Below are 72,089 nucleotides of genomic sequence, written 5' to 3'. Positions count from 1 at the left end.
CAGCTCTTCTGCAGAAATCCTAAACCCTCATCAGCCCAGGTCATGTGTAACTGCCTGTCCAAGGGGCACAGGACAGGGAAGATCAGGACACAGGGGAGCTTGGATTAATATTGGTAGGAACATGTCTTTCTGCTCCTCTCCCCCACAAAGAGTGGTGGAGTGAGTCTCATTCTTGCTCTGAACTTCAGGATCTCATAGAAGTAGGACATGCTGGTGAGCACTTCCAGGGCACGTCCACTCTTTGTCTTCTAGAAGGTACTCAGCCTGTGGGAGAGCAGGCTCTCCAAAGAGCCCCCAAACTAGGATGAGAGATTTCTGGGTTGCTCTTGACTTAAGACATGCTTTGTAATTGTGTCTGTTTCCTTGTGAGCCCATGGACTATTATCCACGAGGCTCCCCTGTCCCTGGGATTCTTCAGGCAAGAATACTAGAGTCAGTGGCCATTTCCTCATCCAGGGGACCTTTCCAACCCAGGGATCAAACCCAAGTCTCCTGTATTGGCAGGTGGATTCTTTACCACTGAGCTGTCTGGGAATCCATTTCCACTTAATACACCAACAAAAAGAGACTGGATGGGGAAAAAAAAAACAAGTTTAAATACATAAATATTTTGTAGAGGAAAGAGGGAAGGGCCATTTCCAATTTGATGATTCAGGGGCCTGTGACTCCTCACAGGGAGTGAGAATGGTGCTCCCCAGTGTGGAGTGCCTTCCTCTCAAGGAAAAGTAGGTAGAGTGGATAGTTGGGAACGGCTCTTTCCATATGCATTCTACCCTCGTTCTACTCAGGTAAAAAGCTGAAAATTTCATATCCCAGTGTTCCCTCTAGCTAGAGCCATGGATATGAATTAGTTCCCACTAATTTTTAAATGTTTCCCCATCTATTTCCCATGAAGTGATGGGAGAAACAGTGGAAACAGTGTCCGACTTTATTTTTCTGGGCTCCAAAATCACTACAGATGGTGACTGAAGCCATAAAATTAAAAGACGCTTACTCCTTGGAAGGAAAGTTATGACCAACCTAGACAGCATATTCAAAAGCAGGGACATTACTTTGCCAACAAAGGTTCGTCTAGTCAAGGCTATGGTTTTTCCAGTGGTCATGTATGGATGTGAGAGTTGGACTGTGAAGAGGGCTGAGTGCTGAAGAATTGATGCTTTTGAACTGTGGTGTTGGAGAAGACTCTTGAGAGTCCCTTGGACTGCAAGGAGATCCAACCAGTCCATTCTGAAGGAGATCAGCCCTGGGATTTCTTTGGAAGGACTGATGCTAAAGCTGAAACTCCAGTACTTTGGCCACCTCATGCGAAGAGTTGACTCATTGGAAAAGACTCTGATGCTGGGAGGCATTGGGGGCAGGAGGAGAAGGGGACGACAGAGGATGAGATGGCTGGATGGCATCACTGACTTGATGGACGTGAGTCTGAGTGAACTCCAGGAGTTGGTGATGGACAGGGAGGCCTGGCGTGCTGTGATTCATGGGGTCACAAAGAGTCAGACACGACTGAGCGACTGAACTGAACTGAACTGAATTTTTAAATGTATTTTTTGGTGAGATTTGAAAGGTGGGAGTGAGGTGGTTCTCACTCTTTAGTTTATATTGGAATCTATTACAACACAGATTACTGGGCACCACTCAGTAACTTTGTAGATGTGAAACAGGGATCCCAAATTTGCATACTAACAATGTTCCAGGTGATGTTTGATCCCAGGGTTTAGTTGTTTACTGATTTTTGAGTGGCTTTTATGAGAGTCTTTATTTGTAGTGGCAGTGGTCACAATAGCAGTTGGGAGTCACATCAATTTTGAAATCTCTTTGCGGGCATCCTCACACTTTCTTTAGTCATTAAATCAGCTCTAACCAAGTCTTTCACTGTATTTATTCCTTTTTGCTGCAGAAAAGTAGAGTTATATGTTTATCATTATAAATCACTGATTGATAAAACAGAATACCAAAAAATAGCTAGACATGAGAAAATGTTATACATCCACTGCACTGTGTCAGGCTGCTGAGTCTGAAACACGTATCCTTGATATTGTTACAAAGAAAGGGGCATAGGGGGAAAGTTTGTCCTATTGCCACTGGATTTACTGAGCAACGTTGGCAGTAGATCTCGGTGTTAATTAAGCAGAAAGTGATTTGGCAGCAATTTATAATCTGAATGACCAATCATCCTGGTTTGTCTAGGTCTGAGTGGTTTCCCCAGGTGGGGCTTCTAGTGTGAAACATGGTGAAGTGCCAGGAAACCTGGTGAGCTGGTCACTCTGTTTCTTTATTTATTCTGAAAAAGTTGCCTATAAATGTGAGGAGACTAGGGCAGATGATAAATGGTGGAGATCTGAGGAACTGATTTTAGGAGGCATTTGAAATTGGAAGAGCACAATTCGGGCAGGTGTGATTGACTGTTCAAAGGAGGTGCTAGGTTAAACAAAGGGGACATTTGAGAGTGAAGAGGGTGGGCTCCAAAGTCACTTAGACTCGGGCTTGATTCCCAGTGTCTTTGTTCACCAGATGTGTGACCTTCAGCAAGTGACTAAACTGCGTTTCCATAGTGAAATGGGGAAAACAGTAGTACCTAACTGTTGTGAGGTGTAATTGAAGTAATGCATATAAAGTATTAGAAGAGTTTAAGGGCTCAGGTAAACGTTGAAAAACATGTTAGTGGCTGATATCATTATTATTGTTACTCAGTTACATGAAGGGATCAAGTAGGAGTCCTTATATAGAGACCATTAGAGAGGAGTGAAGGAGAGAAGATGAAGATGTCTAGATGAGGAAGTTTCTGGACATCACTTGCTGGAGACTTTCATTTCACCTGTCTCTGGCTTGTGTATCCCCAAGTGCAAAAAGTAGATTGTAAATTAAGTAATATTTTATACATCAGATCAGATCAGATCAGTCTCTCAGTCGTGTCCGACTCTTTGTGATCCCATGAATCACAGCACGCCAGGCCTCCCTGTCCATCACCAACTCCCGGAGTTCACTCAGACTCACGTCCATTGAGTCAGTGATGCCATCCAGCCATCTCATCCTCTGTCGTCCCCTTCTCCTCCTGCCCCCAATGCCTCCCAGCATCAGAGTCTTTTCCAATGAGTCAACTCTTCGCATGAGGTGGCCAAAGTACTGGGGTTTCAGCTTTAGCGTCATTTCTTCCAAAGAACACCCAGGACTGATCTCCTTCAGAATGGACTGGTTGGATCTCCTTGCAGTCCAAGGGACTCTCAAGAGTCTTCTCCAACACCACAGTTCAAAAGCATCAATTCTTCGGTGCTCAGACTTCTTCACAGTCCAACTCTCACATCCATACATGACCACTGGAAAAACCATAGCCTTGACTAGACAAACCTTTGTTGGCAAAGTAATGTCTCTGCTTTTGAATATGCTATCTAGGTTGGTCATAACTTTCCTTCCAAGGAGTAAGCGTCTTTTAATTTCATGGCTTCAGTCACCATCTGCAGTGATTTTGGAGCCCAGAAAAATAAAGTCGGACACTGTTTCCACTGTTTCCCCATCTATTTCCCATGAAGTGATGGGACCAGATGCCATGATCTTCATTTTCTGAATGGTGAGCTTTAAGCCAACTTTTTCACTCTCCACTTTCACTTTCATCAAGAGACTCATTCTTCTTCACTTTCTGCCATAAGGGTGGTGTCATCTGTATATCTGAGGTTATTGATATTTCTCCCAGCAACCTTGATTCCAGTTTGTGTTTCTTCCAGCCCAGCGTTTCTCATGATGTACTCTGCATATAGGTTAAATAAGCAGGGTGACAATATGCAGCCTTGACGTACTCATTTTCCTATTTGGAACCAGTCTGTTGTTCCATGTCCAGTTCTAACTGTTGCTTCCTGACCTGCATACAAATGTCTCAAGAGGCAGATCAGGTGGTCTGGTATTCCCATCTCTTTCAGAATTTTCCACAGTTTATTGTGATCCACACAGTCAAAGGCTTTGGCATAGTCAATAAAGCAGAAATAGATGTTTTTATACATAGAAATTAATAAAAAGGTGAATTTCAAACTCACTGTTGAAAGTTTAATGTTTTATTGAGGTGTAATTGATATACAATATTATATTAGTTTTGGATATAGAACATACTTATTCGATGTTTTTTGTAGCATACTCCACCTACAGTTAGCGAACTGTAACTCCACTCACAGTAAAAGAAGTGACTCATTGGAAAAGACTCTGATGCTGGGAAAGACTGAAGACAGGAGAAGAAGGGGATGACAGAGGATAAGATGGTTGGATGGCATCACCAACTCAACGGACTTGAGTTTGAGCAAGTTCCAGGAGTTGGTGATGGACAGGGAAGCCTGGAATGCTGTAGTCCTTGGGGTCTCAGAGAGTTGGACATGACTGAGCAACTGAACTAAACTTACAGTTAAGGATACATAAGAGTTGTCTGTTTGATCCCTGCATCAGGAAGATCCTCTGGAGGAGGAAATCGCAACCACTCTAGTATTCTTTTATATTTATTTATTTTTTTATTGATGGATAATTGCTTTACAGAATTTTGTTGTTTTCTGTCAAATCTCAACACGAATCATCCATAGTTATACATATAACCTCTCCGTTTTGAACCTTCTTCCCATCTCCCTCCCCATCCCACCCCTTTAGGTTTCTACAGAGCCCCTGTTTGAGTTTCCTCAGCCATACAGCAAATTCCCATTGGCTATCTATTTACATATGGTAATATAACTTTCCATGTTACTCTCTCCATGCATCTCACCCCTCTCCTCCCCTCTCCACATGTCCATGAGTCTATTCTCCATGTCTTTTTCTTCCTGCTTCCCTAGTTCTTCAGTACCATTCTTATAGATTCCATATATATGTGTTAGAATATGATATTTATCTTTCTCTTCCTGACTCACTTCACTCTGTATAATAGGTTCTAGGTTCATCCATCTCATCAAAACTGACTCAAATGCATTGCTTTTCATGGCTGAGTATTATTCCACCATGCATATGTACAACAACTTCTTTATCCATTCATCTGTCAATGGACATCTAGGTTGCTTCCATTTTCTAGCTATTATAAATTGTGCTGCAATGAACAATGGGATACATGTATCTGTTTCAAGTTTGGTTTCCTCAGAGTAGATGCCTAGGAGTGGGATTGCTGGGTCGTGTAGTGGTTTTATTCCTAGTTTTTTAAGGAATCTCTATACCATCTTCCATAGTGGCTGTATCAATTTACATTCCCTCCAACAGTTCAAGAGCGTTGCCTTTTCTCCCTGCCCTCTCTGGCATTTATTGTTCGTAGACTTTTTGATGATGGCCATTCTGACTGGTGTGAGGTGATATCTCATTGCAGTTTTAATTTGCATTTCTCTAAATTTCCAACATCCACTGGATCATCGAAAAAGCAGGAGAGTTTCAGAAAAAACATCTATTTCTGCTTTATTGACTATGCTAAAGCCTTTGACTGTGTGGATCACAATAAACTGTGGAAAATTCTGAAAGAGGTGGGAATACCAGACCACCTGACCTGTCTCTTGAGAAACCTGTATGCAGGTCAGGAAGCAACAGTTAGAACTGGACATGGAACAACAGACTGGTTCCAAATAGGAAAAGGAGTACGTTAAGGCTGTATATTGTCACCCTGCTTATTTAACTTATATGCAGAGTACATCATGAGAAATGCTGGTCTGGAAGAAGCACAAGCTGGAATCAAGATTGCTGGGAGAAATATCAATAACCTCAGATATGCAGATGATGCCATCCTTACAGCAGAAAGTGAGGAAGAATGAAAGAATCTCTTGATGAAAGTGAAAGTGGAGAGTGAAAAAGTTGGCTTAAAGCTCAACATTCAGAAAACGAAGATCATGGCATCTGGTCCCATCACTTCATGGCAAATAGATGGGGAAACAGTGGAAACAGTGGCTGACTTTATTTTTCTGGGCTCCAAAATCACTGTAGATGGTGATTGCAGCCATAAAATTAAAAGACGCTTACTCCTTGGAAGGAAAGCTATGACCAACCTAGATAGCATATTCAAAAGCAGAGACATTACTTTGCCATCAAAGGTTCATCTAGTCAAGGCTATGGTTTTTCCAGTGGTCATGTATGGATGTGAGAGTTGGACTGTGAAGAAAGCTGAGTACAGAAGAATTGATGCTTTTGAACTGTGGTGTTAGAGAAGACTCTTGCGAGCCCTGTGGACTACAAGGAGATCCAACCAGTCCATTCTAAAGGAGATCAGTCCTGGGTGTTCATTGGAAGGCCTGATGTTGAAGCTGAAACTCCAATACTTTGGCCACCTGATACGAAGAGCTGACTCCTTTGAGAAGACTCTGATTTTGGGAAAGATTGAAGGCAAGGGGAGAAGGAGAGGACAGATGATGAGATGGTTGGATGGCATCACCGACTCAATGGACATGAGTTTGGGTAAACTCTGGGAGTTAGTGATGGACAGGGAGGCCTGGCGTGCTGCAGTTCTTGGGGTCGCAAAGAACTGACATGACTGAGCGACTGAACTGAACTGAGTGTGTATATGTCAATCCCAATCTCCCAATTTATGCCTTCTTCCACCACCCACTGATAACCATTTTGTTTTCTATATCTGTAACTCTATTTCTGTTTTATAGATAAGTTCATTTGTACTCTTTTCTAAGATTCCACATATGAGTGATAACGTGTTATTTGTCTTTCTCCGTCTCACCTACTTAATTTAGTATGATAATCTCTAGTCTATCCATGTTGCTGCAAATGGTACTATTTAATTCTTTCTGATGACTGAGTAAGATTCCATTGTATATATGTACCACATCTTCTTTATCCATTCCTCTGTCGATGGATATTTGGGTTGCTTCCATGTCCTGGCTGTTGTAAATAGTGCTACAATGAACGCTGGAGTGCATGTATCTTTTCAAATTATGTTTTTCTCCAGATATATACTCAAAAATGGGATTGTTGCTTTTGCCATACATCAACATGAATCCGCCACAGGTATACAAAACCAATACAATATTGTAAAGTAATTAACCTCCAATTAAAATAAATAAATTTATATTAAAAAAATGGGATTGTTGGGCAATATGGTAACTCTATTTTTAGTTTTTTAAGGAATCTCCATACTGTTTTCCATAGTGGTTGCACCAGTTTACATTCCCATCAACAGTGTAGAAGGGTACCCTTGTCTCCACACCATCTCCAGCATTTATTGTTTGTAGATTGTTTTTGATGATGGCCATTCTCCCTGGATAAGGAAATGGAAGCCCACTCCAATATTCTTGCTTGGAGACTCCCATGGACAGAGGAGCCTGACAGGTTACAGCCCATAGGGGTCGCAGAGTCAGACATGACTGAAGTGACTTAGCACACACACACGCAATAGGAGGTTAGACATTGAAGAAGAAAAGATTATTGAAAGAGCAACTATTAAACTAAACCACACAGAAAAACAGCAAACAACCTCAGTAACATGTAGAACAATTTCAAGTGGTCTAAACAACTGTGTCATTAGAGTCCAGGAAGGAAGAGAATAAACAAAAAATATTTGAAGATGCAATGGTTAAAATATACTATATTTGGTGGGTGGACATAGAGATAATCAAAGAAGAACAAAATGTTGAGCTGGCTGTTGGGTATATGGATGTTTAGACAACTCTTCTCTTTACTCTGTATATATTAAATTTTTTTCATATTAAAAGGTTATAATTAAATAGATAATTGATTTAAGGGTAAAAGCAAACATTTTAAAACTTCTGAAGAAAAATGAAAAATTTCATGATGTTGGTATAGGCTAAGGGATTTTAGAATAAGCACAAAAGTACCCACCATAAAAGACCAGAAATGACAACTGGGCTTAAGAATGAAAGCTTCTATTCTTGGAAATAGACTATTGAAGAAGTGAAAAGACAAGACACAGAGAGGGGAAGATGTTCAATATCAAAGGACTTGTATTCAGGTCGTATAAGAACTTTTATAATTCACTAGGTCTCTTCCCTGGAGAAGGCAATGGCACCCCACTCCAGTACACTTGCCTGGAAAATCCCATGGATGGAGGAGCCTGGTGGGCTGCCAGTCCATGGGGTCGCTAAGAGTTGGACACGACTGAGCGACTTCACTTTCACTTTTCACTTTCACGCACTGGAGAAGGAAATGGCAACCCACTCCAGTGTTCTTGCCTGGAGAATCCCAGGGATGGGGGAGCCTGGTGGGCTGCCATCTCTGGGGTCGCACAGAGTCGGACACGACTGAAGCGACTTAGCAGCAGCAGCAGCAGCAGCAGCAGCAGCAGCAGCAGCAGCAGGTCTCTTCCCAAGTCCCATCCCCTAGAGGCAGACCACACAGCTGGCTGTTCACCCCCAGAGCAAAGGATGGCCAGGGAATGGCTGTGTGTCAAGGTATGGATGGAGTGCTTGTGGAGTGGGACAGAAGAGGTGTGAGGTGGATGGGGCAAGCTGTGACTGTGGACGGGGGCTTCTTTATGTATTGAGTATTGGCAGCAGAAACCTCAAATTTGCATCTTTAACAAGTTTCCAGGTGATTCTGTATCCCAGAGCTCAGTTATTTATTAGCAATTTTGTGAGTATGAGGGCCATTTTACATGATGGCAGTGGTCATAGTGGCAGCTTTGGGTCAGATCTAACATGAAGTCACTTAGGAGGGAGCCTCACCCTTTGTTTAGTCATTAGTTAAGCTGTAAGCAAGTTATTCCTTTATTCACTGCCTTTCTGCTTGAGAATACTGGAGGTCCATTTCTGATAATAAATCACTGATAGATACAAGAGAATACCAGAATTAGCTAGAAATAACAAGAAGTATCTATTAACCTTATGCATCATATCAGGCTGCTAAGTCTAAAAGGTATCCTTGATATTGGAATAAAGCAAGAGGAGTGGGGAGAAACTTTGTCTCAAGGCCACTGCATTTACTGGCTGAGGTAGATGGTAGATCTCTGAGTTAATTAAGCAGGGGAAGAGAGTTGTAACAGCATGTAATCTGGTGACCAGTCATCCTGGTTTTTTGGAACAGAAGGGTTTCCCAGTGTGGAGGCTTCCAGAGTTAAAACTGGTAAGGTGACTGGTAAACTGCTGAGCTGGTCACTCTAGTGTAAACTTTCCTTAGTTATAAAAAGAAGTTGCTGATAAATGTGAAGAAATTAGGGAAGATGAAAGGTGAGAATCTGAGGAAGTGATTATAGGAGACATTTGAGATTGGAAGAGCACAATTAGGGCAGGGTTAATTGCTGTTCAGAGGGAACAACAGCATAAAGCAAAGGGCAAGATGACTGAGAGCCAAGAGTGTGGGTTACAGAGTCACTTAGACTTGGATTTGAGTTCTCAAGTCTTTGTTTATCAGCTGTGTGACCTTGAGCAATTTACTACATCAAATTCCACAGTGAAATGGGGAAAACAGTGGTACTTAACTATTGTGAAGTGTAATTGAAATAAGGCATACAAAGCATTGAGAAGAGCTGTGTGGCTCAGAGTAGATGCCCCCAAACATGGTAGTTGGTGGCATTATTATTATCATGACTAAAAAGTCATAAAAGGATGAGGCAGAAGTTCTTGGGCGGAAAAAAGTAGGGAGAAGTCAAAGAAAACGGACGAGGAAGTCTAGATGAGAAAGCTCTAAATATTACTTCTTGGTGCCTCTCAATTTCATTGCCCTCTGCTTTGTGTACTCCCCAAGTGCAAATATGGCCTCCCAGGTGAAGCCAGTGATAAAGAACCCACCTACCAACGCAGGAGACCTAAAAAGACATGGGTTCTATAGCAGGGCTGGGAAGATTCCCTGGAGGAGGGCATGGCAACCCATTTCAGTATTCTTGCCATGGACAAAGGAGCCCAGTAGGCTATGCTCCATAGGGTCACACCGAGTTGGACACCACTGAATCATCTTAGCACACACCCATGCAAACGCAAATAAGTAGGAACTGGGTTGAGCAATGTTTTCTACACAGAAGGTAATTAAACAGTGAATGACTCTAAAATTCAATGATAAAAGTTTAATTTTTAATTGAAAGGTAGTTGATTTACAATATTCTATTACTTTCAGACATGCAACAAAGTTATTCAGTATTTTTATAGTTAATACACTTTTTTTTTTCTCTTTCTTTCTTTGTGGCCACTTTTTTTTGTTTAATTTAAATTTATTTATTTTAACTGGAGGCTAATTTCTTTACAATATTGTATTGGCTCTGCCACACATCAAGATGAATCCGCCATGGGTGTACACGTGTTCCCCATCCTGAACCCTCCTCCCACCTCCCTCCCCGTACCATCCCTCCTGGTCATCCCAGTGCACCAGCCCCAAGGATCCTGTATTGAACCTGGACTGGTGATTCATTTCTTATATGATATTATACATGTTTCCATGACATTCCCCCAAATCATCCCCCCCCCCCATCCACAGAGTCCAAAAGACTGTTCTATACATCTGTGTCTCTTTTGCTGTCTCGCATACAGGGTTGTCGTTACCATCTTTCTAAATTCCATATATATGCGTTAATATACTGTATTTGGTGTTTTTATTTCTGGCTTACTTCACTCTGTATAATAGGCTCCAGTTTAATCCACCTCATTAGAACTGATTCAAATGTATTCTTTTTAATGGCTGAGTAATACTCCATTGTGTATATGTACCACAGCTTTCTTATCCATTCATCTGCTGATGGACATCTAGGTTGCTTCCAAGTCACCATAAACTAATTGGTTTATTTCCCTGTGCTGTACCATACATCCTTATTCCTTCTTTATTTTATATATAATAGTTGTGAGCTTAATTCCCTGGCTGTCATGTCCACCCCCCATCCCAGTAGCCACTGTTGGTTCTCTGATTCTGTGAAATTTTAAAACATATATTAAATTACAATTAAGAGAATAGAGTTTGCCAAAGGGTCAGAATAGAGAAAATGCTTCTCAATGAGAGAAAAGATGAACTTAACATCAGTCAGTAGTTCAGTCACTTAATCATGTCCGACTCTTGGTGACCCCACGGACTGCAGCATGCCAGGCTTCCCTGTCCATCACCAACTCCCAAAGCTTGCTCAAACTCATGTCCATCAAGTCAGTGATGACATCCAATCATCTCATCCTCTGTCATCCCCATCTCCTCCTGCCTGCAATCTCTTCCAGCATCAGAATCTGTTCCAAGGAGTCGGTTCTTCACGTCAGGTGGCCAAAGTATTGGAGTTTCAGCTTCAGCATCAGTCCTTCCAATGAATATTCAGAACTGTTTTTTTTGAGGATTGACTGGTTTGATCTCCTTGCAGTTCAAGGGAATATCAAGAGTCTTCTCCAACACCCCAGTTCAAAAGCATGAATTCTTTGGCGCTCAGCTTTCTTCATAGTCTAACTCTCACATCCATACATGACCACTGGAAAACCCATAGCTTTGACTAGATGGACCTTTTTTGGCAAAGTAATGTCTCTGCTTTTTAATATGCTGTCTAGGTTGGTTATAGCTTTTCTTCTAAGGAGCAAGCATCTTTTAACTTCATGGCTGCAGTCACCATCTGCAGTGATTTTGGAGCCCCCCACCCCTCAAATAAAATCTGTTACTGTTTCCATTGTTTCCTCATCGATTTGCCATGAAGTGATGGGACTGGTTGCCATGATCTCAGTTTTTTGCATGTAGAGTTTTAAGCCAGCTTTTTCACTCTCCTCTTTCACTTTCATCAAGAGGCTTTTTAGTTTCTCTTCACTTTCTGCCATAAGGGTGGTTTCATCTGCATATCTGAGGTTATTGATATTTCTCCCAGCAATCTTGATTCCAGCTTATGCTTCATCCAACTTAACACCAGCTGGCTTCAAACAGAAGTGGGAGGAAACAGAAGGTGGGAAGGAAGAGGGAAGGAGGCAAGAGCAGTTACCCAGTCATGCAGAGAAGGGACTGTTTCCAAACCCAAGTAGGTGAGCATTTGGAGTGCTCCCCTCTGGGATTCATAACAAGTTATTTTTAAAACTGAGAAAGAATCATAACATTTGTATCAGAAGGATTTTACCCTCAGAGTTTTCTGGATGGCCACCTTTACCTCCTTATTCCTCAAGCTGTAGATCAGGGGGTTCAGCATGGGGATCACTGTGGTGTAGAACACGGAGGCCACATTCTCCTGGGCCAGGGAACTGGCCGTGGAGGGTTTCAAGTACATGAAGGCGGTTGTTCCATAGAAAATCCCCACGGCTGCAAAGTGTGAGCTGCATGTGCTGAAGGCTTTGGACCTTCCCTCTGTGGTACTGATGTGGAGGATACTGGACAGGATGAAGGCATAGGAAATTAGGACTGTTGAACTGGTGACTATGAAGTTGAATACAGCAAAAATGAAGACTGTCATCTCAACATGGTAGGTGCTAGAGCATGTTAGCTTCATGAGGGGGAGGATTTCACAGAAGTAATAACTGATGAGGCGTTCACAGTAGGACTGTTTCAACATGAGGCCAGTCTCTATAGTTGAACCAATGAACCCTATGGCATAGACCCCAGCTACCAGAAGGGAGCAGACTTGATGAGACATGTTGATGTTGTAAAGCAAAGGTCTGCAGATGGCAACATAGCGGTCATAGGCCATCACTGTCAGCATGTAACACTCAGCAATGACAAACACCAGGAAGAAGTAGAGCTGGGACATGCACCCTGCATAGGAGATGATGTTCTTCCCTGACACAAAGTTCACCAGCATCTTAGGGGTAATGACAGAGGAGTAGCAGAGATCCACAAAGGACAGGTTGCTGAGGAAGTAGTACATGGGGGTGTGAAGGTGGGCATTTAGACAAATCAGTGTTATCACGCCCAGGTTCCCTATCATGGTGACCAAGTAGATCCCAAGGAAGAGGAAGAAAAGTGGGAGCTGAAGCTCTGGCCGATCTGTCAAACCCTGAAGAATGAACTCTGTCACTGTAGAGTGATTTTCTGTAGCCATTCTCCTCTGGGTGGGGGCCCTGCGGGGATGGGAGAGAAGAACTACCTGAAAGGCTGCTTCTTGCACTGCTTGGTGAAGCTAGTTTTGAGCATTTGGGACCAGCAGAGGGATCCTGATATCCTTTCTGATGAATGTTCCCTCATCCTACTCTTTGTTTTGGGAGGAAGACTAGACCTTGGGTATTTCAAAGGTCATAGAGATGAGAAGAAAAATGGAACAAGATCCAGAACTTTTACCGTATTCATGTCTCTGAAATATCCTAGAGCAGTGGGTCTTAAAGTCTAGTCCCTTACCAGCATTGCTTGCATCGCCTGAAGACATTGGAGATGCAGATTCTCTGGCCTCACCCCAGACCTCCCAAGTCAAGAACTCTGGGTTGGGGTCCATTGATCTGTGTACCACACTGTCTCCAGGTGAGGCTGATGCAGGTTCAAGTCTGAGAAGCTCAATCCGGTAGATAACAAGCAGTAGAATTCATATTTTGTAGTTGGAGACGTAGTTTGCTTCTGAAATGAAACTTCCCTGTGGTCTATGGAAGTCCTAAATATTCACCAATTGTGAACAGATGAAAACTTGTCTCAAACAGATTTAGTGTCAGGGTGATATGGTAGTTACAACAGTATCACTGAATTACAAGTCAGTTTCTGCATCTGAAATGTGAAATTAGTGATATCGATTCCTAAGGTGTTTGTAAAAATAATATTGGATAATACATAGTTAGAAAATATTTTTCAAAAAGCCAGCTCCATAAAAATGTGATGTGTCAATAGGTGTCTGGAATTCTTTGTGGTCTACAGAGGTTCTCAATTAATCCATCTGTGCTGAGGCCTCAGTCCTGGCATGTAGCATCGTCTAGAGCAAGGGACCTCAGCCTCTGGGATCTAATGCCTCATGATCTGAGGTGGACCTGATGTAATAATATAAAGTGCACAATAAAGGTAACGTCCTTGAATTATCCTGAAACCATACCCCTGCTGCTCGGGTCCGTGGAAAAATTGTCTTCCACAGAACTATTCCCTGATATCAGAAAGATTGGGGACCGCAGGTCTAGAGTAGGGCTCAACAGTTACTCTTACTATTGTTGTTGTTTTTATTTTCAGATCATAATAAGCCATTATCTCCTTATTGACAAAGTACACGCATTATACACATGGCTATAAGAATCATGGATCATCATTGCTATAGATATCCCTTTTCTGAAATAAATATTTCTTAAGCTAAAACCCTAAATTTGCACTATTTTCTTTGCTCACTTTTACAGCTACTAACTTTTATGTAATGCTAGTCAAAAGTCAATCTCATTAACTCCTCCCACAAGTTTTGTGTATAAGGAAAAATATGTCTAGAGTTGAATTTTCATTCCTATGTTCATATGGAGGAAACTGAAATGCCAGACAGAAGTGATTTTCCTGAGGCTTCCTAATTATCAAGGACTTGGAACTGAAACTGCTTTCTTCTGATCATGAGCTCTTCCCTTGGCCCAAGCGTGGAGCCTTATAAACCTGCACACCTAGAGCTCTAAGCAATGATGTGGTTGAACATGCTTGATCCTTGGTGTGTTAGATTGTGCGTAGCTAATAAAAAAGAATATTGCATTATTTTCCTATTTTCTAGGAAACTTAGCCTTTAAAAGTTAAATTTACAAGCATAAAACTGGTTATGAAACTTTGGACTTCTGACTGCTAGTCTGTTTTGTTTTCAGTAAACTATGTTGCTTGTGTGCAGCACTTTGTTATTATTTAGTAAACTTAATCTATTGAATTTCTGGACATAAATGACAAATTTTATTAACAATTTCAGATTTTTAAATAAATTATCAAGGCATTAAATGTGCATTGTAAGAAATCAGAAACACTAAGAAGCAAAAATACAATGCTATTTTCCTGTTCCTTGGAGACTAACAACAGTCTAGACTGTCTTTTTACATCTTATCAGTGTATATATACTTACATGTGTATCGGCATATAGTATTTAAAAAATTTTGTAACCTAGTTTCTAACTGTAGCACTTCAAAATGTGTGGTGTCATTTGATTCCTATAAGAATAATAACATTATTAATAAATGATTTCTATAAGAATAGTAATTCTGGCACTAAATATATTTCTTATCTAAATGTAAGAGTCTTTGAATCTTTAGGATGTGGTGTGAAGACAAGAAAATCTGCATTGCCTTTGTAAACTTTATATGTTAAATTATTGGTGGTTAAATTGTTTGCTTCATAATAATTACTATCAGAAATAGCTAAGATTTTTTGAATATTTTTCAATTTATTAAAAAGGAGAAAAAGTAGGTAGCAACAATAGATTGAAAATATCTTGCATATCCCCTTCTACTCAATTTCTACCTCTTGAAATGTGGAAAAATCCACCTGGAATATACCATTACCATAAATCAAAGGGCTTTACAGAACAGTACAAAGTGAACATAATTTACTTAGTGCAGGGCTGATTGGAAAACCCTAGACAGCACTGAAAATTATTTTCTCCCACAATCATCTAATAACATAAAACAGGAAAACATGACCCCATACTTGATATCAGTCACTACAATTATTACCTCCAGTTCTAGCAGACCATCAGAGGTTCAGGATTACTGCCCATAAGAAAATAACACACAAAGAAAAAACACTTTGAGGTGAAGTAAACATATGGTTGAAAATCTTCTGCATTATAAACAAGAGTTCATGGAAGATATATGTTCTTTGTACAATTGCTTTAAATCATGATTAAGTACTTGTACTGAAGAAAAATGGATCAGTTTCCCAGAAATTACAGAGGATGCCTAGATTTCAAATGTCAGGAAATAAATATCAGGGAGTGAGAGGACCTTATAGATTTATATCTAATTCTGTTTACTCAAAGGGACCAGCACTGTCATGAAAAATAGATCTCATAGATTGGGGACTTGGAGGTCAGCCTATTTATATAAGTACGGTCACAGCTTCTCCTGGGATGCAGTCACTTAAGGAGCAATTAGAGTCTTGGTTTACCCCTTTGCTGTGAATCATGTCTTTTGTCTCCCAGGTGTGTTAATTTTCCTTTTATTGGTAGACTCACTTTGCTGTTTGGGAAACTATAGTCTAATGCCCTCCTTTAAAACATTTTACAACCAATAACCGTATCATCATCGTCTTTGTCGTCATCACCACCAACACCACCTTGGTCATTACCATTAACATCGTCATCAGTCACTTCCATTATGGTTGTTACTCATCATTAGCTATCCACTATTAGGCATTATCAACTAGGCTTAAAATGTTTATTCTAAAGGATTCAAACATAAATAAGGGATTCAAAACATACTTGAATTTTTCAATAAAACAAACCGTATACTTTCCATAAGGAATATGGATTTATAAGGAATGCTAAATTTGTCACCTTGTTGCTGCAACTGTAGACCAACAGTGGTAGAATGGCAGGAAATCGAGGGGCATAAGAAGGTAGACATAAGAAGTCTTCACTAATACATTCTCATTCTTAAGGGAAATACATTTATAAGACTATGCAGTTGTCAAGAATATATTCAGCAATATATCATTGATGAAAATGTTGTGAAGATTAGCTAATGAAGATTTTTAAGCTAAATTTTATCTTCTGAGATAATTGTAGATTCATATGTAGGTATAAGAAATAATATAGAGAGATCCTGTGTACCTTATGCAGTTTCCCCTAATGGGAATATTTTGCAAAATTACAATACAGTATCATACGTAGGATTCTGCATGTTACGACAGACAATCTACTGATCTTATTCAGCTTTCCCTATTTTTATTTATACTCATTTCTGTGTGTATACATTTACTTTGATGCAATTTATCACATGCACAGATTTAAGTATCCATCACTACAGTTCATATAAATACACATCACTTTCATTTTCTAATTTTAAAACAGTACCTTGATTTCTTATTATCCTCCAAAGATTATTATTTTTATTTAGTATCTTTATAGTCTCACTAATTTAATCATACTTTTTTTGTGTTTTACTCTATTACAACTACTATCCTTTTGTTGCTCAAAATTTTCTGTCTTTGGCCTGTGGAATTCTCTTTATTTTGTCTCTTGAGTCTTTTGGATATGGTTCTATTAGTCTCTAATATTAAATATTGTCTGATATGACAAGGTCTAATATTAAATATTGTCTGATCTCCTCTCATATATTCCATTCTTCAGACCAGAAACCAACACTTTCTTCAAGCTATTTGTATTCTTTTAGTGGTGAAAAGGTGTTTCAAGGCTACAAACTAAGTTTTACAGGGGCTCTTTGTTTCTGGGTTAGTAATTGTTTCTAGGTCTTTCAAAAAGAACTCAAAAATTTGTACTAAGTGGTTTTCAATAATTTTATAAGGATATGTTTTGATATTCACTCTTCAGCGTTTTTATTAGGTGTGATGTTTCTTTTTAATATGTCACTTCAGATATCTAAATTATTATCTATTTAATACTGGGAAAAGTTCCTTGAATTACATTTTTTACTTTTGCTTTGGTTTTGTCCTTGTGGCTCTTGCTCACTATAGACTAAATCTTCTTGACCTGGTATCTACATTTGTTGCTTCCCATAAATTTCTTCATTTTTTTCTTTTCTTCATTTCCTTCTTTCAGGTTCTGTTTTTCTTGAAGTATTATCTGTTGTATTTATTTGCTCTTCTATTACTTTTAATTTCTTAAATTATTTTTTCTTTCATTTCTAGGAATTTCTTGAATTATTATATCATTACTGAATTTGTCCTAATTCTGAATTTTGTTGCTTTTTCATTCCCCGAATCAGTTTCAAAATGTGTCTTAGCTCATTTTGATAGAGTGTATTGTATTCATCCATTTGAAGGGACTTGCTTTGGATTGTTCTCTCTATTAGTCACACACCATATGCAATTAAAAACTGGACAACATATATAAAATAATTGTTTTTAAACACTGGACACCAAGTAATGCTGACTTATGACCTAAGACAGAAGAGGAACAGATGAGGTGAACCCTATGTCCACCCTGACTCTTGGTCTGGTGATCCTTTTGAGATCATGGCTGAAGGAAGGTATATGGCAACAGAGCACAGCATTTCTGGTAAACTAAGAGAGACCGATGTTGGGAGGCTGAAGTAGCTGGAGTGGCAAGTGAAGCATGAAAAGCCACAGAGAAAGAAATCTAGAAATCTCCATATAGATATCCTTGTGTCTTGTCTGAGCTTTGTCTAGGGTGTGCATTTTTAAGATAAAACTCCACAAAGCTGGACATGGAAGAAATAGCAAGAAAATTTAAGCTGAATAATTGATTATCAGAGCTACACAGGTCTGTGGGATGGTTGTCTACCAATCACTCAGTAAGGAACGCTCCATGAAAACCTACCTGTAGCATTCCCCAGAAAGCCAAGAAGTTTGTGTCTTAGAATCAGTTCTGAATTAGCTCTTGAATAAATGCTGCACTAACAAAACCCATTAGATACAGTCTCAAAAACAGCAAGACAGTCTGCACAAAGTTTAACTGACTGCCGAAAATAAACTTTAAGACACTGTGAAAAACAAAAAACAAGACATTTAACCAGTCTCCAGCATCCTGTCAAAAATTAGATATTCTGATAAGCAGAAAAATGTATAAGAAAAGCAAGAGACCTTTTTGATCACAATGCAGTAAGATTAGTTGTCAACTACAGGAAAAGAACTATTAAAATACAAACATATGGAGGCTAAACAACGTGCTTCTGAATAACCAACAAATCACAGAAGAAATCAAAAAAGAAATCAAAATATGCATAGAAACAAATGAAAACGAAAACACAACCACCCAAAACTTATGGGATTCAGTAAAAGCAGTGCATAGCAATACAAGCTTACCTCAAGAAACAAGAGAAAAATCAAATAAATGACCTAACTTTACACCTAAAGCAACTAGAAAAAGAAGAAATGAAGGACCCCAGGGTTAGTAGAGGAAAAGAAATTATAAAACTTAGGACAGAAATAAGTGAAAAAGAAAGGAGACGATAGCAAAAATCAACAAAACTAAAAGCTGGTTCTTCAAGAAGATAAATAAAATAGACAAACTATTAGCCAGAGTCATCAAGAAAAAAAGGGAGAAGAATCAAATAAACAGAAATTAAAATGGAGAAATCACAACAGACAACAGAGAAGTAACTTTTTATTTCATAAGAGACTATTATAAGCAACTATATGCCAATAAAATAAACAACTTGGAAAAAAATGGATGAATTCTTAGAAAAGTATAACCTTCCAAAACGGAACCACGAAGAAACAGAAAATCTTAATAGACCCATCACAAGCACAGAACTTGAAACTGTAATAAAAAATCTTCCAACAAACAAAAGCCCAGGACCAGATAGCTTCACAGGTGTATTCTACCAAAAATTTAGAGAAGAGCTAATGCCTATGCTACTCAAACTCTTCCAGAAAATTGCAGAGGAAGGTAAACTGCCAAACTCATTCTATGAGGCCACCATCACCCTAATACCAAAACCAGACAAAGATGCCACAAAGAAAGAAAGCTACAGGCCAATATCACTGATGAACATAGATGTAAAAATCCTCAACAAAATTCTAGCAAACAGAACCCAACAGCATATTAAAAAGGTCATACATCATGACTTTATCCTAGGGATGCAAGGATTCTTCAATATTTGCAAATGAATCAATATGATACATCACATTAACAAATTGAAAGATAAAAACAGTATAATTATCTCAATAGGTGCAGAGAAAGCCTTTGACAAAATTAAACATCTATTTATGATAAAAACCCTCCAGAGAGCAGCCACAGAAGGAGCATACCTCAACATAATAAAAGCCATATATGATAAACCCACAGTAAACATTATTTTCAATGGTGAAAAATTGAAAGCATTTCCCCTAAAGTCAGGAACAAGACAAGGGTGCTCACTCTCACCAGTACTATTCAACACAGTTTTGGAAGCTTTAGCTACAGCAATCAGAGAAGTAAAAGAAATACAAAGAATCCAGATTGGAAAAGAAGAAGTAAAACTCTCACTGTTTGCAGATGACATGGTCCTATACATAGAAAACCCTAAAGACTCCACCAGAAAGTTACTAGAGCTAATAAATGAATATAGTAAAGTTGCAGGATATAAAATTAACACACAGAAATCCCTTGGATTCCTATACACTAACAATGAGAAAACAGAAAGAGAAATTAAGGAAAAAATTTGATTCACCATTGCGACAAAAATAATAAAATACTTAGGAATAAATCTACCTAAAGAAACAAAAGACCTATATATAGAAAACTATAAAACACTGAAGAAGGAAATAAAAGATGACACAAATAGATGGAGAAATATAACACATTCATAGATAGGAAGAATCAATATAGTGAAAATGAGTATACTACCCAAAGCAGTTTATAGATTCAATGCAATCCCTATCAAGCAACCAATGGTATTTTTCAGAGAACTAGAACAAATAATTTCACAATTTGTATGGAAACACAAAAAGTCTTGAATAGCCAAAGCAATCTTGAGAAAGAAGAATGGAACTGGAGGAATCAACCTGCCTGACTTCAGGCTATACTACAAAGCTACAGTCATCAAGACAGTATGGTACTGGCACAAAGGCAGAAATATAGATCCATGGAACAAAATAGAAAGCCCAGAGATAAATCCACGCACCTACAGACACCTTATCTTTGACAAAGGAGGCAAGAATATACAATGGATTAAAGACAATCTCTTTAACAAGTGGTGCTGGGAAAACTGGTCAACCACTTGTAAAAGAACGAAACTAGAACACTAACACCATACAAAAAAATAAGCTCTGTCAGTCAGTTTGGCGCTCAGTCATGTCCGATTCTTTGCAACCCCATGAATCGCAGCATGCCAGGCCTCCCTGTCCATCACCAACTCCCAGAGTTCACTTTGACTCACATCCATCGAGTTGGTGATACCATCCAGCCATCTCATCCTCTGTCGTCCCCTTCTCCTCCTGCCCCCAATCCCTCCCAGCATCGGGGTCTTTTCCAATGAGTCAACTCTTCACATGAGGTGGCCAAAGTACTGGAGTTTCAGCTTTAGCATCATTCCTTCCAAAGAAATCCCAAGGCTGATCTGCTTCAGAATGGACTGGTTGGATCTCCTTGCAGTCCAAGGGACTCGCAAGAGTCTTCTCCAACACCACAGTTCAAAAGCATCAATTCTTCGGTGCTCAGCCTTCTTCACAGTCCAACTCTCACATCCATACATGACCACAGGAAAAACCATAGCCTTAACTAGACGAACCTTTGTTGGCAAAGTAATGTCTCTGCTTTTGAATATGCTATCTAGGTTGGTCATAACTTTCCTTCCAAGGAGTAAGCGTCTTTTAATTTCATGGCTGCAGTCACCATCTGCAGTGATTTTGGAGCCCCAAAAAATAAAGTCTGACACTGTTTCCCCACCTATTTCTCATGAAGTGATGGGACTAGATGCCATGATCTTCGTTTTCTGAATGTTGAGCTTTGAGCCAACTTTTTCACTCTCCTCTTTCACTTTCATAAAGAGGCTTTTGAGTTCCTCTTCACTTTCTGCCATAAGGGTGGTATCATCTGCATATCTGAGGTGACTAATATTTCTCCCAGCAATCTTGATTCCAGCTTATGTTTCTTCCAGTCCAGCGTTTCTCATGATGTACTCTGCATATAAGTAAAATAAGCAGGGTGACAATATACAGCCTTGATGTACTCCTTTTCCTATTTGGAACCAGTCTGTTGTTCCATGTCCAGTTCTAACTGTTGCTTCCTGACCTGCAGACAAATGTCTCAAGAGGCAGATCAGGTGGTCTGGTATTCCCATCTCTTTCAGAATCTTCCACAGTTTATTGTGATCCACACAGTCAAAGGCTTGGCATAGTCAATAAAGCAGAAATAGATGTTTTTCTGGAACTCTCTTGCTTTTTCCATGATCCAGCAGATGTTGGCAATTTGATCTCTGGTTCCTCTGCCTTTTCTAAAACCAGCTTGAACATCAGGAAGTTCACAGTTCACGTATTGCTGAAGCCTGGCTCGGAGAACTTTGAGCATTACTTTACTAGCGTGTGAGATGAGTGCAATTGTGTGGTAGTTTGAGCATTCTTTGGCATTGCCTTTCTTTGGGATTGGAATGAAAACTGACCTTTTCCAGTCCTGTGGCCACTGCTGAGTTTTCCAAATTTGCTGGCATATTGAGTGCAACACTTTCACAGCATCATCTTTCAGGATTTGAAATAACTGAACTGGAATTCCATCACCTCCACTAGCTTTGTTTGTAGTGATGCTTTCTAAGGCCCACTTGACTTCACATTCCAGGATGTCTGGCTCTAGGACAGTGATCACACTATCGTGATTATCTGGGTCATGAAGATCTTTTTTGTACAGTTCGTCTGTGTATTCTTGCCACCTCTTCTTAATATCTTCTGCTTCTGTTAGGTCCATACCATTTCTGTCCTTTATCGAGCCCATCTATGCATGAAATGTTCCCTTGGTATCTCTAATTTTCTTGAAGAGATCTCCAGTCTTTCCCATTCTGTTGTTTTCCTCTATTCCTTTGCATTCGCTGAGGAAGGCTTTCTTATCTCTTCTTGCTATTCTTTGGAACTCTGCATTCAGATGCTTATATCTTTACTTTTCTCCTTTGTGTTTCACTTCTCTTCTTTTCACAGCTATCTGTAAGGCCTCCCCAGACAGCCATTTTGCTTTTTTGCATTTCTTTTCCATGAGGATGGTCTTGATCCCTGTCTCTTGTACAATGTCACGAACCTCATTCCATAGTTCATCAGGCACTCTATCTATCAGATCTAGGCCCTTAAATCTATTTCTCACAATGGATTAAAGATCTAAATGTAGGACCAGAAACTATAAAACTCCTAGAGGAAAACATAGGCAAAACACTGACATAAATCACAGCAGGATCCTCTATGACCCACCTCCAAGATTAATGTAAATAAAAGAAAAAATAAACAAATAGGACCTGATTAAACTTAAAAGTGTTTGCAAAATGAAGGAAACTATAAGCAAGGTGAAAAGACAGTCTTCAGAATGGGAGAAAATAATAGCAAATGAAGCAACTTACAGAATTAATCTAAAAAATATACAAGCAACTCATGCAGTTCAATACCAGAAAAATAAATGATCCAATCAAAAAAAGGGCCAAAGAACTAAACAGACATTTCTCCAAAGAAGACATACAGATGGCTAACAAACACATGAAAAGATGCTCAACATCACTCATTATCAGAGAAATGCAAATCAAAACCACAATGAGGTACCATCTCACACTGGTCAGAATGGCTGCTATCAAAAAGTCTACAAAGAATAAATGCTGGAGAGGGTGTGGAGAAAAGGGAACCCTCTTACACTGTTGGTGGGAATGCAAACTAGTACAGCCACTATGTTCATCCACTATGGAGAACAGTGTGGAGATTTCTTAAAAAACTGGAAATAGAACAGCCATATGACCCAGAAATCCCACTGCTGGCCTACACACCAAGGAAATCAGAATCAAAAGAGACACATGTACCCCAATGTTCATTGCAAAACTGTTTACAATAGCTAGGACATGGAAGCAGCCTAGATGTCCATCGGCAGATGAATGGGTAAGAAAGTTATGGTTCAGTTCAGTTCAGTTCAGTTCAGTCACTCAGTCTTGTTCAACTCTTTGCAATCCCATGGACTGCAGCACGCCAGGCCTCCCTGTTCATCACCAATTCCTAGAGTTTACCCAAACTCATGTCCTTTGAGTTGATGATGCTATCCAAGCATCTCATCCTCTGTCGTCCCCTTCTTCTCCTGCCCTCAATCTTTCCCAGCATCAGGGTCTTTTCAAATTAATCAGCTCTTTACATCAGGTGGCCAAAGTATTGTAGTTTCAGCTGCAACATCAGTCCTTCCAATAAATACTCAGGACTGATCACTTTTAGGATGGACTGGCTGGATCTCCTTGCAGTCCAAGGGACTCTCAAGAGTCTTCTCCAACACCACAGTTCAAAAGTTGTGGTTCAGTTCAGTTCAGTCGCTCAGTTATGTCCTACTCTTTGCGACCCCATGAATCGCAGCATGCCAGGCCTCCCTGTCCATCACCAACTCCCTGAGTTCACCCAGACTCACGTCCATTGAGTCAGTGATGCTATCCAGCCATCTCATCCTCTGTCGTCCCCTTCTCCTCCTACCCCCAATCCCTCCCAGCGTCAGAGTCTTTTCCAATGAGTCAACTCTTCGCATGAGGTACATATACATATATACACAATGAAATATTACTCAGCTATTAAAAAGAACACATTTGAATCAGTTCTAGTGAGGTGGATGAAACTGGAGCCTATTACACAGAGTGAAGTAATTCAGAAAGGAAAATACCAATACAGTTTTTAATGCATATATGTGAAATTAAGCCTCCAACTAAAATAAATAAATTTAAATTAAAAAAAAAAAGAAATATGGTAACAATGACCTTATATGTGGGACAGCAAAAGAGACACAGATGTGAAGAACAGACTTTTGGACTCTGGGAGAAGGTGAGGGTGGGATGATTTGAGAGAGTAGCATTTAAACATGTATATTACCATATGTGAAATAGATGACCAGTCAAGTTAGATGCATGAAACAGGGCACTCAAAGCCGGTGCACTGGGACAACCCTGAGGAATGGGGTGGGGAAGGAGGTGGGAGGGGGGTTCAGAATGGGGGAAACATGTATACCCATGGCTGATTCATGTCAATGTATGGCAAAAACCACTACAATATTGTAAAGTAATTAGCCTCCAATTAAAGTAAATAAATTAGTTAAAAAAATAAAATCAGGAGAAGATATGTGCAAATAGAAATATCTGTCTGGTAATACTAGATAAGAATTTATAAACAGCTTTATTTATTTACCCAAGGATTTTAATGAAGATATGAACATAATATAAAGAAACATGGAAGGTATTAAAAAATTTAAAGTGTACTTTAAGAGATGAAAAATATGGAGTAAAATTTTTTGGATGGACTTAATAGCAGATTAGACATTGAAGAAGGGAAGTTCAATGACAGAACAAATTCCATAACATGTAGAACAATCTCAAGTGGTCTCAACACCTGTGTAATTAGAATCCCAGAAGGAAGGGAGGAAACAAAAATACTTGAAGATACAATGGCTAAAACATACTATATTTGTTGGGTGGAGATAGAGATAATCAAAGAAGCATAAAATGTTGATAATTGTTGAGCTGGGTGTTGGGAATATGACTATTTAGTAAACTATTCTGTTTACTTTGTAAATGTTAAATTTCTTTCATGTTAAAAAGTTGTAACTAAACAGATATTAGATTTAAGACTTTAAACCTTCTGGGAAAAAAGGAAAATTATCAAGATGTTGGTACAGGCTACGGGATTTTAGAATAAGCACAAAATTACCCACCATAAAAGGCAAAAGCTGACAACTGGACTTAAGAATAAAACCTTTTATTCTTTGAAATATACTGTTGAATAAGTGAAAAGACAAGACAGGCAGGGGAAGATATGTCAAAGTACTTGTATTCAGATCATATGAGAGCTCTGATAAATTCACTAATCAAGAAGACAAATAACTAATTAAAATTGAACCAAAAGTTTGGATAGACACTATAAAGAAGAATTTAAAATCATCAGGGTACATATGAACATTTGCTGATTATCCTTAGGTATTAGTGGTGATGCATAGGGAGGCCTGGCGTGCTGCGATTCATGGGGTCGCAAAGAGTCGGACACGGCTGAGTGACTGAACTGAACTGAACTGAAATGCAATTGAAAACACATTAACAGAGCACTATGTATTCACTAGAGATGTTAATCTGACAATATCAAGTTTGTTGAGAACGCAGAGCAAGTGAGCCTCTCATACACTGCTGTTGGAAAATGAAATCAGACCGTTTGTTTGAAAATTGTTGGGCAGTTTCTAATAAACTGGTCTCATGCTCATGCTCAGTTGCTTCAGTCATGTCCGACTCTTTGTGACCCCATGGACTGTAGCCCGCCAGGCTCCTCTGTTCATGGGATTCTCCAGGCAAGAATACTGGAGTGGGTTGTCATGCCCTCCTTCAGGGGATCTTCCTGACCCTGGAATCGAATCAGGATCTCCCAGCGTCTCCTGCACTGAAGGCAGATTCTTTACCAGTGAGCCACCTGGGAAGTTTATGATAGACATAAACTGTTCTATCACCAAACAATTCCACTCTTTGATATTTATCCAAGTAATTTATTTCCTGAATATATCAAAAAGAAATGTATAACTAATACACACAACAAAATGAAGGAATTTAAGGGACTGTGTTGAGCAAAACATACCAGACACAAAAGGGTACATATTGTATTTTCTAATCAGTCATAACTAATCAATTGTTATATTGACAGATAGTATATTGATAGAAAGTAAGTCAGTGGCTGCTGGAGTTCAGGGATAGAGGGGGAGATTCCACACTTTGGACATGTTGACTTAGCCCGATTTCTTTTATTTGTAAATGGTATATAGATGATCTACAAGATTGTGATTATTAATTGACTTTGAGTATTAATATGCTTTCCTAATTTTTATAAAGAACCATTTTTATTGAGGTATGATTTACACTCACAAAGCTGTACATGATGTATACAACTTGATTTTAGAGAGAAGTATACACCTGTGAAACTCTCCCCATAATCAGTGTTGAAAACATGTGCATCATCTCTAAAACATTTCCTTTTTCTTCCTCCTTCCCTCATTCTTTATTGTTATTCTTCTTGTGGTAAGATCACTTAAAACAAGATCCACCCTATTAGTAAAATTTTAAGTATATGATACAGCATTGCCAAGTGTTAGTCACTCAGTCATATCTGACTCTTTGAGACCCCAGGGCTTCTCTGTCTATGGAATTTCCAAGGCAAGAATACTGGAGTGGGTTGCCATTCCCTCCTCCAGGGGATCTTCCCAACCCAAGGATCAAACCCAGGTCTCCAGCATTGCAGTTTTCTTCCCTGAGCCACCAGGGAAGCCCTACAACATTGTCAATTATAGGCAAAAAAAAAAAAAAAAAATGCCCTTTGAGGTTTAGGCTGTGTGCACTTATCAGAGGACACATCTCAGAGAGCACTCTCTGTATATATAGTCCTTCTGTCTCTAATGGTATTAAAAATGAATGAAAAGACAAAATACGCCCTCACAGCCTTCTTTTCTTTTGAAGAAAAGACTATGCCACTCTTGTGTGCGAAAGTCACTGTCTTGTCCGACTCTTTGTGACCCCCTGGACTATACAGTCCATGAAATTTTCCAGGCCAGAATACTAGAGTGGGTAGCTGTTTCCTTCTCCAGTGGATCTTCCCAACCCAGGGATTGAACCCATGTCTCCCACATCACAGGCGGATTCTTTACCTGGGAGCCACTAGGGAAGCATAATACCATGCCCTCCTCCAGCGTATCTTCCCAACCCAGGGATCAAACCCAGTTCTCCCGCATCGCAAGTGGATTCTTCACTATCTGAGCCACCAGGGAAGCCCAAGAATACTGGAGTGGGTAGCCTATCCCTTCTGCAGGGGATCTTCCCAACCCAGTAATTGAACTGGGGTTCCTGCACTGCAGGTAGCTTCTTTACCAGCTGAGCTACCAGGGAAGCCCCATGCCACTCATAATAAGGGAAAAAATACTGTACTCCAAGAAAGCTGAAATAAAATGTCTTCAATTTAATATGACTTTCCCACAAAGAATGGTTTTCTGCATATAAATTGAAATTCACTCTAAAAATGAATATGCTTTGTAAACTGTAATATAAGGGACACAAACATAGTAACTGGGACTTGCCAGCTGGGGAGAGAAGCAGCAGCTGTGGACAAACATACAGGCAAGGTCACCTCTCTGCACAGAAGTCGTAGTAACCTCCTCATACTGAGTGAGAAGTACCTGTCCTTAGCCCTTCTCTGGCTGTCTCCCTCCCCAGGGTGTGGATGGACCCAAGGGGTGTCCACCAGAGTCTGTGCATCTCCTTCTGGACTTTGTTCCCAGTGTTGGGATACAGAATTCCATGCCTGCATACCCTGTACTTGCTGATGAGACTCTTCCCAAAAGCCATCATCCAAAGGAAGCCCACACAGCTGGCTGTTCACCCCCAGAGCAAAGGATGGCCAGGGAATGTGTATGTGTCGAGGTATGGATGGATACCTTGAGTGTGGAGTTGGATAGAAGAAGAGCTGAGGGGGCAAGCTGTGACTATGAACAGGGCTTCTTTTAGCATTGTTTTCTGGCAGCAGAAACCCCAAATTTGAGTCTTTGGCAAGTTTCCAGGTAATGCTCTATCCAAGCTCAGCTGTTTATTAATAATTTTGTGAGTACGAGGGCCATTTTACATGTGGCAGTGGTCATGATGGCAGCTGTGGGTGTTATATATTGTGAAGTCACTTTGCAGGCAGCCTCACCCTTTCTTTAGTCATTCAATAAACTGTAAGCAAGTCAGTCCCTGTATTCACTGCCTTTCTGCTTCAGAACACTAGAGTTATACCCGTTTCTGATAGTAAACCACTGATTGATACGAGACAATGCCAAAACTAGCTAGAAATGATAAGAAATCTCTATCAGTCTTGTGCATTATATCAGGCAGCTGAGTCTAAAACATGTATCCTTGCTATTGGATAAAGCAAGAAGAGTGGAGAGAAACTTGGTTCCATTGCCACTGTATTAACTGAATGAGGTCCGCAGTAGATGAATCAGTTAATTAAGCAGGACCAGAGAGTTGCAACAATGTGTAATCTGGGGACCAATCATACTTTTTTTTTCTGGAACTGAGGGGTTTCCAAGGATGGGGGCTTCCAGCACTGAAACTGGTAAAGTTTCTGGTGAACTGGTGAGCTGGTCACTCTGGCATAAACTTTCATTAGATACAAAAAGAAGTTGCCTGTACATGTGAAGAAATTAGGGAAGATGAAAGTTGAGAACCTGAGGAACTGATTTCAAGAGGCCTTTGAAATTGGAAGAGTACAATTAGGGCAGGATTTAAAGACTGTTAAGAGGGAACACCAGCCTAAAGCAAAGGGCATGCTGATGGAGAGCCAAGAGTGTGGGCTCTGGAGTCACTTAGACTTGGATTTGAATCCCCATGTCTTTGTTTACCAGCTATGTGACCTTGAGCAATTTACTACACCAAATTCTACAGTGAAAAGGGGGAAAACAGTGGTACCTAACTGTTGTGAAGTGTAATTTAATAAGGCATACAAAGTGTTTTGAGAAGGCAATGGCACCCCACTCCAGTACTCTTGCCTGGAAAATCCCATGGATGGAGGAGCCTGGTAGGCTGCAGTCCATGGGGTCGCTAAGAGTCAGGCACGACTGAGCGACTTCACTTTCACTTTTCACTTTCATGCATTGGAGAAGGAAATGGCAGCCCACTCCAGTGTTCTTGCCTGGAGAATCCCAGGGACGGCGGAGCCTGGTGGGTTGCCGTCTATGGGGTTGCACAGAGTTGGACACGACTGAAGCAACTTAGCAGCAGCAGCAGCAGCACAAAGTGTTTAGAAGAACTGTGTGGTTCAGAGTAGGTGCCCCAAACATGGTAGTGGCTGGCATTATTATTATGGTGACTAAAAAGTCACACAAAGGGACCAGATGGAAGTTCTTGGGCAGAAATAAGTAGACAAGAGTGGAAGAGAGGAGACGAGGAAGTCTAGATGAGAAAGCTCCAAGTATTACTTCCTGGTGAAAACTCTCAAATTCATCTCTCTCTGCTTTGTGTATTCCCAAATGCATAGAAGGAGGAACTGGGTTGAGAAATATTTTCTGCACAGAAAAACTAAATTATGATAATTTCTAAACTAAAAGATTAGAAAAAAAAATGAAATGACTCTAAAACTCAATGATGAATGTTTAATTTTAATTGAAATGTAGTTGATTTACTATATTATATTACTTTCAGACATACAGCATAGTCATTCAGTATTTTTATAGTTACTGCACTTAAAGTTACTATAAATTAATGGGTTTATTTCCCTGTGCTGTACCATACATCCGTATTCCTAATTTATTTTATACATTGTAGTTATGAGATTACTCTCCTGGCCTTCATGTCTGTCCCCACCACCCCAACCCGTAGCCACTGTTTGCTCTCTGTATGTGAGTCTGTGAAACTTTAGAGCATATGTTAAACGACAGTAGAGAGTTCAGTTCAGTTCAGCTGCTCAGTCGTGTCCGACTCTTTGCAACCCCATGGACTGCAGCATGCCAGGCCTCGTGTCCATCACCAACTCCTGGAGTTTACCCAAACTCATGTCCATCGAGCGGTGATGCCATCCAGCCATCTCATCCTCTGTTGTCCCCTTCTCCTTCTGCCCCTAGTCCCTCCCAGCATCAGGGTCTTTTCCAATGAGTCAATTCTTAGCATAAGGTGGCCAAAGTACTGGAATTTCAGCTTTAGCATCAGTCCTTCCATTGAACACACAGGATTGATCTCCTTTAGAATGGACTGGTTGGGGATATGATTTAGGTTATACCTGAATGGTCTAGTGGTTTTCCCTACTTTCTTCAACTTAAGTCTGAATTTGGCAATAAGGAGTTCATGATCTGAGCCACAGTCAGCTCCTGGTCTTGTTTTTGTTGACTGTATAGAGCTTCTCCATTTTTGGCTGCAAAGAATATAATCAATCTGATTTTGGTGTTGACCATCTGGTGGTGTCCATGTGTAGAGCTGTCTCTTGTGGTGTTGGAAGACGGTGTTTGCTTTGACCAGGGCGTTCTCTTGGCAGAACTCTATTAGCCTTTGCCCTGCTTCATTCTGTACTCCAAGGCCAATATTGCCTCTTACTCCAGGTATCTCTTGACTTCCTACTTTTGCGTTCCAGTCCCCTCTAATGAAAAGGACATCTTTTTTGGATGTTAATTCTAGAAAGTCTTGTAGGTCTTCATAGAACCATTCAACTTCAGCTTCTTCAGCATTACTAGTTGGGGCATAGACTTGGATTACCATGATATTGAATGGTTTGCCTTGGAAACAAACAGAGATCATCCTGTCGTTTTTGAGATTGCATCCAAGTACTGCATTTCAGACTCTTTTTGTTGACCATGATGGCTACTCCATTTCTTCTAAGGGATTCTTGCCCACAATAGTAGATATAATGGTCATCTGAGTTAAATTCATACCCATTCCAGTCCATTTTAGTTCACTGATTCCTAAAATGTCGACATTCACTCTTGCCGTCTCCTGTTTGATCACTTCCAGTTTGCCTTGATTCGTGGACCTAACAGTCCAGGTTCCTATGCAATATTGCTCTTTATAGCATTGGACCTTGCTTCCATCACCAGTCCCATTCACAACTGGGTGTTGTTTATGCTTTGGCTCTGTCTCTTCATTCTTTCTGGGGTTATTTTTCCACTGATCTTCAGAAGCATATTGGGTACCTACCAACATGGGGAGTTCATCTTTCAGTGTCAGAATAGAGAAAATGTTTCCCAATGAGAGAAAACTTGAACTCAACATCAGCTGTCTTCAAACAGAAATTAGAGGAAAGAGAGGGTGGGAAGAAAGGGGGAAGGAGGCAGGAGCAGTCACCCAGTCACCCAAAGAAGGGGCAATTACCCATCCCATCTGGGTGAACATTCAGAGGGCTTCCCTCTGGGATCCCTAACAACTTATTTCTAAAACTGAGAAAGAATAATAATAACATTTGCCTTAAAACTGTTTTCCTCTCAGAGTTTTCTGCATGGCAGCCTTCACCTCCTTATTCCTCAAGCTGTAGATCAGGGGGTTCAGCATGGGGATCACTGTGGTGTAGAACACGGAGGCCATGTTCTCCTGGGCCAGGGAACTGGCCGTGGAGGGTTTCAAGTACATGAAGGCAGTTGTTCCATAGAAAATCCCCACAGCTGCAAAGTGGGAGCTGCAGGTGCTGAAGGCTTTGGACCTTCCCTCTGTGGTGCTGATGCGGAGGATACTGGACAGGATGAAGGCATAGGAAATTAGGACTGTTAAGCTGGTGACTATGATGTTGAATCCAGCCAAAAGGAAGACTGTCATCTCAACATGGTAGGTGCTAGAGCATGTTAGCTTCATCATGGGGAGGATTTCACAGAAGTAATAACTTATGAGGCGTTCACAGTAGGACTGTTTCAGCATGAGGCCAGTCTCTATAGTTGAGCCAATGAACCCCATGGCATAAACCCCAACCATCAGCAGGGAGCAGACTTGATGAGACATGATGATGTTGTAAAACAGAGGTCTGCAGATGGCAACATAGCGGTCATAGGCCATCACTGTCAGCATGTAACACTCAGCAATGACAAACACCAGGAAGAAGTAGAGCTGGGCCATGCACCCTGCATAGGAGATGGTGTTCTTCCCTGACACAAAGTTCACCAGCATCTTAGGGGTAATGACAGAGGAGTAGCAGAGATCCACAAAGGACAGGTTGCTGAGGAAATAGTACATGGGAGTGTGGAGCTGAGCATTTAAACAAATCAGTGTTATCACGCCCAGGTTCCCTATCATGGTGACCAAGTAGATCCCAAGGAAGAGGAATAAGAGTGGGAGCTGGAGCTCTGGTCGCTCTGTCAAACCCTGAAGAATGAACTCTGTCACTGTAGAGTGATTTTCTGTAGCCATTCCCTTCTGGTTGCGGGTCCTGTGGGGATGAGAGAGAAGAACTACCTGAAAGGCTGCTTCTTGCACTGCTTGGTGAAGTTAGTTTTGAGCATCAAGGGCCAGCTAAGTGAATCTGGGATCCTTTGGGATGAATGATCCCTTATGCTGCTGTTTAATTTTGGGAGGAAGACCAGACCCTGAGTATTTCAAAGGTCATAGAGATGAGAAGTAAAATGGGGCAAGATCCAGAACTTTTATCACATTCATGTCTCTGAAATATCCTAGAGTAGTGGGTCTTAAAGTCTAGTCCCTGCTCCAGCATTGCTTGCTCACCTGAAGACATTGGAGATGCAGATTTTCAGGCCTCACCCCAGACCTCCCAAGTCAGGAACTCTGGGATGGGGCCCAGTGATCTGTGTATCACACTGTCTCCAGGTGAGGCTGAGGCAGGTTCAAATCTGAGAAGCTCAATCCTGTAGGTAATAAGTGCTAGCATTCATATTTTGTAGTTGGAGATGTACTTTGCTTCAGAAATGAAATTCCCATGTCGTCAGTGCAAAACCCAAATATTGACTGAATGTGAACATATGATAACCTGTCTCAAACTGATGCAGTTTTAGGTGGATATGGTAGATACAACAGTATCACTGAGTTACAAGTCAATTTCTGCATCTAAAAATGAAGAAATTAGTGATGTCAAGAGCTATGGGAGTTGTAAACATAATGTGGGATAATGCATAGTTAGAAAATTATTTTTTCAAGAAGTCAGTTCCCATAAAAAAATGTGAGTTGTCATTAGGTGTCAAAAATTCTTTCTTAGTTTTTTCCTGGATTTTAGGCTCTAAAGCAATCATTTTCAACTCTGTATAATTATAGTCAACTGGAGCATTTAAAATGTATTGATGGCTGTGTTCGGTCCACAGAGGTTCTCATTTAATCTGTCTGTGGTAAAGCCTTGGTGCTGGTGCTTAGTATTGTCTAGAGCAGGGGTCCCCAACCTCCAGGATCTAATGCCTGATGATCTCAGGTGGAGCTGATGTATTAATAATAGAAATAAAGTGCACAATAAATGCAATGCACTTGAATCATCCCCATACCATCCCCTTCTCTGCCCTGACTCTCATCTGTGGAAAAACTGTCTTTCATGAAACAAGTCCCGGGTGCCAAAATTACTGGGGACTGCTGGTCTAGAGGAAGTAATCAATAGCTATTCTCACTATTGTTGTTGTTTTTATTTTCAGATCATAATATGAAGCCATTCTCTCTTTAACGACCAAGTATTGACATTATAGACATGGATGTAAGAAAACATGGATCATCATTGCAGGATATGATACCTATAGATATCCCTTTCCTTATCTATCTATTTATGTTTTAAGATAAAACCCTAAGTTTGCACTATTTTCATTGCTCATTAAACAGCTACTAACTTTTGTGTGCTGCTGTGCTTAGTTGCTCAGTCATGTCCGACTCTTTGCAATCCACTGGACTGTAGCCTGCCAGGCTTCCTCTGTTCATGGGATTTTTCAGGCAAGAATACTGGAGTGGGTTGCCATTTCCTCCTCTAAGGGATCTTCCAAACCGGGGATGGAACCCGCATCTCTTGTGTCTCGGGCATTGCAGGTTGATTCGTTTCCAGCTGATCCATTGGGGGAAGACCTCCACTGGTGGCTGAGATGGTAAAGAACCTAGCAGTGCAGGCAACACAGGAGACATAGGTTCCATCCTTGGTCAGGAAGATCCCCTGGAGGAGGACATGGCAACCTACTCCAGTATTCTTGCCTGAAAAATCAAAAGGATAGAGGAACGTGGTGGGCTACAGTCCATGGGGATGCAAAGAGTTGGATACGACTGAGTAACTTTCACTTTCAGCTTTTGTGTAATGCTCATCAAAGATCAATCTCAATTCCTCTGAAAGGTTTTGAGTAGAAAGACAAACGTGTTTAGCAAAGAATTTTCATTCCACTTTCATATTGAGAAAACGGAAGTGCCAGACAAGAAGTGACTTTTCAGACACCTCCTAATAACCAAGGACTGGGAACTGAAAGTGCTTTCTTTGATCATAAGCTCTTCCCTTGGCCCAAGCATGTAGCCTTACAATCTGCACACCTATAGCTCTAAGTAATGTTGTGGTTGAATGTGCTTTGTTCTTGATGTCTTAGATTGTGCACAGCATATAAAAAAGAGGAATGTTGTATTATTTTCCTATTCTCTAGGAAACAGAAGCTCTAAAAGTTAAATAAGCCACAGATGCAGAACTGGGTCTAAAACCCAGGACTTCTGACTATCAGTCTGCTTTTGTTTTCAGTAAACTATGTTGTTTTGCTGTAGGTTGTCTTGTGTGTAGCACTTTGTTATTTAGTAATCTTAATTTATTGAATTTTTGGGCACAAATGATAGATTTTACTGTCAATTATTTCTGATATATTTTTTAAAATTACCAAGGCAGTACATGTGCATTGTGCAAAATCAGAAGTACAAATAAGCAAAAATACAGTGCCGTTTTCCTGTTCCTTGGAGAATAGCAATAGACTGTCTTTTTACATTTTTTCAATACATACATGTACCTATGTGTGTAAGCACATGTGTATTTAAAAAATGTTGTAACCTACTTTTTTCACTGCAGCACTTTAAAATATGTTGTGTCGTTTGATTCCTGTAATAATAATAATAACTCTGGCAGTAACTATATTTCTTATCTAGGGGTTCAGTTCAGTTCAGTTCATTCGCTCAGTCGTTTCCGACGTTTTGCGACCCCATGAATCGCAGCACGCCAGGCCTCCCTGTCCATCACCAACTCCCGGAGTTCACTCAGACTCACATCCATCGAGTCAGTGATGCCATCCAGTCATCTCATCCTCTGTTGTCCCCTTCTCCTCCTGCCCCCAATCCCTCCCAACACGAAGGTCTTTTCCAATGAGTCAACTCTTCGCATGAGGTGGCCAAAGTACTGGAGTTTCAGCTTTAGCATCATTTCTTCCAAAGAACACCCAAGGCTGATCTCCTTTAAAATGGACTGGTTGGATCTCCTTGCAGTCCAAGGGACCCTCAAGAGTCTTCTCCAACACCACAGTTCAAAAGCATCAATTCTTTGGCACTCAGCCTTCTTCACAGTCCAACTTTCACATCCATACATGACCACTGGAAAAACCAGATCCTTGACTAGACGGACCTTTGTTGGCAAAGTAATGTCTCTGCTTTTGAATATGCTATCTAGGTGGGTCATAACTTTTCTTCCAAGGAGTAAGCATCTTTTAATTTCATGGCTGCAGTCATCATCTGCAGTGATTTTGGAGCCCAGAAAAATAAAGTCTGACACTGTTTCCACTGTTTCCCCATCTATTTCCCATGAAGTGATGGGACCGGATGCCATGATCTTCATTTTCTGAATGTTGAGCTTTAAGCCAAATTTTTCACTCTCCTCTTTCACTTTCATCAAGAGGCTTTTGAGTTCCTCTTCACTTTCTGCCATAAGGGTGGTGTTATCTGCGTATCTGAGGTGATTGATATTTCTCCCGGCAATCTTGATTCCAGCTTGTGCTTCTTCCAGCCCAGCGTTTCTCATGATGTACTCTGCATATAAGTTAAATAAACATGGTGACAATATACAGCCTTGACGTACTCCTTTTCCTATTTGGAACCAGTCTGTTGTTCCATGTCTAGTTCTAACTGTTGCTTCCTGACCTGCATATAGATTTCTCAAGAGGCAGGTCAGGTGCTCTGTTATTCCCATCTCTTTCAGAATTTTCCACAGTTTTTTTGTGATCCAAGAATCTTTAAATCCTAAGGATATGGTGTGAAGACAAGAAAACCTGCATTGAATTTATAAGCTTTACATTTTAAGTTATTGTTTAAATTGTTAACTTCATAATAACTAATGAAGAGAGAGAATTAGAGATAGCTAAGACTTTTGAATATCATTTCCATTTATTATGAAGCAGAAAAAGTTCCTTTAGGTAGCGACAATAGATTAAAATATCTTAACATATTCTCTTCTACTCAATTTCCACCTCTGAAAACAATAAGAAGCATGTTAAGAGATGAAGATAAAAAAAAAAAGAGATGAAGATAAATACAGAGTTGCAAATAGAATGCATTAGAAACAGGAGCTTATGGAAGAAATATATTTCTTATACAATTGCTGTAAGTCATAATTAAGTACCTGTGCTGAGGAAAAATGGATAAGAGTCCCCTGAAAATTATAGAGGATGCCTTGGTTTCAACAGTTGGGAAGTAAATATCAGAAAATGAGAGGACCATTTGGATTTACATCTAGTCCTAAATTTACTCAAAGGGATCAGCACTGTCATGAAAAATGGGTCCCTCAGCTTAGGAGACTCGGGAGTCTTTTTATATATATATAAAGAGAAGAAACAAGAAGTGCCATATATATATATGTGGGCAGGACTTCTCCTGGGAGGCAGTCACTTCAGAGACTGGAGACCTTAGTAAAGGAGCACTTAGTGTCTTGGTTTGCACCTGTGCTGGGAATTATTTTTTTTTTTTTTTTTTTTTGTCTCCCAGGTGTGTTAATTTTCCTTCTATTGGGAGGGTCATCTTTCTGCTTGAGAAACTATAGTCTAATGCTTCCTTTCAAACATTAAACATCCCACAACTATATCATCATCAGCAGCAGTACCAGAACCAACACTGCACCACCACCACAACCACCTCTGTCAATACCGTCATTGCCATTATCAATCACTACCATTAAGCTTGTTACTCATCATTAGTTATTCACCATCAAGCATAATCAATAGGCTTAAAATGTTTGTTTTAAAGGGTTTAATACAGACTCAAGGTTTTTAATAAAACACACTGTATAATTTCAGTAAAGGAATATGAATGTATAAGGAATGCTAAATTTGTCACCCCGTTGCTGCACCTGTAGACCAGCAGTGTTCGAATGGCAGGAGTTGAGGTGCATAAATAGGTAGACATAAGATCTCTTCACTCATATATTATCATTCATAACAGAAACATGTTTATAGGAATATGCAGTTGTCAAGAATACATTCAGGAATACATCATTTATGAAAATGTTACTAATGATGATTTTCAAATTAAAATTTTCCTCTTGAGATAATTGTAGATTCTCATGTAGGTCTAGCAATAATATAGAGGGATCCTGTGTACTCTTTATGCAGTTTCCTGCCATGGTAACATTTTCCAAATTATCATATGTGGAATACCGCACATTGCCATAGACAATGCACTGATCTTATTCTGATTTCCTCAGTTTTATTTATAATTGTTTCTTGGTGTGTACATTTACTCCACTGCAAATTTTTACCATGCACAAATTTGAGTATCCACCACCACAGTTCATATAAAAACACATCACCTTCATTTTTTAATTTTAAGATAACTTGGTTTCTTATTATCTTCTAAAGATGATTGGTTGTTTTTTTGTAGTATCTTTATAATCTCACTAATTTAATCATATTTTATGTATTTCGGTCCATTGAAATTATTATCCTTTTGTTGCTCAAAATTTTCAGTCTTTGGCCTGTGGAATTCTTTTCAGTTTGTCTCTTAAGTCTTTTGGACATAGTACAGTTAGTCTCTAATATTAATTACTAGCTGATATGACAATGTTCTGAACTTTTCTCATAAATTTCAGACTAGAAATCAACCATTTCTCCAAGAAACTTGGTTACTTTTAGTCCTGATATGGTATTTCAAGGGCTTTCCAGGTGGCAGAGTGGTAAAGAATACACCTGCAATGCAGGAGATACAAGAGACACAGGTTTGACCTCTGGCTTGGGAAAATCCCCTGGAGGAAGAAAAGGCAAGCCACTCCAGTATTCTTGCCTGGGAAATTCCAGAGGAGCCTGGTGGGCTATAGCCCATGGGGCAGCAGAGTCTGGCACTACTGGGCAAGTGAGCATGCAGGTATGCAATGGTGTTTCAAGGCTACAAATTAGGCGCTAAAGGGGTTCATTGCTTTTGGGTTAGTTATTGTTTATAGGTCTTTCAACAAGAACTCAAAAATTTGTACTGTTTGGTTCTCAATAATTTTTTGAGGATACGTTCTGATATTCATTCTTCAGCAGTTTTCTTAGGGGTGATATTTCTTTTCAATATGTCCTTCAAATATCCATCTCCATCTCTTTCTGTATATCTGTATGTATCTTTATTTAAAACTGGGAAAATTCCTTGTATTATAGTTTTCATTGTTTGTTCTGTCCCTTGCTTTACTTTTCTTCTTTGTGGCTCCTACTCACCAAAGATTAGCTCTCCTTTGCCTGGTATTCACATTTGTTTCTCCCCATAAATTTCTTCATTTCTTTTTTCTTTTTTGTTAATCCCCCCTTTCCACCTTCTGGTTCTCCTAAAGCATCACCTGTTGGGTTTGTTGGCTCTTCTATTACTTCTAATTCAGTTTAATTTCCAAAATTATTTTTCCTTTTATTTCTAGTAGTTTCTTGAGCTATTGTACAATTATTGCATTTTTCTGAGTTTTGTTTCTCTTTCACACCTTGTATCATTTTTGAAATGTGTCTTAACTCATTTTTGTAGACTGTAATAATATTCTTTCACTTGTGGGTGTGTGCTATGGACTGAATTGTGTTCTTTCCATAAGCCATCCACCATAAGCAATGAAAAACTGGATGATTGATATATATATATATATATATATATAAAATAAGTGCTTTCAGACATTGGACAACATTGATGCTGAATTATGACCCAAGACAGAAGAGGAACAAATGATAGGAGCTTTATATTTACCCTATTTGTCTGGGGACACTTTCTAGATCATGGCCCAAAGAAGGTATATGAAAAAAAAGGACAACATTTTTGAAGAGTTGAGAAGAGTGGAGCAAAATGTTGGGAGGTTGAAGTAGATGGAATGGCCAGTGAAGCATAGGCAGCCACAGGGAAAGAAGGACAGAAATGAGTTCTTGTGTCTTTGTCCAAGCTTTGTCTAGGCCATATGTTTCTAAGACATCTCCATGAAGTTGAGCAAAGAATAAATAACTGGAAACTTTAAGTTAATAATTGATTATCAGAGTTACATAGGTCTGGGAACCCTGAATATTCATTGAAAGGACTGATGCTGAAGCTGAAGATCCAGTAGTTTGGCCACATTATGAGAAGACCCAACACATTGTAAAAGATCTTGATGCTGGCAAAGGTTGAGGGCAGTAGGAGAAGGGGACGACAGAGGATGAGATGGCTGGATGGCATCACCGACTCCATGGACATGAGTTTGAGCAAACTCTGGGAGATAGTGATGGACAGGGAAGCCTGGCATGCTGCAGTCCATGGGGTTGCAAAGAGTCAGACAAGACTTACTAACAATAAGCCAGTAAGGAGATCAACTTTAAAACCTGTAGCATTCCCTGGAGTGCTCAGAAGTTTTACTTAACATTAGTGCTAAATTCGGAGAAGGCAATGGCACCCCACTCCAGTACTCTTGCCTGGAAAACCCCATGGACGGAGGAGCCTGGTGGGCTGCAGTCCATGGGGTTGCTAAGAGTCAGACATGACTGAGCAACTTCACTTTCACTTTTCACTTTCATGCCTTGGAGAAGGAAATGGCAACCCACTCCAGTGTTCTTGCCTGGAGAATCCCAGGGACAGTGGAGCCTGGTGGGCTGCAGTCCATGGGGTTGCTAAGAGTCAGACATGACTGAGCAACTTCACTTTCACTTTTCACTTTCATGCCTTGGAGAAGGAAATGGCAACCCACTCCAGTGTTCTTGCCTGGAGAATCCCAGGGACAGTGGAGCCTGGTGGGCTGCCATCTCTGGGGTCGCACAGAGTCGGACACGACTGAAGCGACTTAGCAGCAGCAGCAGTGCTAAATTTGTTCTAGAATAAAAGCTGTACTTGATATGTACTAACAAAACTTAAATATTAAGCCTCAGAAACATCAAGACACTCAAGTAGCTTAACTGGCTGCCAAAATAAAGATATTTTAAAGAAATAAAAAACAGTTAAGTCAACAAATCTGCAGCATCGTATCAAAAATTATTATATATTCAGATAAACAGGAAAATGTGTAAGAAAAGCAGGAAAAAGAAGTGCTGTTTTCATTTCAGCAGGAAGATGGTGCAGGGGCATAAGATTCAAAACAGGTTATTCTAACACTGCACCCCAGCCTGGGGTGCCCTCCTCCCCATGAAAAATAAGTAGAGTGGACACTTTGGAATGGCTCTCTCAATTACTCACCTTCTAGTCAGGTTAAAAAGCTGAAAATTCCATATTCCAGATTGCATTGTAGCTACAGTCATGGATGTGAATTTTCTTGTTCAGTTGCTAAGTCATGTCTGATTCTTTGTGACCCCATGGACTGCTGCACACCAGGAGCAAATCTCCTGGAATTTGCTCAAACTCATGTCCATTGAGTCAGTGATGCCATCCAATCACCTCATCCTCTGTCGCCCCCTTCTCCTCCTGCCCTCAATCTTTCCTGGCATCAGGGTCTTTTCCAGTGAGTCAGCTCTTTGCATCAGGTGGCCAAAGTAAATTAGTTCTCACTAATTCAGTGTTTTTTGTGTGAAATTTTAAGGGTGGGAGTGAGGAAGATCTCACTTTTTAGTGTATAACAGAATCAACAGGAGATCTATTAAAATATAGATTGCTGGGGCCCACCCCATAATTCTGTAGGTGTGGAACAGGAACCCCTAATTTGTGTCTCTAACAAATTTCCAGGTGATGTTCAATCCCTGGGTTCAGTTACTCTTTACTGATTTTGTGAGTATGAGGGCCACTTGACAGGGTGGCATTGATCACAGTGGAAGCTGGAGCTTCTTGATGAGTAGATCACATCTGCTGTGAAGTCACTTTGAGAGGCACCCTCACCCTTTCCGTAGTCATTCAAAAAAACGTACCAAGTCATTTCCTCTGTTAATGCCATTTCTGCTTGAGAAAACTGGAGTATCCCAGTTTCCCATAATAAACCACTGATATAAACAATAGAATACCGAAACTAGCTAGAAATGACAAGAAGATATCTACACTGTACAAGGTGTTTGCATTATATCAGGCTGCTGAGTCTAAAACATGTATCGTTGATATTGGTATAAAGCAAGGAGAGTGGGGAGAAACTTTGTCTCATTGCCACTGGATTTGCTGGGTGAGGTTGGCAGTAGATCTCTGAGTTAATTAAGCAGGGCAAGAGGGTTTGCAGCAATGGATAATCTGGGTGACCAACCATCTTGGTTTGTGTGGGACCAAGGGATTTTCCAGGGTGTGGGGCTTCCAGTGCTAAAAGTGGTGAAGTACCAGGCAAACTAGTGTGTTACTCTAGTGTAATCTCCCCTTAGTTCTACCGAAGAAGCTGTCTACAAATAGGAAGAGGCTAGGGCAGATGACAAAAGGTGGGGTTCTGAGGAACTGGTTTCAGGGGGCATGTGAAATTGAAAGGGCAGGCTTAATAGGCTGTTCAGAAGGCGATGTGCCAGGCTAAAGCAAAAGGAACGTTTGAGAGCCAAGAGTATGAGTCCTGAAGTCACTTAGACCTGGGTTTGCATCTCAGTGTCTTTGTTTACCAGCTGTGTGATCTTGAGAAAGTTACTAAACCAAGTTTCCACTTTCCACGTGACATGGGGAAAACAACAGAACTGAACTGTTGTGAGGTGTAATTGAAATCATGCATGTAAAGCATTTAGAAGAGTTGTATAGCTCAGAGTAAGCCTCCCTAAACATGTTGGCATTATTATTATTGTTACTAAGAAAGTCATAAAGGAATCAAGTACAACTCCTTTGGTAGAGATCGGGAGAAAGGAGTGAGAGAGTGGAGAGGAGGAAGTCTAGATGAGAAATGCTCTGGGCATCACTTGTTGGTGACTTTCAATTCACCTCTCTGCCTTGTATACTCCCAAGTGCAAAAAGGAGAAATGAAATTGAGTAATACTTTCTACATGCTGCTGCGGCTAAGTCACTTCAGTCGTGTCTGACTCTGTGTGACCCCATAGACGGCAGCCTACCAGGCTCCTCTCTCCCTGGGATTCTCCAGGCAAGAACACTGGAGTGGGTTGCCATTTCCTTCTCCAATGCAGGAAAGTGAAAAGTGAAAGTGAAGTCACTCAGTCGTGTCCGACTCTTAGCGACCCCATGGACTGTAGCCCACCAGGCTCCTCCATCCTTGGGATTTTCCAGGCAAGAGTACTGGAGTGGGGTGCCATTGATTCTCCAGATGACAGCATAGAAGATAACAAAAAAGTGGTTGACTTTGAAACTCAATGATGAAAGTTTAATTTTTATTGAAGTGTGGCTGATTTACAATATTATATTAGTTTCAGATGTACAACAAAGTGATTCAATATTTTTATACTTTATTGCATTTAAAGTTACTGTGAACTAATGGCTATCTTTCCCTGTGCTGTACTATACATCCTTGTTACCTGTTCATTTCACATGTAGCAGTCTGTGTCTTTAATCCCCTACTCTTATCTTGCTTTCCCTTCTCTCCTCTCCCTGGTAGTAATCACTAGTTTGTTCTCTATATCTGTGAGCCTGTGAAAATTTAAAATTTGTGTTAAATTACAATTAAGACAATAGAGTTTACCAAAGGGACAGAAGAAAGAAAATAGATCCCAAATAATAAAAAAAGAACTTGATATCAGCTAGCTTCATATAGATGGAGAAGGCAATGGCACCCCAATCCAGTACTCTTGCCTGGAAAATCCCATGGATGGAGGAGCCTGGTAGGCTGCAGTCCATGGGGTCGCTGAGGGTCGGACATGACTGAGTGACTTCACTTTCACTTTTCACTTTCATGCATTGGAGAAGGAAATGGCAACCCGCTCCAGTGTTCTTGCCTGGAGAATCCCAGGGACAGGTGAGCCTGGTGGGTTGCCATCTATGGGGTCGCACAGAGTCGGACACGACTGAAGCAATTTAGCAGCAGCTTCATATAGAAATGAGAGTAGAGAAAGAGGAGGGGCGAAGGAAGAAGGAAAGAGGCAGGTGCAGTCACCCAGCCATGCAGAGAAGGGAGAGTTTCCCATTCTGGGTGGGTGAGCATTCAGGGGCTTCCCTCTGGGATCCCTAGCAACTTATTTTTAAAATTGAAAAAGAATAATAACATTTGTATCAAAACATTTTTCCTCTCAGAGTTTTTTGCATGGCAGCCTTCACCTCCTTATTCCTCAAGCTGTAGATCAGGGGGTTCAGCATGGGGATCACTGTGGTGTAGAACACGGAGGCCACGTTCTCCTGGGCCAGGGAACTGGCCGTGGAGGGTTTCAAGTACATGAAGGCAGTTGTTCCATAAAACATCCCCACAGCAGCAAGATGGGAGCTGCATGTGCTGAAGGCTTTGGCCCTTCCGCCTGTGGTGCTGATGTGAAGGATACTGGACAGGATGAAGGCATAGGAAATTAGGACTGTTAAGCTGGTGACTACAATGTCAAATCCAGCCAAAACAAAGACTGTCATCTCAGTGTCATAGGTGCTAGAGCAAGAGAGCATCATGAGGGGGAGGATGTCACAGAAGTAATGACTGATAAGGAAATCACAATAGGACAGTTTCAACATGAGGCCAGTCTCTATGGTTGAACCAATGAATCCTATGGCATAGACCCCAGCTACCAGCAGGGAGCAGACTCGATGAGACATGATGATGTTGTAAAGCAAAGGTCTGCAGATGGCAACATAGCGGTCATAGGCCATTACTGTCAGCATGTAACACTCAGCAATGACAAACACCAGGAAGAAGTAGAGCTGGGCCATGCACCCTGCATAGGAGATGGTGTTCTTCCCTGACACAAAGTTCACCAGCATCTTAGGGGTAATGACAGAGGAGTAGCAGAGATCCACCAAGGACAGGTTGCTGAGGAAATAGTACATGGGGGTGTGAAGCTGAGCGTTCAGACAAATCAGGGTTATCATGCCCAGGTTCCCTATCACGGTGACTGAGTAGATCCCAAGGAAGAGGAATAAGAGTGGGAGCTGGAGCTCTGGCCGATTTGTTAAACCTCCAAGAATGAACTCTATCACTGTGGATTGATTTTCTGCCATTCTCCTCTGGCTGGGTGTCCTGTGGGGACACAAATGAAGATCTCTGTGAAAGCCCACATCATGTTTTGCTTGGTCAAGCTAGTTTGTGCATCTCAGGCCAGCTGAGCGATCCTGGGATTCTTTCTGATGAGTGCTTCCTCATCCTGCTGTTTTTTGGGAGGAAGACCAGACCCTAGGTATTTCAAAGATCATGGAGATGAGAGGAAAAGGGGGCAAGATCGAGAACTTTTACAATATGCACATTTCTGAAATATCCTAGAGTAGTGAGTTTTAAAGTCCAGTCCCTGGGCCAGCATCATTGGCGTCACTTGAAGACATCAGATATGCAGATTCTCAGGCCTCACCCCAGACCTACGAAGTCAGGAACTCTGGGATGGGATGCAGTGATCTGTGTATCATACTGTCTCCAGGAAAGGCTGATGCAGGCTCAAGTCTGAAAACTTCAATCATGTACGTAATAAGCAGTAGAATTCATATTTTGTAGTTGGAGATGTATTTGCTTCACAAATGAAATTTCCCTGTGGTCTATGCAAGTCTTAAATATTCATTTATTTTGAACATATGAATACTTATCTCAAATTGATGCAGTACTAGGATGAAAGGGTTACCATATCAGTATCTTTTAGTTAAAGGTAAATTTCTGTAACTGAAAGATGAATATATTAATAATAGTAATACTAATTCCAAAGTTGGTTGCAAAAGTAGTATGGGATATTGCATAATTAGAAATATTTTTTTCAAAAAGTCAGTTCCTATAAAAATGTGAGTTGTCATTGGGTGTCTGGAATTTGTTCTTAGATTTTTATCAAATCATGCCCAAGGCAATTCCATTTCTTGTATTTATAACCACCTGGAGCATTTAAAAAGTGTTGATGGCTGCTTTCCACTCACTTTTTAATGAGAGGTTCTCATGAAAATTCATCTATCATGAAGCCTGATGACAAACCTCTATAGTTACCTACTATAGTCTAGAGTAAGATCTCAATATTATTATTATTAGATCTATTTTTAGATCATAATATCAAATCATGGCCCCATTATCTCCTTAATGACAAAGTACTGAAATTATAGACATGCTTCTGTAAGAAGCATGGATTATCATTGCTGAGTATATCTATAGATATCCCTTCTCTGACAGGTCTTTCTTAAGCTAAAACCCTTAAATTTGCACTGTTTTAATTGCTTACTTATACAGTTAGTATCTTTTGTATAATGCTCTTCGAGGTCAGTCTCATTAACTTGTCCCACAAGTCTTGGGTATGTGAATGAATATATCTAAGAGCACAAGTTTTAAACCCATGTTCACATTAAGAAAACCACAGTACCAGACAACAGTGACTTTCCTGAGGCTTCCTAATTATCAAGGACTTGCTTTCCTCTGATCTTGAGCTCTTCCCCTGGCCCAAGTGTGTAGCCTTAGAAATCTGCACACCTACAGCTCGGAGCAATGTTGTGGTGGAATGTGCTTTACACTGGATGCGTTAGCTTGTGCACAGCATATAAAAAATACAAATGCTATAATTTCCCTCCTCTCTAGGAAAACGAAGGCTAAAAATTCAACTACCCTAAGTCATAAAGCCAAGCAAGACACAGAACTGGGTCTAAAACCTCAGACTTCTGACTACCAGTGTGTTGCATTGTCAGTGAACTGTGTCGCTTTGCTGTAGGTTATTTTGTGTGTAGCACTTTATTATTACTTAGTAAACTTAATATATTGAATTTTGGACATAGTGGATAGATTTTATTGTCAGTTTCAGATGCATTTAAAAAAGTTATCAAGGCCGTATATGTGCATTGTAGAAAATCAGAAACACAAATAAGCAAAAATACAATATCACTTTCTTGCTCCTTGGAGGCTAGCAGCAGTCAAGGCTATCATTTTAGATTTTTTGATGCATATATGTACTTACATGTGTATTGTGCTCAGTCACTCAGTTTTGTCCAGCTCTTTGTGACTGCATGGACTGTGGCCTGCCAGGCTTCTCTGTTCCAGAAATTCTTAGGCAAGAATACTGGAGTGGTAGCCATTTCCTACTCCATACATGTATATAAGTGTATATATATATCTATATATATACCTATACACATACATATATATATTATACACGTGTATAAGCATATATATATATATATATATATAAACATTTTTAACCTGCTTCTAATGTAAGTGCTTTAAATACGCTGTCTCATTTGATTCTTATAACAGTAATAAGTCTGGCACTAGGATCTCCTTTAGAATGGACTGGTTGGATCTCCTTGCAGTCCAAGGGACTCTCAAGAGTCTTCTCCAACACCACAGTTCAAAAGCATCAATTCTTCGGAGCTCAGCTTTCTTCACAGTCCAACTCTCACATCCATACATGACCACTGGAAAAATCAGATCCTTGACTAGATGGACCTTTGTTGGCAAAGTAATGTCTCTGATTTTGAATATGCTATGTAGGTTGGTCATAACTTTCCTTCCAAAGAGTAAGCGTCTTTTAATTTCATGGCTGCAATCACCATCTACAGTGATTTTGGAGCCCTAAAAAGTAAAGTCTGACACTGTTTCCCCATCTATTTGCCATGAAGTGATGGGATCAGATACCATGATCTTTGTTTTCTGAATGTTGAGCTTTAAGCCAGCTTTTTCACTCTCTTCTTCCACTTTCATCAAAAGGCTTTTTAGTCCCTCTTCACTTTCTGCCATAAGGGTGGTGTCATCTGCATATCTGAGGTGATTGATATTTCTCCTGGCAATCTTGATTCCAGCTTGGGCTTCTTCCAGCCCAGCGTTTCTCATGATGTACTCTGGATATAAGTTAAGTAAGCAGGGTGACAGTATACAGCCTTTCCCTGCTGCTGCTAAGTCACTTCAGGCATGTCCGACTCTGTGTGACCCCATAGATGGCAGCCCACCAGGCTCCCCCGTCCCTGGGATTTTCCAGGCAATAACACTGGAGTGGGTTGCCATTTCCTCCTCCACTCAAGAGGTATAAGAGTCTTTAAATTCTTAAGATGTGGGATAAAGACAAGAAAAGCTACATTGCACTGAAAACTTTAAATGTTATTTTATTGGTGGTTCAATTGTTAACTTCATAATAACTATTGTCAGAGGTAGCTAAGATTTTTAGATATTATTTTCATTTGTTACAAAGAAGAAAAATTCCCCTAGGTAGCAACAACAGATAGAAAATATCATATCTATATATGCCCTTCTAATCAGTTTCCACCTCTTAAAATATTAAGAACATAGAAAATCCACCTAGAATATACCATTATCAGAAATCATAGTGCTTCACAGATCAGTACAGTAAACAGCTTTCATCGAGTGTAGTGCAGATGGGAAAATCCTAGACAGCATTGACTTAGTTATTGATTCCCATATCATCTAATAATATAAAATAGGAAAATATGACCCCATACTTAATATCAGTCACCACAATTATTACCTCCAGTTCTAGCAGACCATCAGAGGCTCAGGATTGCTGCCCATAAGAACACGGCACACAAAGAAAAATTACTTAGAGGTGAAGGTAAACATATGGTTGAAAATAGCCTCAATAGATATAGGAGTTTATGAAAGAAATACTTTTCTGATACAGTTGCTTTAAATCATAATTAAGTACCTGTGCTAAGGAAAAATGAAAGATAATCTCCTGGAAATATTAGTGAATGACTTGGTTTCAACAGTCAGGAAATAAATGTCAGGAAATGAGAGGACCATTTAGATTTATATCTAGTCCTAAATTTACTCAAAGGGGCCAGAGCTATCATGAATAATAGGTGCCTGGGATTGGGAAACTTGGGGGGAGTCTGTTTACATATATAGGTGGACCTTCTCCTGGGATGTAGTCACTTCAGAGACTGGAGTTCTCAGTAAAGAGCAATTAGAGTCTTGGTTTACAGCTGTGCTGGGAACCATGTTTGTTTGTTTGTTTTTTTCCTTTCCCCCAGATGTGTTAATTTTCCTTTTATTGGGGAAGTCAACTTGCTGCTTGAGAAACTTAGTACTTAATGCTTCTATTTAAAGAATTTACCACCAATAACTCCATCATCATCATCGCCACCACTACCACCACAGCCACAACCATCTCGGTCATTGCCTTCATCATCAACAGTCACTATCATTAGGAAAATTACTCATTATTAGTTATTCACCATAAGACATAATCAACTAGACTTGAAATGTTTATTTTAAAACATTTAAAAAACATATTGGAATATTTGTGTTAAAAACAATAATTTCACTAAAGAAATGTTAATTGATAAGGAATGCTAAATTTGTCACTCTGCTTTAGCATCTGTAGCCTGACAGTGTAGAATGGCAGGAGGATGAGGGAAACAAGAATGTAGACTATATTAATAAGACTGTATTCCAATATCAAATAACAAATTTCAACACTGCAGACTGCTATTACTTTTGTGCCCAATTAATGAGAACTCTTTTCCATATATTCTCATTTATAAGGGAAATATGTTTATAAGAATATGCACTTCTCAAAGATGCATTCAGTAATAAATTACCTATGAAAATGACTATAATGAGATTTTTAAAATTAAACTTTTTCTTTCAAGGTAATTTAGGTATTTCAAATCCTAAAAGATGATGCTGTGAAAGTGCTGCACTCCATATGGCAGCAAATTTGGAAAACTCAGCAGTGGCCACAGGACTGGAAAAGGTCAGTTTTCATTCCAATCCCAAAGAAAGGCAATGCCAAAGAATGCTCAAACTACTGCACAATTGCACTCATCTCACACACTAGCAAAGTAATGCTCAAAATTCTCCAAGCCAGGCTTCAACAATATGTGAACCGTGAACTTCCAGATGTTCAAGCTGGTTTTAGAAAAGGCAGAGGAACCAGAGATCAAATTGACAACATCCGCTGAATCATCAAAAAAGCAAGAGAGTTCCAGAAAAACATCTATTTCTGCTTTATTGACTATGCCAAAACCTTTGACTGTCTGGATCACAATAAACTGTGGAAGATTCTGAAAGAGATGGGAATACCAGACCACCTGATCTGCCTCTTGAGAAATTTGTATGCAGGTCAGGAAGCAACAGTTAGAACTGGACACAGAACAACAGACTGGTTCCAAATAGGAAAAGGAGTACATCAAGGCTGTATACTGTCACCCTGCTTATTTAACTTATATGCAGAGTACATCATGAGAAACACTGGGCTGGAGGCAGCACAAGCTGGAATCAAGATTTTTGGGAGAAATATCAATCACCTCAGATATGCAGATGACACCACCCTTATGGCAGAAAGTGAAGAGGAACTGAAAAGCCTCTTGATGACAGTGAAAGAGGAGAGTGGAAAAGTTGGCTTAAAGCTCAACATTCAGAAAACAAAGATCATGGTATCTGGTCCCATCACTTCATGGCAAATAGATGGAGAAACAGTGGAAACAGTGTCAGACTTTATTTTTTTTTGGCTCCAAAATCACTGCAGATGGTGTCTGTAGCCATGAAATAAAAAGATGCTTACTCCTTGGAAGAAAAGTTATGACCAACCTAGACAGTATATTAAAAAGCATGTTGATATATGGCAAAACCAATACAATATTGTAAAGTTAAAAAATAAATAAATAAATAAATAAAAATAAATAAAAAGCAGAGACATTACTTTGCCAACAAAGGTCTGTCTAGTCAAGGCTATGGTTTACCCAGTAGTCATGTATGGGTATGAGAACTGAACTATAAAGAAAGCTGAGTGCCAAAGAATTGATGTCTTTGAACTGTGGTGTTGAAGACTCTTGAGAGTCCCTTGGACTGCAAGGAGATCCAATCAGTCCATCCTAAAGGAAATCAGTCCTTAATGTTCATTGGAAGGACTGATGCTGAAGCTGAAACTCCAATATTTGCCACCTGACTCATTTGAAAAGACCCTGACGCTGGGAAAGATTGAAGGCGAGAGGAGAAGGGGACAACAGAGGATGAGATGGTTTGATAGCATCACCGACTCAATGGACATGAGTTTGAGTAAACTCCAGGAGTTGGTGATGGACAGGGAGGCCTGGTGTGCTGTAGTCCATGGGGTTGCAAAGAGTCAGACACTACTGAGCGACTGAACTGAACTGATCCCTCCTGCCCCTCATTTTTTTTTTTTTTTGGTAGTGTAGGGTTTATTGTGGACAAATTCTTTCACCTTTAATTTGTTTGAGATTTTTTCTCTCTTTTTTATTTTTGAAGAATATGCTACCACAAATAGAATATGGAACTGATTTTTCTCTTTCAGTTTTAAAGATGTAATTTCAATGTTCTTTGACTTATGTTTTTAAGTAACAGATCAGTTATATTTTTTGCTCCTCTGAAAGCAATGTCCCCTCTATCATGATTGCTTTTAGACTTTTTCTCTTTTCTTTGGTTTTCATTGGTATAAGTATGATATGCTTAGGTGTGGTGTATTTTATATTCATATTGCTTATGGTTTCCTGGGCTATTTTTTCCTAGGAAAGAACAGAAACTGCTTCAGTTTTTGTTGTGGTAAAAACATATAGCATACATTTTACCATCTTAAGCACTTAGAAAATTTTATTGAGGTATAGTTACTTTATAATGTTTAGTTTCTACTGTACAGCAAAGTAAATCAGCTCTGTGTATACATTATGTATCCCCTGTTTTTTGTATTTCTTTCCCATTTAGGTCTCCATAGAGCACAGAATAGAGTTCCCTGTGCTACACAGTTAGGTTATCATTAGTTATCTATTTTAGACATACTGTCAATAATGTATATATTCCAAATCCTAATTCATCCCACCACTCCCTCTTGGTATCCATACATTCAGACATATTTCTGTGTCTGTGTCTCTATTTCTGCTTTGTAAATAAGATAATCTAAAACCAATTCTGGGCTTTTAAAAAAAATTCTGTGGGTTCATTATTTCATGAAATCATGGAAATTTTCATCTATAATCTTTAAAAATATTCTATTTACTCCAATTCTCACCTAACCCACCATTTGAAACTCTGATTACACATATGTTGACATTGTTCTAAAGTCTATGGTTGCTGTGGTCTTTATCGTTTTTCTATCTGCATTTTAGTATGATAATTTCCATTGTTCTGTTTTGCTTTTAGCAAAACTTTCTTTGGCTGTGCTGAGCCTGCTATTAAGTCAACCTAATGAATTTTTAATTTCCAATACTGTATTTTTCAGTTTTGAATTTTTTGGAAAAATCTCCTTTATTTTTACTGTTTTAATAGATCTGTTGGAATTTGCCATTTGTTAGTTAATTTTGTATTTCTTTCAACTAAATTTAAATACTAAATAATCAGAGAAGCTACTTTAAAGTCTTTGCTAATAGCAACATTCAGGTCACATGTGGATCTGATTTTACTGAATATTTTTTCTTCTTGATTATGAGTCACATTTTCCTGTTTCTTTTAAAATTTTTATTGGCGTATAGTTGATTTACAATGTTGTGTTAGATTCAGGGGTACGGCAAAGGAAACAAAGTGTATATGTACAGCACTCTTGTTTAGATTCTTTTCCCATATAGGTCATTACAAATTGTTGAGTATTGTTCCCCATGCTATACAGCAGGTCCTTATTAGTTATCTCTTTTATATGTAGTAGTGTGTATATATGTCAATCCCAATCTCCCAGTTTATTCCCCCCATCCTGCTTCCCCCCAGTAACCAGAAGCTTGTTTTCTACATCTGTGACTTTATTTCTGCTTTTACATAAGTTCATTTTACCATTTTTTAAGGTTCCATGCATGAAAAGCATCATATGATACTTATACTTCTCTGATGTATTTTCCTCAGTATGACACTCTCTAAGTCCATCCGTGTTGCTGCAAATGGCATTGTTTCATTCTTTTTATGGCTGAGTAATATTCCATTGTTTGTTTATACCAAATCTTCTTTATCCATTCCTCTTTTGATGGACATTTAGGTTGCTTCTATGTTCTGGCTATTGTAAATAGTGCTGCAATGAACATTAGGGTGCATATATCTTTTTAAATTATGGTTTTCTTTGGATATATGCCCAGGAGTAGGATTTCTGGAATCCTATAACAGCTCTATTTCTTGATAATGGGTCATAATTTCCTGCTTCTTTGTATTTATAGTAATTTTTCATTTTATGATGATGGACATCAGGAATATACTGTACAGACTGTAGATCATGTTATTCTTCTCTACAGAATGTTCGAGTTTGTCCTTGGCTGCAGGTAATTTACTAGATCACCTCGATCCTGTTGAGATCTGAATTCAGGCTTTGCAAAGATGGATCCAGTTCAGTTTTGCCCTTAGTCTGAAGACTAGCTCTTACTTCGAAGGTATCAGTTTCAGATCTCATCCTAATTCCTGGTATGCAAATGCCTGGAGGTCTTTATCTTTGGGTTCTTCATCTCCATACTTTGCCCCACAAATTTCAGCTATCTTAGCATCCTTGAGCATTGATCTTTATTTATTCTACTCGTACAGACTGTTGTAATTTGCTTGGGTTCCACTTCACTATGCTTTGTTTGGAAATTGTCATTAGGGAGAAAGTTAGGATGAATGTGTCAGTCACCTTACATTCTTGCCTTCTCTCAAGAATTTCATCTCTGTGCTGTCTGCTTCCCAAAGCTTGCAGATAGTTGCTTTATATTATCTCCAGTCTGATAGTTGCTTATGGTCACAGGGTAAGTGTGATAATAGCTGTTCTGCTATACTTGAAATCAGAAGTCTGATTACTATAGCTTGTTCTTTGTGTGCCTGCCAAGCTGAAGGTCATATGGAAACATGGACCAGGAGAGGCTGGAAACCTGGAGATGTGAACTAGATCTGTGACCCTGGGCAACTGGCTTTACTCCCTTGGGTCTTCTCTGTGTCTCTAAGATGTGGATAAGTATCAGTTCTGTGGATATGCAAGTTTCTGGCATTGGAACCACTAGAGAAGGTTTAAAAATATGGCTGCCATTTATACCCACAGACATGCTGATTCAGAGGATGTGGGTGGAGCCCAGAATTTTTCCTTTTTCCTTCTTTTAGTTTGATTGAGCTATAACTAACATACAGCATTGTATATATTTAAGGTGTACAGCATACTTATTTGACTTACATTATGAAATTATTATTATAATACATTTAGTGATAACTTATCATCACTATAGATAATTATCATCTCATATAGATATGACATTAAAGAAATAGGAAAAAAAATTTTTGTGATGAGAACTCAGAATTTACTTTCAACTTTCATATATAACATTCAGCTGTGTTAATTTTATTTATCATACTGTACATTATATTCCTAATACTTACTCATCTTATAATTGGAACTTCGTACCTTTTGACTGTCTTCATCCATCTCTACCCCCACTCCTTGCCCCAGCCCCTGCCTCTGGGGGCCATAAATCTGATCTCTTTTTCTATGAGTTTGTTGATTTTGGAAGAGTAACTGACCTACAACTCTATGTTAGCTCCTGTTACACCACATGGTGATTTGATATTTCTGTATGTTTCAAAGTGATCACTATAGTAAGTCGAGCTACAATATGTCACTATACAAAGATAGTATAGTTATCTTATATATTCCCCAGACTGTACATTTTATACCCACGACTCATTTATTTTGCAACTGGAAGTTTATATCTCTTAATTTCCCTCACTTGTCTCAGAATTTCTTTTTAATAAACACTCTAGGAAATTGTGGTGCTTAGCCATGTTTGTGAAACACTGGATTTGGTAATTTCCTGAGTCTTTTCAGGTCAAAATTCTGAGTATGTAAGCTTGATATTAAAGAAAGTAAGAAAAGATGGAAAGATCAAGACAAAGGATAAACAATTTTTGACAAGGCAGAAGTTTGTGTTGGGGAGGAGAAGATAAAGACAGAAACAAACCAGAGAGGAAGAACAAATTTGGATGTATCACTGCACTGGGAATCTTATCTAACAGGATTCAGTCTGTGAGCCTGAGAAGCTGGGAAGTCAATAGAGAGGAGCATTCGATGAAAAGTGGGTGGTGCACTGGGATGACCCAGAGGGATGGGATGGGGAGGGAGGTGGGAGGGGGGTTCAGGATGGGGAACACACGTACACCCATGGCGGATTCAAGTCAATGTATAGCAAAACCAATACAATATTGTAAAGTAAAATAAATAAACAGAAAAAAAACTTATATATATAAAAAAAAGTGGGTGGAAGGCAGGGACAGCCAAAGGGAGTTTTAATTCAGAGAAAGGCTGCTCCTGGCAGAAGTTGAAAGCAGTTACCTGATAGAGATTCTTTGTTACCATTAAATTTACACCCCTTGAGAAGATAAGGGCAGGGAATCACAAAAATTTCCTTGTTAAAACTAGATACAGTGCAGTTCTTCCTGAAATAAATTGGAATATAAATACATTATTGAGTGTCCTACCCTAAATTTTATGAGTATATATAGCCCTTGGTGTTACTATTTCCTTGATACACTTCTTGTTTTTATTAAAGTCATTGCATATTTGTTACTTTCCAACAGACTGCCAGATTTGTGAAGGCAGGGACATTGCTTTATGGATTTCAGCAGCTCTCACCGGAAGGAAGTTTAAACTAGTGATTACAAAATAAGTACCTGGAGTTAGATAGATCCAGGCATGTGGGCTCTGAAACACAATGTCCCTCTGAGCAACTTACCTTTAAAATGAATATTATTATTGTGAGAAATAAATAATATATGTGTATGGTGTTTTCGATCTTGGTAGCCAGAACTCAGTGTAAAGGATTTGTGTTATGCACAGTATTGGATATTCAAGAAATGGTGATGACAGCCATTTTTATCACAGTGATTTTTCTCTTAATTGTACCAGATCAGTGTTTGTTGAAAGAAACTGTCTCTAGAAGCCAAATTAAGCACTATCAAGGGTATAAGCAAACATTTCTTCCTCTGGGAAAATAATCTCTCAGAAAATGGTCTTGAGGGAGTTTCTAAATAATCAAGTCATTGAGATCTACAATCCTAATAAAACTGCCTATTCTCCTGTTATCCACGAGTCAGGAAAGGGCACAATATTCTTCGTTGTAGCTGGAGGGTGTTTTGGGAAGTTAGTAATTGGAAATCAAGCTCTTCAAGACAGAAAGAGATACAAGATAAATGAGAAGTTATGATTCTCTGGAGCAGACTGGGAGGAGAGAGTTCTGAACTCAAAGCTGTCCTCTTCTATTGATGTGGTCATTTTCTTCCCAGGACCATTGTGGACAAGAGACACTGAAGTATAGCATTACAGTTCTACACCAAAGGAAAGTGAGTGTGTGCCTGGTCAGTCATGTAATGTGGTGGTTACCAGTGCAAACCGTGAGAGGCAGACTGCCCAAGTTCACCTTCTGGCTGCTACTCAGCAGTTTTGGGACTTGGATGAGTTACTTAACTCAGTTGTCTCATCTACAAAATGAGGATAAAAATATAGTCACATAGCTCTTCGTACACGTAAGTAACCACTTAATAAGTGCTAGCTTAAAATATTATCATTAAACCTAAGGCCACTAGAGTTAGGAGATTTTGGAAAAAATATCACCCCACTTTTTTGATGTGATAGCAGTGACCCAGAGGTGGGAGCTCTGAGAAGTCAGAGTGTCTTCTGCCAGTCAAGATTCTTTCCTGGGAAAGTCCCCAAGTGTCAGCAACTGAAACAGAGGCAGGAGAGAGGGGACACAGAAAATGGACTGACTTAAAGATCTAAAAGATATCTATCTTACTTTTGAATGAGTTTTCTGCTTTTTGCTTTCTCAAGTAGTGCCAGTTCTCACTCTGGAGGCCTAGTCTAGCCTCTTTATTGTCCTCTGGAAGTGAAAGACACTAGGGTTATGAGGTAGGTCCATAGCAAACAGTAGAAACCTTCCTTCCATACTAGAGCTCAAATATCTCTGTGGATTCCATTCTCAGGAATGGACAGTGGGTACTGGGAGGTTGGTGGTCTTGTTTCTAAGCGGGTCTCTTTTCTTTCCCCCATGGACCGGATTTTCTCCAGGGGAGAATGGCAGCTGAGAACACTTCAATGACAGAATTCATCCTCGCAGGCTTAACAGACCAGCCAGGACTCCAGATCCCCCTCTTTCTCCTGTTTCTAGGTTTCTACATGGTCACCGTAGTGGGGAACCTGGGCTTGATAACACTGATTGGGTTGAACTCGCACCTGCACACCCCCATGTACTTCTTCCTCTTCAACCTCTCCTTAATAGACTTCTGTTACTCCACTACCATCACTCCCAAAATGCTGATGAGTTTTGTCTCAAGGAAGAACAGCATCTTGCATGCAGAGTGTTTGACTCAACTGTTTTTCTTCTGCTTCTTTGTCATCTCTGAGTCCTTCGTCCTGTCAGCGATGGCATATGACCGCTATGTGGCTATCTGTAAGCCACTGGTGTACACAGTCACCATGTCTCCTAAGGTCTGTTTACTGCTTTTGTTGGGTGTGTATGTGATGGGGTTTTCAGGGGCCATGGCCCACACAGGAAGCATAGCAAGCCTGATCTTCTGTGCTGACAACCTCATCAATCATTTCATGTGTGACATCCCACCTCTCCTTGAGCTCTCCTGTACTAGCTCTTATGTGCATGAACTGGTGGTCTTCATATTTGTGGCTATCGACATTGGAATGCCCATTGTCACCATCTCCGTCTCTTATGCTCTAATCCTTTCCAGCATTCTCCGCATTCACTCCACTGAGGGCAGGTCCAAAGCTTTCAGTACATGCAGCTCCCACATAATTGTGGTTTTCCTTTTCTTTGGTTCTGGGGCTTTTGTGTATCTCAAACCACCTTCCGTTTTGCCCCTTGACCAAGGGAAAGTGTCGTCCCTGTTCTATACCATTGTGGTGCCCATGTTAAATCCACTGATATATAGTTTGAGGAACAAGGGTGTCAAAGCTGCCCTGAGGAAAACCTTGGGGAAAATTAATTTCTTGAGAAAGGAGTAATATTTGGAGAAAAAGATACAATGCTTTGTTTATCAGTGTTTTCAATGAAGAATGCAAATTCCAGTTTTTTTCCCCTTTTATATAGAAAGGGAGCTTTAAGTCTTTTTTTTTCTTTTTTTTTTAAATTTTATTTTATTTTTAAACTCTACATAATTTTATTAGTTTTGCCAAATATCAAAATGAATCCGCCACTGGTATACATGTGTTCCCCATCCTGAACCTTCCTCCCTCCTCCCTCCCCATACCATCCCTCTGGGTCGTCCCAGTGCTCTAGCCCCAAGCATCCAGTATCGTGCCTCAAACCTGGACTGGTTTACGTTTAGATCAATGTTTAGTACAGACCTATTTTACATGTCCCTTGACCCACCTTTAGTGTTCCAAGACTATTTTATGAAAACTTTCTGCAATTATTGATAATTTAATTTTGAATGGGTTAAATTATATGTAACCCATTAAATTTATAATTTATATATAATTTAAACTAATCTCCTCAATAACAGATGTTGGAGAATTAGAAGTATTATATGTTTTCCAGGCCCATACAGCTAACTGGTGCCACAGTTGGGACTGGAATCAAGTCCCTTGAATTCCAATTTACTTTGTTTTCCTTTATGCTATGCTTTCTTGCTTCACTTTGTTGCTGCCTTTGCAGATTTCATTTTTAAGTATGATAACAACAGACTGGTTCAAATAGGAAAAGGAGTACATCAAGGCTGTATATTGTCACCCTGCTTATTTAACTTATAATGCTGAGTACATCATGAGAAACGCTGGGCTGGAAGAAGCACAAGCTAGAATCAAGATTGCTGGGAGAAATATCAATCACCTCAGATATGCAGATGACACCACCTTTATGGCAGAAAGTGGAGAGGAACTAAAGAGCCTCTTAATGAAAGTGAAAGAGGAGAGTGAAAAAGTTGGCTTAAAGCTCAACATTCAGAAAACTAAGATCATGGCATCTTGTCCCATCACTTCATGGGAAATAGTTGGGGAAACAGTGGAAACAGGGTCAGACTTTATTTTTTTGGGCTCCGAAATCACTGCAGATGGTGACTCTAGCCATGAAATTAAACACGCTTACTCCTTGGAAGGAAAATTATGACCAACCTAGATAGCATATTGAAAAGCAGAGACATTACTTTGCCAACAAAGGTCCGTCTAGTCAAGGATCTGGTTTTTCCAGTGGTCATGTATGAATGTGAGAGTTGGACTGTGAAGAAAGCTGAGCGCCAAAAAATTGATGGTTTTGAACTGTGGTGTTGGAGAAGACTCTTGAGAGTCCCTTGGACTGCAAGGAGATCCAACCAGTTCATTCTAAAGGAGATCAGTCCTGGGTGTTCATTGGAAGGCCTGATGCTAAAGCTGAAACTCCAATACTTTGGCCACCTCATGTGAAGAGTTGACTCATTGGAAAAGACTCTGATGCTGGGAGGGATTTGGGGGCAGGAGGAGAAGGGGACAGCAGAGGATGAGATGGCTGGATGGCATCACCAACTCGATGGACATGAGTTTGAGTGAACTCTGGGAGTTGGTGATGGACAGGGAGGCCTGGCGTGCTGTGATTCATGGGGTCGCAAAGAGTCGGACATGACTGAGTGACTGAACTGAACTGAACTGATCAGCATATTAAAGCCTGATTCTGCTTACAGTAATTTAATTTACTTCACAACAAGTCATTTTTGAATATTGCATTTTGACCAATGACAATAGAGCTTTGTTAAAATTGTGTTGTGGGGGTGGCAAGTATGTAAGTCTGAGATACTAGGTGAAGCATGGTAATTCCTTGTTATGCATGGCAGCTGCAGGAACTGGCCTAGTGATTATGAACTTCTATAGGTTTAATAGTTAGAAAGATGCTGAGTGGAAAGTTTCAGACATTATTTCAAGACTAGGAGAGTCAGATTTCATAATTTTTTCCTAAGGATTATTTTGGGCATTTCAGCTGTGATGTAAAACTCTGGCTCAAGATACTCAACTAAGTGTAAGTTCTAATGAAGAAGTAAATAATTTGGGGATCTAGTTAGTTATCAAGGTAGTACTAAAAGCAGCAGACTATTAAAAGAGGCCATTTCCACAGAATTTTAAGGCACTATAGATTACACTGATCTTTTCATGCAGGCATGTGTGGGAAACACAGCCTTCCTCTCTACTGGTTTATCTATCTACAACATTGAGTGAAGTGGTCCAGAATACATCAGAACACTTTGATCTCAGTGATGTGTTAGAGATAAAGGAAGGTTTTTCGGAAAAGTGCTAGCATGTTAAGAGCTGAGGATTCACTGTCTTGTGAGTTTTTCTTGAGAAAGATTCTCTTTTGGGGAAAAGGCAACTTTGGATGAGTGATGGGGTTTGCCATTTAGTTGACACAGATCAAAGGTGAAGTTATAAAACTGAGAGTGTTGAAACACTGATTATGGGACCTGAGCACCTGCAGATTTTGTTATCCAAGGTGGGTCCTGTGACCAATCCTTTGCAGATGCTTAGGGATGACTATGCTTCAGTGTGGAAGTTTGCATTATTGGTCAGAATTCTGTCAGTTAGTAGTATTATGTATCTACACCTTGCCATGGTTTCATTTTCAGTTCAGTTCAGTTCAGTTCAGTCACTCAGTCGTGTCCAACTCTTTGCGACCCCATGAATTGCAGCATGCCAGGCCTCCCTGTCCATCACCAACTCCCAGAGTTCACCCAAACTCATGTCTGTCGAGTCGGTGATGCCATCCAGCCATCTCACCCTCTGTCGTCCCCTTCTCCTCCTGCCCCCAAATCCCTCCCAGCATCAGAGTCTTTTCCAACGAGTCAACTCTTCACATGAGGTGGCCAAAGTATTGGAGTTTCAGCTTTAGCATCAGTCCTTCCAATGAACACCCAGGACTGATCTCCTTTAGAATGGACTGTTTGGATGTCCTTGCAGTCCAAGGGACTCTCAAGAGTCTTCTCCAACACCACAGTTCAAAAGCATCAACTCTTCGGCACTCAGCCTTCTTCACAGTCCAACTCTCACATCCATACATGACCACAGGAAAAACCAGATCCTTGACTAGACGGACCTTTGTTGGCAAAGTAATGTCTCTGCTTTTGAATATGCTGTCTAGGTTGGTCATAACTTTCCTTCCAAGGAGTAAGCGTCTTTAGGTAGCATATATTTCTCTGCCTCACTGATGGTCAGCTAGGACACGTGAGCCATTTTGGTCAATCAGATATTAGCAGATGCGATGTAAGCAGGTGCAAGGGATGCGTTTGCAAGGTAGGACTTGCCCTGTCATGCTTCTGCTTTGAGAAGAGCTTCTCTTGGGTAATTGCTACTGTTTCTAACTGATTCTCACAACAAACACATGTGGAGTAGATATTTTTTTTCCATTTAGTGGCTTTTAATGTAATCACAGTTGTGTAATTATCATACAAAGATTTTATTTTATTTTACTCTTTGTATTAATAGAAAATCAGTTTATTTTTTAATTTTTATTTTATATTGGAGTAGAGATGATTAACAGTGTTGCTTTAATTTCAGGTGTAGAGCAAAGTGATTCAGTAACATGTACACATCTATCTATTCTTTTTCAAATTCTTTATCTGTTTAGACTATTACAGAGTATTGAGGAGAGTTCCCTGTGCTATATAGTAGTTTCTTGTTGGCTGTCTATTTTATTTAGTTTTATAATTAATTTTTATTGTAGTATACTTGCTTTCCAATGTTATGTTAGTTTCTACCATACAGCAAAGTGAATCAGCTATACATATATCCTCCTCCTTTTTGGATTTCCTTCCCATCTAGGTCACCACAGGGCACTGAGTTCCCTGTACTACACAATCAGTTCTCCTTAGTTATGTATTTACACAGAGTTTCAACAGTGTATATGTGTCATTTCCAATCTCTCAATTCCTCTCATCGCCACCTTCCTCCTTGGTATCTATACGTCATTCTCTACATCTGTGTCTTCACTTCTGCTTTGCAAGTATGATCACCTGTACCATTCTTCTAGATTCCACCTGTGCATTAAGGTATGATATTTGCTAAGTCTCCACATCCCCTGCCCTTACATACATTAATGAATATATAGAAGAAATAAGTATTAACCTTTGATATTAATCACGTTAGACCCTAGGCTAAGTAAATTCTTTCCTTAATTAAAACCCACTACACCCTCACCCTATAGGAATGTAACTTTATCTGGTACCTTCGGAAGGTGGAGTCTTTTTTAAGAATAATCACCCCTGGAGAAATAAGTGTCCTGGTTGACTGACCACTGTCACAAGGAGAGGGTCATAAATTGTCAGCAGGCCCCCTGGCCAGAAGATGATGTAACACCCCTAAGACCTCTGTATACATTTGTATGAAGCACCTGACTTTGATAAAAGTCAGGACTGCTGACCCCACGTGACTTTTGCATAACATCTCAGTGTATAAAAGTAGACCATGGAAAATAAAGAATTGGGATCAGTTTCTCGAAATACTGGTCTCCCCATGTCACTCTCTCTCTCAAACTCTGGCTGAGTCTCCATCTAGAGTGCGGAACCCACCAAGCTTACAAATTTTGCCTGGGCTTCTAAGATCCAACAGGGGAGGCCTCAGTGTCTCCTCTCCTTTGGGAGAACGGAAGGATGCCTGAGGCCTGCGTAAGTGGTGCAAACTTCTTGTCTTGAAGTTTTATTGGTCTCCCACGTAAACCAAGCTACTCAGCCTCTTTTCTCCACTGAATTCTCCTACTGAGCTATCCTCATTCTATTACTCTTTACACCTCTAATTAATATCTAATTGAAGCTATTGTATCTTGATCCTCGCTGACGCCGTTCCTGCCTCGAACTCCCTGGATCAGCTGGGGCTGGACCTAGGCAAGTAACCACTATAGAAAACAGTAGGGAAGTTCCTAAAAAAATAAAAAATAGACCCAGAGGGATGGTATGGGGAGGGAGGTGGGAGGGGGCTTCAGGATGGGGAACACATGTACACCCATGGCAGATGCATGTTGATGGATGGCAAAACCAATACAATATTGTAGAGTTAAAAAAAAAAAAAGAACTACTATAAGACCCAGTATCCTACTTCTGCAATATATCTAAGAGAATTGAAAGTAGGATTTGCATACCAATGTTCATGCAGCAGTGTGCACAATAGCTAAGAGGTGGGAGCAACCCATATGTCCATCAATGATGAATGAATAAACAAAATTTGATACATACATACAATGAAATAAACATTCATCCTGAAAAAGTAAGGAAATCCAGCCATAATGCTACAATGGATGAACCTGAGAATATTATGCTAAGTGAAATAAGCCAGCCACAAAAAGACAAATATTGTATGATTCCACTTAGATAAGCTATTTGAAATAGTCAAATTCATAAGAAGAGAAGTAGAATGGTAGTTACCAGGGGCTGCAGGGAGGAAGAAAAGGAGAGTTGTTGCGTAACGGGAATAGAGTTTCAGACTCACAAGATGAAAAATTTCCAGAGATCTTTTTCACAACAGTGTACACATAGCTAACACTGCTGAACTGAGCTATGCACTTAAAGTGCATATTAAGGTAGTAAATTTTATGTTATGGGTGTGTTTTTTTTAACCACAATAAAAAGTAAATAAAAAATAAACCTAATATGGTGTTAAATGAATTATGTTCTCATTTCCTACCTGGACAAACTACTTTAACAACGTTGGAAGGCCTGATTAGAATCCTAAGATGCTTTGAAGTTCCAAGCCAAAGGCAGTTGCTCAGGGAGAGCCACCCTGTTCTTAGGCACATGCCCATGGGCCATGGCTTATTCTCACTCCTCCTCATTTCCACTCCTCTTAAAATGTGAGGGCTGACACATACACAGCATAAACACCTCCAGTCCACGTGCTCAGTTCTCATCCTCATCCCCTGCATACAGTTTCTGCCTGATCTCCCCTTGGAGTGAACACATCACTCCAACACATCACATATGAGAATGGACTCATAGTATAGGTCTGAATAGACCCTTGAAGCTGAGGAGTCATGCTCCAAGCAAATATCTATGTGTGATCTTTTGAACTGGAGCATAAATGATTACAAGACTTTTCCTCACAGGCCTGGCAGGCCACAGGGGAAAGCTTCAGCTGGGTTTACCCTTCTATGTAAAGAAAAGGAAATACTCTACTCCAGCCCACTCTGGTGGCTTTCCTGGTGGCTCAGATGGTAAAGAATCTTCCTGCAATGCAGGAGACCTGAGTTCGATCCCTGGGTTGGGAAGATCCTTTAGAGAAGGAAATGGCTACTCACTCCAGTATTCTTGCCTAGAGAATGTCTTGAAGAGAGGAGCCTGGCAGGCTGCAGTCCATGAGGGCACAGAGAGTTGGACATGACTGAGCAACTAAGCACCTTAGCACCAGCCCACTGTTGCCATCCCATCCAGGCTTACATATGTTCAATGGTGAATTCTGGCAAATATTTTAAAAAGAAATGATATGCATTCTCTAAAATTTCTCTTGGAAGATATAAGCAGAGTAATTACTTCTAAGAACATTCTATGAAGTCAACATTACCTTACATCCAAAAGTAGACAAAGACAGTATATAAGAAAAACTAACAAAAACTATAGACTAATCTCTCTCATAAACACAGATGCAAAAATCTTCAACAAAATATCAGCAAATAGAATCCAACAATATAGAAAAAAATTATACACTATGACTAAGTGGTATTTTTTCCAGTTGTGCAAGATTGTTTCAGCATTTAAAAATCAGTTGATGTAATTCAACAGATAAATAGTTTAAGGAAGAAAAATCACATGATCACACCAATGGATGCAGAAAAGGCATTCGACAAAGTCCAAAACTCATGCATGATAAAAACTGTCTGTAAACTAACAGTAAAGAGGAACTTTCTCTACTGGAAAAAGAACACCTACACAAAACCTAAAGTTAACATCATACTTAATGATGAAAAACTTGAAACTTCCTCACTAAGATTAGGAGCAAGGCAAGGATGTCCCTCTCATGACTGCTTTTCAATATAGTATTGGCCCTAGGTAATCAGTAAGACAAGAAAAGGAAAGAAAATGTATACAGATCGGGAAGAGAGACATAAAACTGTCTTTCTTCATAGATGGCATAATTGTCATGCAGAAGATCTAAAAGAATCAATAAGAAAACTCCTGAAACCAAAAGTGATTATAATAAGGATGTAAGTTAACATACAGAAGTCAATTGCTTTCCTGTATCAGCAAAGACCATGTAGAATTTAAAGTTACAAACACAATCCCATTTACATTAGCACCACACAAAATGAAATACTTCAGAATAAATCTAACAAGATATGTGCAAAATCTTTATGAGGAAAACTACCAAATGCTGATGAAATAACTGAAAGAATAACAAAATTAATGGAGTTACTCCATGTGTGTGAACCTGAAGACTTGACATTGTCACGATTTCACTTTCTTCCGAACTTGATCTATAGATTCTATACAATTCCAGTCAAAGTCCCAGCAGGGTATTTTGTAGATAATGACAAACTGATTACAAAGTTTATACAGAGATGCAAAAGACTCAGAATTGCCAATGCACACTGAAGAAGTAGAACTGAATTAAAAGTTGGAGGACTGACACTACTCAATATCATGACTTACTATTGATCTAAAGTGATAGTAATCGTGTATTTTAGGCAGGCTAGACAAAGAGATCAATGGAATAGAGATCCTAGAAATAGACCCACATAAATATAGACGACTGATCATTGAAAACTGACTTTTGTAAAGAAAAAAGAAAATGAACAATTGAGCCAAGATAATGTTATTAAAGAATGGTTCCGTACAACATGTAAGAAAATGAATCACACAAGAGTTCACATTGCTCACAAAAACTAACCTAAAATATCTCAAGCTTAAATGTAAACTACAAAACTGTAAAGTTCCTAGAAGGTAACTGGAGAAATCTAGATGACCTTGGGTGTGGCAATGATCTTTTAGGTACAAGATGAAAAGAATGATTTATAAAACAAAGAATTGAGAAGCTGGACTTCAATAGAATTAAAAATTTCTACTCTGTAGAAGGACATTGTCAAGAGGATGAAAAGACAGGCTGTAGTTTACATGAAAATATTTGCAAAAGATATATGTGATAAAGAACTGTTATCTAAAATATTTACTACAAAGTTTGGATGAACCTTGAGTATATTATGCTAAATAATGTAAGTCAGCCAAAGAAAGACAAATACTGCATATCACTTACAGGTGGAATCTAAAAACATCAAACTTGTAGAAGTAAAATGGTGGTTACTTGGGGGGTGGTGGGTAGGGATATAGGACATATGTTTAAGGTACAAACTTGCAGTAAGTGGTAGATAAGTCCTAGAGATCTGATGTACGACACAGTGAAAATAGGCAACAATGTTGTATTACAGTCCTCAAACTTACTAAGAGAATAAAACTCATTTAAACCGCTAAAACGAACTGATAACTATATAATGTGTTGCTGTTGTTGTTCAGTTACTCAGTGGTGTCTGACTGTTTGTGACCCCATGGACTGTAGCACGCCAGGCTTCCTTGAGAGAGGTGCTAATTATTGCTATCATGGCAATCATATAAAATATATCAGACTAACATGTGTACACTTTAAATTCACACAATGTTATATGTCAAATATATTTCAACAAAAATATGGAAAGTAAAGAAACAACCTGATTAAAAATGGGCCCAAGACCTTAGGAGACACGTAACACAGAAGATATACAGATGGCAAATAAGCCTATGAAAAGATACTGCACGTCATTTGTCATCAGGAAGTGCAAGTTGAAACAAGAGTGAGACACTACTACACACCTATTAGAATGTGCTGGTAAGGATGCAGAGTAACGTGAATTCATGCACTGCTGGTGAGAATGGAAAACGGCACAGTCACGTTGGAAGACAGTTTGGCAGTTTCTTATCAAACGAAACACACTCTTATCACACAATCCAGAAACTGTGCTCTTTGGTATTTAACCAAAGGAGCTGAAACCTATGTCTGCACAATTGTCTCCTCATGCTGTGTTCTTAGTTGTCAAAACTTAGAAACGATCAAGATGTCATTCAGTTGGTAAATGGAAAATAAACTGTGGTATATCCAGGCAATAAAATATTACTCAGTGCTCAAAAGAAATAAGCTATCAAGTTATAAAAAGATACGGAGGAAACTAAAATGCACAGTACAAGGTGATATAAGTCAAATCTACAGGAATCTGGAGGAGGCAAAACCAAGGAACACAGGAAACAGTAAAGAGATCAAAGGTTGTCATGGATTCTGCAGGGGGAGGGATGAACAGGTAGAGCACAGAGTTTTTAGAACAGTGAGACTCTAGTAATGACCAGTGTACAGTGTTCATACATATAATGAATATATGTCGTTACATAGTTGTCCAAACTCACAATACACAACACCAACAGTGAACCCTAATGTCAGCTATGGTCTTTGGATGATAGTGATGCATCAGTGTGTGTTCATCTATCTTAACAAATATACTGCTTTCATGGAGGATGTTGTTAATGGAGGAAGCTGTGCATGCATGGGGTCAGAGAGTACATGGGAAATCTCCATATCATTTGCTCAGTTTTTCTGTACACCTAATATAGACAATTTATTAATCAAAGCAAAAAAAATTACTATGAGCATTTAAATCTCAGAGTGTTAAATCTCAGAGAAACTCAGAATTATTCATTTTTCCATGTCTGAGTGAGGAATGAGGTATTGTACCTAAAATAAAATGACAAAAAACTAATCATTATTTTACTATTATCTTAAAATAATTATGAGTTACAATTAAAATAATGCCCACAAATCTTTTGCTGTGCAAGAGAATTAATTCTTTAACACGAATCCCTGATATTGTTTTGATCAAATGGTGGAAGGCATTTTATCTAATGCTGATTGGATTTACTGAGTCAGGTTGACTGTAGTTACAGACTGTCAGTATTGAGGAAGGAGAAAAGACTACAGGAATGTTGAATATTCCTTGGTTGTCTGGGAGATGTGGGAAAATAGTGGCAAAAAAGGTATTGTCAGGAAAAGTTTGAAACTGAGAGGTTAGAAGGAAATGGCAACCCACTCCAGTACTCTTGCCTGGAAAATCCCATGGATGGAGGAGCCTGGTGGGCTGCTGTCTATGGGATCGCACAGAGTCGGACCCAACTGAAGCAACTTAGCAGCAGCAGCAGAGAGGTTATGATTATGCCAAGACTGATAAGCTGCCTAGAGAGACCTTTGGCCAAGAGATGGGGCGGGGGGTGGGTAAGATGAGGTGTGGGTTTGAATATCAGTGTTAATTGTTTACCAGCTGTGTCATCTGGAGAAAGTTATTTAACCTCTCTAAATCAAAGTTTCAAATGAGATAATTTAGCAAAACACTCAAACAGTTGACTAGCATCCAAAAGTGTTAGATGTAGTGATGATGATACTATGGTTATGATGGTGATTATGGCATTAGTTGAGTAAAGGAATATTTAAATAACTTTGGAAGCAATAAGTACACAGTGGCAGCATAATAAGAGAGAAAACGGACAAATCTGGTTGAGAAAGAGTATTTGCTACTTCTTGGTGACTTTCAAATTCACCTCCATTTGTCATGTGTACTACAGGCTTAAATTAGTATTAGTTTGGATAATATATTCTTTATAGAAGAGGAGAAATCAATGAACAACCCTCTTAAACTCATTGCTGAAAGTTCTAATTTATCTTATGTTCCAGTCAAGATGGATAGATGTTTATCAGAGGGCCAAAGACAAGCAAAACAAAACAAAACAAAACAAAACAAAAACAAAAAACACAAAACCAAAAACAAACTATCCCTAAAGGAATAAAACATGAACTCAAAACGGGCAGGCAGACACGAGAGGCATGAGAGATGTGAAAGGGAGAAAGGGAAGATGGAAAACATTCAGACATGTTGAGAAGCAGTTTTTCTCCATTCATGTGTCGTATGAATTTTAGAGGGTTTCTCCCCTATATTTCTATTCCACTTTCAACCTGAGAAATCATGACATTTACATTCAAAGTGTTTTCACCTCAGAGTTTTCTGGATGGCAGCCCTTACCTCCTTATTTCTCAAGCTGTAGATCAGAGGGTTCAGCATAGGGATCACTGTGGTGTAGAACATGGAGGCCACATTCTCCTGGGCCAGGGAACTAGCTGTGGAGGGTTTTAAGTACATGAAGGAAGAAGACCCATAAAATAATCCCACAGCTGCAAGATGGGAGCTGCAGGTGCTGAAGGCTTTGGATCGTCCCTCTGTGGAGGTGATATGGAGAATGCTGGAGATGATGAAGGCATAGGAAACAAGGACTGTTAAGCTGGTGACTACAATGTTGAATCCAGCCAAAAAGAAAGTTGTCATCTCAATGTCATAGGTGCTAGAGCAAGAGAGTGTCATGAGGGTGAGGATTTCACAGAAGTAATGACTGATGAGAAAATCACAATAGGACAGCTTCAACATGAGACCAGTCTCTATAGTTGAGCCAATGAGCCCCATGGCATAGACCCCAACCACCAGCAGGGAGCAGACTCGATGAGACATGATGATGTTGTAAAGCAAAGGTCTGTAGATGGCAACGTAGCGGTCATAGGCCATCACTGTCAGCATGTAACACTCAGCAATGACAAACACCAGGAAGAAGTAGAGCTGGGCCATGCACCCTGCATAGGAGATGGTGTTCTTCCCTGACACAAAGTTCACCAGCATCTTAGGGGTAATGACAGAGGAGTAGCAGAGATCCACCAAGGACAGGTTGCTGAGGAAATAGTACATGGGGGTGTGAAGCTGAGCGTTCAGACAAATCAGGGTTATCATGGCCAGGTTCCCTACCATGGTGACCAAGTAAATCCCAAGGAAGAGGAAGAAGAGGGGGAGCTGGAACTCTGGCCGATTTGTTAAACCTCCAAGAATGAACTCTGTCACTGTGGATTGGTTTTCTGCAGCCATTCTCCTCTGTTTGGGGACCCTGTGGAGATAAGAAAGAAGAGCCTGTGAAAGGTTGTATAGAGTCAGCCCTTTGGTATCAGTTGGAGACACATCTGAGGATTCAGTCAACAGCATCTAGGACATGAAAGGCTGTCTTCATTGTATTATATCATGGGGGGTTCAGGATGGGGAACACGTGTATACCTGTGGCAGATTCATGTTGATGTATGGCAAAACCGATACAATATTGTAAAGTAATTAACCTCCAATTAAAATAAATAAATTTATATTAAAAAAATCAATTGCTTTTCAATTCTGGGGTTTCTTCATTGCCTTGTTCAAGTAGCCTTAATAGTAAAAATAAAATAAAACTAAATAAAGATTCAAGTATACCAACAACAAAAAAAATTTTTTTAAATGTTATATTGAAGTATAGTCAATTAACAATGTGATAGTTTTAGGAGGACAGCAGAGGGATTCAGCCATACATATACATGTATCCACTCTCCCCCAAACTTATAAGAATGTTGAACATGGCACAGCAGCTCCTGCAGATACTGAGAAATGACTGTGTAGGAGACTTTCTGGTAAGGGGAGGTATCAGCTTCTGTTCCTGAGTGAGTGATCTTGAATTCACATTTTCCTAACTGTTTTGTATCTTTACTCCTTCTTCCTTGGTGGCTCAGATAGTAAAGAATCTTCCTGCAGTGCATGAGACCCAAGTTTGATCCTTGGGTCAGCAAGATTCCCTGGTGAAGAGAATGGCAACCCACTCCAGTATTCTTGCCTGGAGAATCCAGAGAAGCCTGGTGGGCTACAGTCCTTGGGGTTGCAAAGCGTTAGACACGACTGAGTGACTAACGCTACTTACTCCTAATATTTTCTAGGATTCAGATAATTTTTTGCAAGGTTTAAAGAATATGAAGGTGGGGATAAAACAGCCACTCCTGGAGATTTTAACACCCTCCTGTTTCTCGTGTTTTATTTCTAGGTTTACAGTTGAATGTTGCTCCAGAAAGAGAAAGTCTCTTGGCATCTATGCAATCTCAAAATATTGCCCATAAAATGAAAACATGTGGTTACCTTATCCTAAGCTGAGATAGTGTGGGCTGGTAGTTAGAGCCCTTTCAATCACTGAGTGACAAATGAGCTTCCACAGTTGAGAATTAAATGGAGTTACAATATCAATTTCCAAAATTAAAAAATGTATTGGAATAATGTGTATGAAATATTTTCCAAATACTCAATTGTTATACAAATATAAAGTTTCATTAGGCATCTGGAGTTTGTCCTAATTTTTAATTGAACCTGAGTTCCTGGGATACTTATTTTTAGTTTTGGTTATGCGTAAAAGTCACCTGGTGAGATTTTAAAAAATAATATGTCAGGTTCTGACTTACAGTCATTCTGACCAACTGGCATTTGCTAGACACTGAGTGCTCTGTTTATAGCAGGTGGCAAAATTCACCTGAAGGTAGTAAAGATTTTTTCTTTAACTTTTTGTTTATTGCAATCAGATGGTTTTGTAGCTTGAAACTGTGGCACTGAAAGCAGTTTATACTGAGTAACATAAAGCTCCCAAGGAAGAGGTTGATATTGATTGCTCTCCATTGCATTGAAAGACTCAGGAAAAATTCAGGTTGGATCATGCTTAAGAGTAGATGGGAGTAAAAGTTGAACAGTGTGGAGATTCCTTAAAAAACTGGAAATAGAACTGCCTTATGATCCAGCAATCCCACTGCTGAGCATACACACTGAGGAAACCAGAAGAGAAAGAGACATGTGTACCCCAATGTTCATCGCAGCACTTTTTATAATAGCCAGGACATGGAAGCAACCTAGATGCCCATCAGCAGATGAATGGATAAGAAAGCTGTGGTACATATACACAATGGAGTATTACTCAGCCATTAAAAAGAATACATTTGAATCAGTTCTAATGAGGTGGATGAAACTGGAGCCTATTCTGCAGAGTGAAGTAAGCCAGAAAGAAAAACACCAATACAGTATACTAACGCATATATATGGAATTTAGAAAGATGGTAACAATAACCCTGTGTACGAGACAGCAAAAGAGACACTGATGTATAGATCAGTCTTATGGACTCTGTGGGAGAGGGAGAGGGTGGGGAGATTTGGGAGAATGGCATTGAAACATGTATAATATCATGTATGAAATGAATCGCCAGTCCAGGTTCGATGCATGATACTGGATGCTTGGGGCTGGTGCACTGGGACGACCCAGAGGGATGGTATGGGGAGGGAGGAGGGAGGAGGGTTCAGGATGGGGAACACAGGTATACCTGTGGTGGATTCATTTTGATATTTGGCAAAACTAATACAATATTGTAAAGCTTAAAAAAAAAAAAAAAGAATACAGTGCACCTCCCAGATCAAGAGCAAAGTTATTCGAGTGGTACATGGACATTTTCCCTTGTCCCCTTTTTTTGCTAAACCCTGCTGTGTTTAGTGGCCAGCTGATCCATGGCCACTTTCTTTCCTCACACCAAATGTATCCTCTAGAATAACTAGTCTCTCTTGTTGCTTCATCGTTTTTCTATTCCTTGTGTTAATTTCAAAATGACTTCTCATGGTATTTCTGTTTTTAGAGTCAACCTAAGATCAATGCAGAAAAGATTTTTAGCCATGGCCATTATATGCAGATGACCAAGAGGCTCCCTGGAAGGTATCTTGGTACATCTAAGTCAAAATGGCAGTTTACAATTGGTCCTGAGAAGCCGTTCCTGTCACTGGGTATCATATCTCCTTGTGATGGCTTTTCTTCAATTTTCCTTTTCACCCAATGAGAAAAAACTGAAGGAAACATAATTTATAAGAGCATAGAGTAGTTTTCTTCTGGTAAACTGACTTCTGGAAGTAATTTGGTAGATTCTATTGAGAAATTGTCAGTGGTAAATGTAAGCCCCTGGAAGATCACCTCTCTGACTCCAGTTAAAGTTTCCCAAGTTCTAAACA

General features: G+C 39.7%; 5 protein-coding genes across 5 annotated transcripts; 1 reads left to right on the top strand and 4 right to left on the bottom strand.

The window, feature by feature from the left end:
- Positions 1-11,941: 11,941 nt before the first annotated feature.
- Positions 11,942-12,895, bottom strand: LOC102274028 (olfactory receptor 8A1). Its single transcript, XM_005903946.2, has one exon. It carries the CDS (start codon positions 12,869-12,871, stop codon positions 11,942-11,944), a length of 930 nt encoding a protein of 309 aa, XP_005904008.1. The 5' UTR covers positions 12,872-12,895.
- An 18,580-nt stretch (positions 12,896-31,475) lies between these two features.
- On the bottom strand, positions 31,476-32,408 carry LOC102273740 (olfactory receptor 8A1). The gene has a single exon (XM_005903945.3). The coding sequence runs from the start codon at positions 32,403-32,405 to the stop codon at positions 31,476-31,478; it is 930 nt and encodes a 309-aa protein (XP_005904007.2). The 5' UTR covers positions 32,406-32,408.
- Positions 32,409-43,433: 11,025 nt separating this feature from the next.
- LOC102270417 (olfactory receptor 8A1) lies at positions 43,434-44,369 on the bottom strand. The gene has a single exon (XM_005903933.2). The coding sequence runs from the start codon at positions 44,358-44,360 to the stop codon at positions 43,434-43,436; it is 927 nt and encodes a 308-aa protein (XP_005903995.2). The 5' UTR covers positions 44,361-44,369.
- An 11,915-nt stretch (positions 44,370-56,284) lies between these two features.
- On the top strand, positions 56,285-57,226 carry LOC102273455 (olfactory receptor 8B12). Its single transcript, XM_005903944.2, has one exon. It carries the CDS (start codon positions 56,285-56,287, stop codon positions 57,224-57,226), a length of 942 nt encoding a protein of 313 aa, XP_005904006.2.
- A 10,990-nt stretch (positions 57,227-68,216) lies between these two features.
- Positions 68,217-69,137, bottom strand: LOC102270131 (olfactory receptor 8A1-like). Its single transcript, XM_070365157.1, has one exon. The coding sequence runs from the start codon at positions 69,132-69,134 to the stop codon at positions 68,217-68,219; it is 918 nt and encodes a 305-aa protein (XP_070221258.1). The 5' UTR covers positions 69,135-69,137.
- Between the last annotated feature and the right edge of the window lie 2,952 nt (positions 69,138-72,089).

The sequence above is a fragment of the Bos mutus genome, chromosome 29, assembly GCF_027580195.1.
Source record: "Bos mutus isolate GX-2022 chromosome 29, NWIPB_WYAK_1.1, whole genome shotgun sequence".
In the NCBI taxonomy this organism is placed as follows: Eukaryota; Metazoa; Chordata; class Mammalia; order Artiodactyla; family Bovidae; genus Bos; species Bos mutus.
Note: the sequence above shows the minus strand (reverse complement) of the source record. Positions and strands in the feature narration are given on the sequence as shown.

Coding starts and splice junctions, on each gene's coding strand:
- LOC102274028 (XM_005903946.2), bottom strand. CDS start 12,871: ATGGCTACAGAAAATCACTCTACAGTGACAGAGTTCATTCTTCAGGGT.
- LOC102273740 (XM_005903945.3), bottom strand. CDS start 32,405: ATGGCTACAGAAAATCACTCTACAGTGACAGAGTTCATTCTTCAGGGT.
- LOC102270417 (XM_005903933.2), bottom strand. CDS start 44,360: ATGGCAGAAAATCAATCCACAGTGATAGAGTTCATTCTTGGAGGTTTA.
- LOC102273455 (XM_005903944.2), top strand. CDS start 56,285: ATGGCAGCTGAGAACACTTCAATGACAGAATTCATCCTCGCAGGCTTA.
- LOC102270131 (XM_070365157.1), bottom strand. CDS start 69,134: ATGGCTGCAGAAAACCAATCCACAGTGACAGAGTTCATTCTTGGAGGT.